At 42.5% G+C, this 72089-nt stretch overlaps 1 protein-coding gene across 3 annotated transcripts; it reads left to right on the forward strand.

Annotated features, from left to right (window-relative positions):
• Positions 1–34219: 34219 nt before the first annotated feature.
• Positions 34220–58572, forward strand: cnih3 (cornichon family AMPA receptor auxiliary protein 3). Of its 3 annotated transcripts, none has more exons than XM_027022444.2 (6): positions 34220–34780; positions 38655–38723; positions 42346–42393; positions 51054–51166; positions 53571–53717; positions 57589–58572. In XM_027022444.2, the coding sequence occupies exons 1-6, from the start codon at positions 34703–34705 to the stop codon at positions 57614–57616; spliced, it is 483 nt and encodes a 160-aa protein (XP_026878245.1). In that variant the 5' UTR covers positions 34220–34702; the 3' UTR covers positions 57617–58572. The 3 variants fall into 3 exon arrangements, with proteins under 3 accessions (XP_026878245.1, XP_026878246.1, XP_026878247.1); XM_027022445.2 differs by having other exon boundaries at positions 53574–53717; XM_027022446.2 differs by having other exon boundaries at positions 53586–53717.
• Positions 58573–72089: the final 13517 nt, after the last annotated feature.

Genomic DNA, 72089 nt, shown 5'->3' on the forward strand with positions numbered 1-72089 from the left:
TTGTTTTTCACTTTATTTGGAGTGTCCAAGCTTATATATGTAGATGTTAACCTGAGAAGTCACTGAACATGTAAGAGGTATAATACATACCATCTTAGCATACTCAACAAGCTATTATAGAAATGCTGTTAACATGCTGTAATTGGATTTTAACTGAATTTTGGGCAGGGCTCGGATCAGGATTAGGGCCACGCTGATGATTAGGTTTTGGGTTGAGGTTAAGGTTAGTGGAGTTGATGTGAGGTCTGATCGCTGGTGTCTCACCCTTGAACTGTTCCACTTGTGAGTAAACTTGACTGCAACTGTCCAATTCCAAATCTCCTCTGATTCAGAGGAGAATAACCTTTGTTGAGAGTTTGTTAATTATCTAAAGAAGAATCAAAATAGTGTTACCACATTATCTGAACTGTAGCCTTTGAGGGATCAAGTTTTGTCCATCCACTCATTTAATCCAGTTCATTTAATCCAGTGCTTTAGATGTGTTAGCTATACTCAGATCCTGCTTTATAAGGTAAACTATCTAGCAAATGCCTAACCTGAATTTTAGTTAGCACTCATATGTGGATAGTTTTCCTCAAGAGTTGTTTTGAATTTTATTCAACACAAATAATTAATTACAGTCACAGTAAGAATACCAGAGATGCACAGAAGGCATTCTTGGAGTTGTTTTCCACTAGCACTGTAATTTTCTCACAAGCACAGGCAAAATAAATAAATAATCATTTGTCAATGTGAGTCACGAGTCAAGATGGCAAGCTGAGATTAGCTGTGCCTTGGAGGCTGGTGAGTCCATGTTTGCACTTCACAAGAAACCTCCCCATAAATACCAGGCAATATCGACCTCTGGCCAGATGTTATCACTTATTCAGTAGGGTAGGCATACAGAGGTTGTAATCGATAACACTATAGCTTGCTGGGTGTCGCCACTCCCGTCGATAATGACCTCCGTGGATTTTTCTCTAGCGGAGCAATAATGTTTCCGCTGATAGAGGGCCAGCCGTAGAAGAGCAGCAGCTTATGGGAGTAAACACCCTGTCAGCACTCGCCTTGTGTGTTCAGCACTCGCCTTGTGTGTTCAGCACTCGCCTTGTGTGTTCACCACTCGCCTGGTGTGTTCAGCACTCGCCTTGTGTGTTCAGCACTCGCCTTGTGTGTTCACCACTCGCCTTGTGTGTTCAGCACTCGTCTTGTGTGTTCAACACTCGCCTTGTGTGTTCAGCACTCGCCTTGTGTGTTCACCACTCGTCTTGTGTGTTCAGCACTCGCCTTGTGTGTTCAGCACTCGCCTTGTGTGTTCACCACTCGCCTTGTGTGTTCAGCACTCGCCTTGTGTGTTCGAAAGCAATTCATCCAAGAGTTAACAATCCTCTTCACGGGCTCTCTTTCAAGGGTACTCTAATTAATGGCAAAGACACAAAAGCACCCAAATACTTGGGTTTGGAGAGATTTCTCACTTTCTTTGGGGAATTTAACAATGGCGCTTTTATACACAAGCACCAAAGCCATTGCCAAAAGCCAAACCCTCTTTGGCACTTGTAGAGACAATACACTTTCCCCTGCAAATCGAGCCACGGTAGTGTTCAATCTGTAGCTGTGTCATGGAATGGGGACATGTTTTATTAGACATCACATGCTTGGGGTTACAGAGAGGAAACAGCACCCAGTACCTAAGATCATTAAAGTGTTTTCAATTCAATGCACTTATCAAAAGCAGCATACTGAATATACCAGGAGTACTGTAAACTCTGTGGCTGATTCAGACAATGCCTACGTGGTACTAGGAACTACCTCAGAGAAAAACAGCATTTTTCTTTTCCATGCAGAACTGAGCTCTGTGGCATTTTTAACAATCTCACTAAAGAGTAGGGGTAAATCCTCTAAACAGGCACATGCAGGATATTAGGCCTTTGTGTCTGCATTATTGAGCACATGGCAACATAACCACACCATTACAGCCATCAGGTACGCTGGGGCTTGCCTGACATGCCTATAAATTGCACCACTGCAGTAGTTCACTCGGAAAACTCTGCATGCAACAAACCACAAACCACGTTTGCATCACATGTTAAGTGCACAGGGTGTTTCAAATTTGTGGCCAAATTTATTCTGATTGTAGGAAAATGCTCTTTAAACTAAGCATCTCTTTTCTCCCCTCCAGAAGGAGAGGCATCTGTTGGCAGAGATATTATAGAGACGGATGTCTCGAGGCTGCAGCTGAACTAATCCAGTTTGCTTTGGTAGTGACAGAGGGGCCAGCACTCCAACATGCTGAGGGAGATTCAGATGAGCAAGGAGTTCTCTCCTGCCTCGCTTCTTTAGACTGGAGGTCCCAGGCGTGAACCTCTCAGGAAAACACACAGTTGCCAAGAATTGTTATTGTAACTCTTTCTCTGAGCAGAATAACTGGAATAAATGGGTCTAAAAAGGTAGCCTGTGTGTGTGTGTGTGTGTGTGTGTGTGTGTGTGTGTGTACTGGGGGTCACGGGGTGCATGGAGAAATCTCTAGCTACTCTGTGACTTCAGCTCCTGTATCTGAATTGCCCAGAAACTTCAAGTTGCTGACACAACTGAAGTTCTTAGGTAAAGAAACGCCCATGAAATTCAACTTAAAGAAAATCGCAACTAAGCCCAGTGCCTTTATCTACAGCACACAGCAAAAAAAAAACAAAAAAACCACATATCTCCTCCCTTGCTGTATCCCTTCTCAGAAACAAACGATTTTAAGTCTTTCAGCACTGACAGAATAATAGTACTGTGGGCTTATGCATGGTAGAGACCAATGCATTGTATAAATGATATATGAAATAGTATCATATTTGTGTAGAGCTTACACTAAGATTCATGTACATAGCTCCTTCTACCATCACGCAAGCGTATTAGCCAAGATCTTTTGAAAATATGTATTATATTTCACTGGTCCATAACTTTCATACTGCAGTAGTCTCTTCTAAATTAAAATTATTTGGCCAGAAATATATTGGGTTTATTTTTTCTAATTTAATGAATGTCTTGTTATATTGCATAATTTCAGAAACTGTCAAATTCTAAGATCATTAAACTTTCCTGATTCTTATATATGTTTAATCAGATTATTGGGAAAAAATATTTTTTCAGGGGAAGAATTTTTTTTTCCAGTCTGTAAGTTTATTTATTTTTTTCTGCAAACAATATGAATTTATGAATCTAAGCATAAAACATACTATAGTATATGCCTATTGCATAATATGTTCATGCTGTCATATCAAAATATTTCCATGATGAGTCATCAGTTAGGTCCGTGAAAAGCGGCCGTGTCCAGAACAAAGGGCTCCAGTCCTGCCGCTTGCCAATGAAATCAAATGGCATGTTCAGTTTTAGCCTGGATCATCCATACTTTACCATGAGCTTTCACCAGAGTAGTCCAGGAAAAAGTCTAAAGACAAAGCTGGAATGATGGAATCATGATGTGATCTGATGGAAAAATGCAGCCTGACTCAGCCCCCATAGACTGGATGCTTATAAATATCAACTCAGACTTCTGTCAGTATAATGACTCCAATTGTAAAGACAAGAATGACGCTGTTGTTTTCTGACACCTGAAAAGTCACACACACACACACACACACACACATACACACACACACACACACACACACTCACACACACACACACACACACACTCACACACACACACACACACACACAATCACACACACACACACACACACACACACACACACATACACACACACACACTCACACACACACACACACAATCACACACACACACACACACACACACACACACACTCACACACACACACACACACACACAACGTCCTGTCCTGACATATTTTCAGTGCAGTCTCAAAGGAAGATGGATGCTTCACTCTGGTTCAGTCGATGGTGAGATTCCCTTGGCCATTGTCACCGTTTATTTTGCGGGCACTTTATTTTTGAAGCTATGCTATCAGTGCTCATGAGACTTTTATGGTAAATTGCAATATAATTTGTTTCACATTATATTCACATATCACTGATTCAACCCTTTGTAAAGTCTGTCAAAGAGCAATTTAGTGACCAAAATGAATGTTATTCAAGACAAACAGGAATGGGATTTAACGAGGAGTGTTTCCCAGGGAAACCTACCCCATTTATATCATAGAATGAAGTTATGTGGTTTACTCTAATAATAGAATGCATGCTGAGTCATTATTCAATACAGACAGCCTTTAACATAACTACCGTACACACAGTAATTGCATTACATTGAGATTTTGGTCTCCAATCACCCCAACTTATGCAAAAGAAGATTATTAAAATTAGGTTTTAAAAAAGCACATCTTCAACTGCACCAGGAACTGGACTATAGCCTTAAAGGAATATTCACAAACACTGGCTGTGAGTTATAATTTCTATGGCCATTTCTAATCATTTCCATTATTTACACTACTAATTTCTCTCACTAAGAGGGAATTCGTTATTTATTGCTTTGGGAGATGATGTGGGGAGAAGTGGAAACTGACTGGACAGTTTCTCATCGATAATGGCGAATAGTCTTAATTACACAAGGACTCATGGTTCACCATTACATGACAGAGGTATTACCTGAGATCCCCACAGTGCAAAAGTCTCAACAGTGTTCACATTAATCTCCCCTCCCACAGGAGGTCTGTCCAATGGGATCATATTCCATAAACCTTGCAGATAGGCTAATGCATAATAATTGGCCAACTTAAGAGCTGAAACTCAGAGGCGGTTAACCAGAAGCATGGAAGAGGAAATTCAAGTAAACATACAGTTAAGGAGGCAGAATGAAGTGCTGAAATAGGTATGTGTTAGTTAAGATGAAGGAAACGAGTAAACATCTGCCACCTCTGCTTTCAGCTCAGCAACATGCCAATATTATGGATCAAATATATTAGAAAACTTCAATAAAATCAAGTTTTAAATTATTAAAATTTTGTTGGTGAAATTAAACCAGCAAAAACATTTGATATTCCCTGTGACATTTATATTTTAAGTATTTGAATACTTCTCCTAGTGAACTTTACAAAAATGGAAATATTTCCAGTGCTACACACTTTGTAAGAGATTGTGTTTATACTCATTTTTGTTTTGATGCATTTGGCAAGGGGGGGGGGGGGGGGGGGTTGTTCAATGAAGAACAAATCACGTTGACCACATGTTATAGGGGGACCATGGAATAGTACTGGGTCTCCTTGTGCTGTTGGAATGTGTAAAGGGTCTTGAGACTTTAGTTATATCTGATGGGGTTCCACAGCTTCTAAGAAGGCTTCAGTGGGTCTTAATGGCAATTTCAGTACCCATGTTGCTAAGAGTCACAGGGTTGAGTACGAAAATAAATTACATTCATGGCTTTTCATAGTGTTACATGAATACAGGCATCAGTCTTAGAGACTGAACTGTACCGATCAACAGTGATGGACCCCCAGATTAGGAGGTTCTGCCGTAAAATCCCCTGAGTCTTTGTGTCTGGCCTCATGACACTAGAGAAGGTTGAAGGCTACTTACACCACCAGGAAAGGTGAAGCTATAAACTGGCCTTGCGGGGAGGAGGTCAGCCGAAAGTCCAGTGCACATCCAAGAGAGTATGATATGCATGCTAGTAAAACCAGCAAAGGACACCATTCCAAGGCCTGTTCATAAACTGGGAGCCCTGGAACTGCAGCAGAAGGACTACAGCCCTCAGTAACATTTGCTGCACTACTGTATGTGAAGGTACAGGATGTGTGTCAGTTTTGTATCGTAACCCAGCATTCTGTAATGGTACAGAAAATCACTGCAGCTCATCTCATATTCAGGACATTCTAAACAAAGATCTCCTTTTAACTTAGACATCCCAGTTATCCAATCATGGTATTGCTCTTACACCTTCAGTTGGTCAGAGGATTTATTTATGCTTTATTGAGACACTAACCAAACTATTTAATGACCGTTTCTACCCCCAGGCAGATTGAATCCTCAACTAACATCAGTGACACTTAGTGGCTGAACTTTTTATTGCACTGTCTTCTGTTTTCACCTGATGTTCACTGCCTGATGTTAATGTTGTTGAAGCAAATACTGCATTAATCACAGTATTTCATGAGCCTTCATGTGGATAATGATATATTTTTTCAGTGCTGTATGAATTGCTTTTTGCTGTAATTATTCTAATTATTTATTATTCATTATTATTAGCTTTTGTAGCTTATGTGAGTTCTTCAATTGAAACACGTTATATAAAGCTGTTTTCGAAGTTGATAATGCCTTGTGCGGAACTTGGCCTGGGGCCCAATCCATCATACTCTGGCTCAGTCTTGGCCTCACCTGGCTGCCTGCAGAAGGGCTTTCTATCGGTGAAATTGGAGCAATTGTAAATCCCAGCACTTCCTTTGCCCACTGTATCAGCACACGTTATTCCCAGAAAACCACAACAAATGGTAGAGAATGGACAAGCTGGGAAGCAGAGGGAGCCAATCTCTCTATGCAGCACAGAACTGATCCAGATGCCACAGTAGGCAGTGAACCTGAACCCAGAAGAACCCTCAAGAGAGCCGATCAGTTGGGGCACAAGGTCCAGTGTTCCATACGTGACGGTGAACAGCTTCTTATTCTACTGGAATAGACACTTTTAAATGAAGACCGAGTGTGACAGAAGGGAGCAAATTTACATCCATTTCTCACTGATTTACAATATGTTTGGCAGCTGTTATACTTAATGAAGAGATGAACCTTTCAAAGTTGCTTCATGAATACAGAGCATTTAAAAGAGCATGCTCCCATTCTCAGACCAGTCTCGGTCCCATTCTTTTTGCTCTTGCCCTAGATAGTTCATTTTTTCTCATCTTCAGCCATTGTGCTATGACTTATGTCATATGGCACTGCAGAAATAGTCTGTTCAAAAACAGGCCTACCATTAGAAATAGACTTTATATATATATATGGTTACATTTTATAAAGTCTTTAAAATAATGCCATTTATTTGTTTGACCATTTTCAAATTTACTTCAGTACTGAAGTATCAGAATTTGTCCTTGATGTTTTGATTCCTCACATGTGAAGCATCTCCAACACCATATACCCACTTGTTTATCTTTTTCCTCTTCACACAGTACCCTCCACCCAGCTACATGAGGGCTTTGCAGTGAGGCTTTGCCACAGTAACCTTCAGAAACGCCTGAGATCCAAACATGTTCTGAGCCCCTGGATGGGTTGGCTGTGATCACATGAACTGATCGCCGGTGTCACACACAGCAGCCCTGTGTAACAGACGCCAGGAGGTGGAGCCTCACGGCGGCGGTAAAGACAGCTGTGAGTCAGGTCACATTCAAATGTAGTCAGTGGGTTATAATTAAGAAGGATAGAACTTCTGAATCAGAGTGTAAACAGCAAGGGGTTCCTTGTCAGGCCAAATCACAACTCACCCCTCTACTTTATCCACTCAACACTACTGATACGACGGACAGCGGCTCATTTCAGTGAGCTGGACTCAAAATTCATCCACAATTACACATTGTGGTAATGATGAGGAGAATAGTCGTCTGATCCTAAGTTATCTCTGCGCTCAGGTTTCTTCCTTGACACATATGGGTTATTCGTTTCTCATGAGAAGAAAAGGGGGAAACCTTGGACACCTGTGACTGGATTTACTGACCACAGCTTGGCCAGGTCTTCTGGGTCATTCATTTTTTAAAGGGCATAGAAAGGTTAAAGCCATCTCACCGTCACCAAAAGAGCAAGACTTGTCATATTAGCTCAGCTGGCAGGAGGTGGTGTATTGGTCTTTCTTTAAGGAGAATCCCTGCACTCATGTAAAAAGCTTATCTTTAAAAAAAAAAACTCCAATTTGTGTTGAAGAGGAGTCAAATGCAACATGTTTTTTCCTAAGATGAGTTTTAATAACATCAAGACACTTCTATTAATGTTATAAAGTGTTACAAAATCTAAATTTAAAAATGTGTATTTATATTATGGCTGGATTGCAATAAATGAAGACTGTGCAGGCTATAAGCCCTGATACCATACAGAGAAGGAAGATATTTCCATAATTAAATTACCAATTACATTTATTCAACAAATACCATGTGAAAATACCAGCACGTTGGCTGCAACAGGTAATAAACAGGACCCGTGAGAGCTGTCTGTCTCCATGCATACACAAGAGCTGCTTCTGATCAATGCAGCTGAAATATGATGAGACAGATGTGTGTATACAACAGTGAAATTTGTTGACGGGCAACAATTACATATTGAAATATCACCCCATTCACCTATAAGCTTTACAAACTGTTGTCCTTTTTGGCCACAGCTCATACATCATTGTCGGCTGTGCTCTCCATCACAAGTACCACCCCTCAACCCCCACCTCCACTCTGTTCTTCGTCTTTTTTTAAATCTTGCTAAAATTGTCTGACTTTCATGGCAGAACATTCTGTATGTATTGGAATACGGAACTTGATAGCATATCCCATTCATTTTCTGTCTAGAGGGGGTTAGGGGTGTTGCTCATGCTGCAGTGTGTACTCAGTCAATCATCGTCTGGCTTTCCTGCTGTAATTAGCAGAGAAACAGAATATTTTTTTGGCGGAATGCACTAGAATGTTCCTTCTGGTGGCGATGGTATTAGTGGGGAGTGTGGGGTTGCACGCGCAGGATCCCCTAGGCAGGAAAAAAACCCTTCAGAGCACAAGGCAGGAGGTAGTGCTTGTGCAAACTGCATGCTAAATAATTGATCGTGTACATAAAGCATTGCGGAGGGGTTTAGAGTGAATCACAGTGCTCAGGAAAAAGGCAAGGCGAGCCATAAATAAACTAACAATTCCCCGCATGCTGCTTTTGCTTTGGTCTATGCCTAATTTTCGAAATAACTCTAAGGGTGGCTGAGGCCTTATAATATAAATCTTTTGTTAAAACTGCCAGCGCACAATTATTGTGGCAGTTAAAAAAAAACAAAAAAAACGCGGTGTCGTGCATTCCCGTTGGATGCTTGTGAGATCTCTGGGGAATATGCAAATGAAACTTAGACTCCATGGAAAAAACAACAACAACCACCACAACAACAACATTATTGCATTAGAAATACATTATGAATAATGCCTTATGGTACTGAGGTTTGAGCAGGCTTAATTCAGCTAGAGTTTAGAAGACAAAAGATTGTATGGGAATGGAAAGCAACCAACGCCTGCATCTGCCCACTAAGTGTGGGTCAGAGATAAGTGCAGTTTGCCTGTGTAATTTACCTCTCCATGGTTATGGGCTGCATCAAGATTAAATATGACTGTACAAACAGGTTAAAATTTCCATAAAAATATTGATTGCATGTAGCCTCAACACTAAATGAACACTATGAACACATGTCTCCCATTAAGAAAGTTCAGTCTGTTATACCACAACAACAACGCTTCACAAACACTGCAATAAAAATGTGCTTTGTTTGATTTTGGGACTTTTGCCCAGATGAACTCGCCCAGATTACAAAGAGATATATGAGTTTCTCACTATTAGAAATGGAAGAACCATTAAGGACTTTGGAGATATTACAGAAGTAATAATGTGTCTTATAGAGCTCAGTAACATTGTTGTTGAATGTGAGGTCAGTGTCAAAAACAACACAGTCTTGACATAATTAAGTATTCTTTATGATAACTAGAACCAGTCATATCTTTGTTCAACTAAAGAAAGTTCTGAAATTTATAGATATCAGGTGCTAAAAACAGAGGACAGATATAACTAGATGTTACTTGTCTTATTCTTACCAAAATAATTCCCCACTCTGTTTTTCCTTCAAGCTCAGTTCCTCTACCAGAGGCCTGGGAGCTTGAGGGTCCTGTGTAATATTTTACCTGTTCCTAGGACTGCATTCATCTGGACAGAGATCTAGAATGTTGTTCCTGGAATCTGCTGCAGCCATCCTTCCAGTCTGGGGATCACAGCCCCTAGCACTCAGATTACTACTGGAAACAATGTTGCCTTCAACTTCCACATCTTTTCCAGCACTTCCCTCAGCCCTTGGTATTTCTCGAGCTTCTCGTATTCCCTGTTCTTGATGTTGCTATTAAATGCTTTTTAATTGCTACATCTATCACTACAGCCCTCTTCTGTTGTTTATAAACCACTACTATGTCCGGTTAATTAGCCATTACTATTTTGTCTGTCTGTATCTGAACGTCCCATGGGGTCTTAGCATGGTCATTCTTCACCACCTTTGGGGGTGTACGCCACTTGGCCTGCTAGCATTTTGCATTTTGCACACTGCTGTTATGTCCCTTGCTGGATTGTTTCAGGGGCATCTTTGCACAGCCTTCATCTGGTGTGGTAGATCCCAGCCTCTATTGATCTTGTATTCAGAGTTTGTTCCTGTGTTGCCATGATTAGTGCCTCCGTGCTGCCTTCAATCCAGCCATTGGTAGGATTTCTCCATATTATCCACTTCCTGATCCATATCTGATAATTTACATTTACATTTACAGCATTTAGCAGATGCGCTTATCCAGAGCGACTTACAAAAGTGCTTTGTCATTTACTCATAGAATATATCCAAGTACAGTACAGTAGGTTAGAATTAAACATACCAATGAACTAGAATACTGTAGAATACAGGGATGAATGCTGATACCTAGAAGTCCAAAATACATACGGTCTATCTTAAACAATGATAAGCGCTATAAACAATAAGTGCTACTATTTGCTGGTGGTACATCCCGTGAAGAGGTTTATCTTCTCATGATGGTTTCTGCTCCTCCTCATTTCCAACCTCCTCAGGTTTTTACTGAGGTACTCACTAAACACATCATCACTTGGGGTCATCATCCTGGTGTACTCCTGGATCTTTGTTGTTTCATGCTGGACAGGGGCTCTGACGCTCACTAGTTCTGAGCCCCACTCCTTCCGTTTAGTGTACAATCTCAGATTTTGGATGAAACCCTCCATGCACTGTGAGGAGTGTCCTTGTCTTGATGTCAGTGACTTCTATGCCAGCTGATTAGGCCAGCAGGGTATCCGATGGCTGGTAGAGTGCAGGTTTTGATAGCCCAGAGCTTGCTCTTCACAGTCAGCTGACTTCTCAGAACTTGCCTCACTCTGTAGGTATTTGTAGGTATTTGGCTGCTTTCCTTGTGGCCTCTTCATGATTCCCATTTGCCTGTGGGATTCCAGGTACTTGTAGCTGCCCTCAACATCTGTTATGTTACCTTCTAGTAGTACTATTTTCTCTCTCCTTGCTACCATTCGATCACATTTATCCAGTCCGACTGACATTCTAATGTAGTTTTCTGTACATCCTGGTGAGATGGATTAGTGAGTCGATGTGTTGTTCACTTCTGGCATACAGCGTGATGTTGTCCATATTGAGGAGGTGGCTGATGGTTGCTCCATCCCATCGCCAGTATCCGTAGCCATGCTTAGTGATGATCTCACTGATGGGCTTCACAGCAGTGGGGACAGGGTATCTCCTTGGTAAATATCGCACTTGATGGCGACTCGTGCTGTTGGCCTCTAGGGTCATCTTCCACAGCCCTATAGAGGTCTTGATGGAGGCTCTTAGAGTCCTGTTGATGCTACACAGCCTCAAGCATTCCAGGATCCATGTATGTATGGGGGGGGGAATAAATAAATACACACACACACACACACACACTGTTTACATTTAACATGTTTGCTAGTGTCTCAACAGGTGTCTCAACCCACAACCGCACTTGCAAGTCATCTGAAATATCATCCATCAGGCTCACTTAAATTGTGATTTCAGGAACTGTGCCTCTAACAATCATTAAATAGCTTTTATGTTGCCTTCTCATATATCTTTCTCCCATGATGTACAGGAGGCCTACAGTAAGTGAAATTTTCCCTGGGCACCATATAAACTCTCTACTTTGATTTGCCTTATGGTGGCATTTAATAAGTAATGTGAAATATGTATAAAAACCACAACAACAACAACAACAACAACAACAACAACTCAAGCCATTTTGATATAGAATATACTTTGCTCTGAATTTAGCCCATGGTGATGACAGTCATTACTTGTAAACATTTTTTTAAATGCGTTTAATATTCCTAAGAGCATGTATGTAATATCATTTTTTAGCATTAGTAACCTGCTCGGTCTGCCAGCCTGACCATAATAGTAAAGAGGTGTTCTGAAGAGGACCAGCCAGACTGTACTGAAGATGACCAGACAGCCTTCAGACCTTCAGATGAATGGAGGTGTAAGAGTGGACATGTGGGAGCAAATAAAATCTGGACATGCAAGAAAAAGAAAAGAATATATGTCTTAAATATTTAAATACTACACAAGTGTGAGTGTTTTTATAAAAAGTACAGTGATTTATAGTCTATAGAATCAGCATTGTCCTTAAAGTGATGTCTGCTGACTCTGCAAGGCAAATGATGTTCCTGAAACTGGGTCTGTCTGAAATAGCCTGTGCATACAAATGTTTTGTTTGAATCAGAAATGTAAGGGATTGCCAAAATAGGGGATTTAATGAGATTACATTTATATTTAAATATGAAAGCAGGATGTCTGCAGTGAGGCTGTCCCTCCTACACTAGTTATACAGCTCTAAACATATCAAAGAGAATTCAGAAATTGTTCACCTCCTCCTGTACTTGTTTACCAGGCAAAAAAGAGCTGCAAGAGCCAAGTAACTGGTTGTGTCACAACAAAATTAATATTTGCTGTTCAACTACATTTGAGGTCAAAGATAAAGAAACTGTTTACTTTCCATGTTCAGGAAATAAAAAAGTTGTCTTCTACAGACTGCTTCCATGCAGATTGCTGTCTTTAGTCTTCTTCACTGTCTGCACCCGTTGCTACTTCTCTTCTCTGTTCTTTGACTTTTTTTAGAGAGAGAGAGATTTTTAAAACTGCAAAGTTTAAACATGCAAGTTCTGCTCCTAAATTATTTCTTCTTCTTCTTCTTCTTCTTCTTCTTCTTCTTCTTCTTCTTCTTCTTCTTATTATTATTATTATTATTATTTCATGACCCGACAGTTGTTTGCAGAGTGTAGAAAACTGTTCAATTACAGAAAGGTCACAAAGGGTAGTCAGAGCACAAAATTCTGTCAACCCCTAGTCAAAAAAACAGTCCAAAAGCACCGATAAACCAGAAAGCAACAGATAAACAGGCCAAAAAAGTGAATAAACAAAACCACTCCATAAGCAGTGGGGACATCAGTAAAAATACTTCACAAAATGTTTAGCTAACGAGTGGTTTTGGATATTGGAAATATTGGAAATGAGCCACAAGTGAACATAATCAGAATTCAGTTGGTACATGACAGTTCACTTGTTTCTTCTGGGAGTTGGAAGCTGGAATTGTGATATTATTATTATTAGTCTGGCATGCCTCACGCAATTTTTCCTTTCCTTTTACACCACAGAGAGTGTTCATCCCCCATGGGTATAACAGCACAGAGAGTGTTCATCCCCCATGGGTATAACACCACAGAGAGTGTTCATCCCCCATGGGTATAACACCACAGAGAGTGCTCATCCCCCATGGGTATAACAGCACAGAGAGTGTTCATCCCCCATGGGTATAACACCACAGAGAGTGTTCATCCCCCATGGGTATAACACCACAGAGAGTGCTCATCCCCCATGGGTATAACAGCACAGAGAGTGTTCATCCCCCATGGGTATAACAGCACAGAGAGTGTTCATCCCCCATGGGTATAACACCACAGAGAGTGTTCATCCCCCATGGGTATAACACCACAGAGAGTGTTCATCCCCCATGGGTATAACAGCACAGAGAGTGTTCATCCCCCATGGGTATAACAGCACAGAGAGTGTTCATCCCCCATGGGTATAACACCACAGAGAGTGTTCATCCCCCATGGGTATAACACCACAGAGAGTGTTCATCCCCCATGGGTATAACACCACAGAGAGTGTTCATCCCCCATGGGTATAACACCACAGAGAGTGTTCATCCCCCATGGGTATAACAGCACAGAGAGTGTTCATCCCCCATGGGTATAACAGCACAGAGAGTGCTCATCCCCCATGGGTGTAACACCACAGAGAGTGTTCATCCCCCATGGGTATAACACCACAGAGAGTGTTCATCCCCCATGGGTATAACAGCACAGAGAGTGTTCATCCCCCATGGGTATAACACCACAGAGAGTGTTCATCCCCCAGGGGTATAACACCACAGAGAGTGTTCATCCCCCATGGGTATAACAGCACAGAGAGTGTTCATCCCCCATGGGTATAACACCACAGAGAGTGTTCATCCCCCATGGGTATAACAGCACAGAGAGTGTTCATCCCCCATGGGTATAACAGCACAGAGAGTGTTCATCCCCCATGGGTATAACACCACAGAGAGTGTTCATCCCCCATGGGTATAACACCACAGAGAGTGTTCATCCCCCATGGGTATAACACCACAGAGAGTGTTCATCCCCCATGGGTATAACAGCACAGAGAGTGCTCATCCCCCATGGGTGTAACACCACAGAGAGTGTTCATCCCCCATGGGTATAACACCACAGAGAGTGTTCATCCCCCATGGGTATAACAGCACAGAGAGTGTTCATCCCCCATGGGTATAACAGCACAGAGAGTGTTCATCCCCCATGGGTATAACAGCACAGAGAGTGTTCATCCCCCATGGGTATAACAGCACAGAGAGTGTTCATCCCCCATGGGTATAACAGCACAGAGAGTGTTCATCGCCCATGGGTATAACAGCACAGAGAGTGTTCATCCCCCATGGGTGTAACACCACAGAGAGTGTTCATCCCCATGGGTATAACAGCACAGAGAGTGCTCATCCCCCATGGGTATAACAGCACAGAGTGTTCATCCCCCATGGGTGTAACACCACAGAGAGTGTTCATCCCCCATGGGTATAACAGCACAGAGAGTGTTCATCCCCCATGGGTGTAACACCACAGAGAGTGTTCATCCCCTATGGGTATAACCCCTGTCATGTCAACTTTCTTTGCTCTCCCCCAAAGTGGTACAGAGATGACTGAAATGGCTCCATGCTGTCCGTGTTTGTCACTCGAGCATGTCATGTGTAATAACGCGTGCTAAGCATCTGTCAAACTGGCTCTCAGAATGGTTTCAAGAGCAGTGCCAGGCTCCGTGTGTCAGCTGGGAATTACTGAATTGGCAAAGGAAAGGAGAGACAAACTCAACAACCCCCACCCATTACAATCTCCACCACCCACTACAACCACCACCACCAACTAAACCTCCACTACTACCCTTAACAACCCTCATCGCCCCAACTCACCCACTACAACCTCCCGCTGCAACCTCTACCACACACTACAACCACTACCCCCACCTACTGCAGCCTCCACCACCCACTACAACCACCACCACTACAACCTACACCACCACCACCACCACCACCTTTTACAACCACTGCCACCAGATGACTAAGAAAGGAAATGGTAGTTGACAAGGAACATCACACCTTAATACTGGTACCCGATTTATGTCGAACAGAACATCAGACCTTAATATTGGATCTGGTCTATATCGATAAGAACACTGGACCTTAATACTGGTACCTGCTCTATATCAACCAGAGACAAATAAGCCTACCTCATTTGCTTGGCCCCAGGCAAGCACAATTAGCGATGGATTTCCTTACTACTAACCGCAGTTTGGGGAAAAATCACATCTTCATGTCACTGCAGTGAGCTATCGATTACTGACTGTTCAATAGCGTACTTTACATACTGAGATGCTGTTCCAAAGGCTGTGGTCTTCCTGCATCAGCAGTTACTAGGGGCCAAAATCCTGCAGCCATAACTGTTGCCCTTTCCAAAAGCTTTTACCATAAAAGAGACCAGGTGGCAGAGCAACAGGCAGAGCAGAGCATGGTCACTCACTGTCCTGCACGTCCACCTCTCCAAACCCACAGCATCAGGATTAATATGTTGTTTTTGCTGTGAGCGGCCATTTACAGAAATTGCATTTGCCAAAACAATGGGAAGAGAAAGGTGGAGAAACCTGGTCCCAGTTTTTAAATCTTTCTAAACCTTGCACTACACACACACACACACACACACACACACACACACACTTTCATTTTCTCATTTGATGGTGTCACTGCTCACACCTACCCTAGCTATTTTTAATGCTCAAGCAGGAGGAAAAAGGCAGCTTGTGGATGAATCCAGGTTTCATTGTGTTAGGAGTGCTGTTGTGATTACGGTAACACCCTAAGGGTGCTGGGACCTGACAATGAGGTCAGGGAAAGACAGAACAGAATTAGGTTTGCATAATACAACACTGCTCGGATAACGATGGCCTCTCCGAACACTTTTCCACGATCCCAGTTCTGTCTGGAACGCAAGCTGCATGTTAGCATTTCAGGACCTGACTACAGACAGCACAGACATGAGTCATGTTGTTTTATTTTCTCACCATTGCTTTGTGCTCATTCTTCTGCATTATTGTTGGGTTATCGTTGTGTTCCTGTTGTGTTAGTGCTTGTGGGTTTGTCTGGAAGAATGAAGCAGGCCCACTTTCCCAGCACACAAAGCCTTCTCCACAAGGAATAGACAAAGTCCAGGCACAGGCTGGATCACTGAGTACAAAGCAATAAAAGCTTTGACCATGACAGCTGTCCAGATACTGCTCAGAAACACAGCAGGCAAGTACATCAAAGCAAGCTCAGCACTGAAGTAACAAACAAGGTCAGATTCAAGATAACACAATAGAGGCAAAAAGAATCAGAATCGGAATTGGTTATAAGTGCCAGGCATCTTACACTTAGTAGGAATCTGTCTTGGAGCTCAGACTGTTCAAATGACTTGGCAAGACTTTGCCAGGAGTAGCCACACTGAGAGACTCTTTCAAGTAGGTCGACTGGTGTCTGGGAGCAGGCTTGTTGAGCGGGTGCTCATGGTCAGTGGGCGGGCGGTTGTGAACGCAGCTAGCCTGGTGCGGAGGACGAAGTGTCTGGGACTGCATGACAGAATGCTGTTTGAATAACAACTTGTTCAACATGCAAACATTTCCAACTTGGAGCATGTCAAACTCAGAGTGCTTATAGTGAAAGACTACAAGTTCCTCTGAAAGTTACGACAGATGCAATACTTTATCTCTGGATATGAAAATACATATTGTAGGTTCGAAGAGTACAGGTGGCTAATCGATTCGTGTTATTTCGAGATTCCAGCACTTCCGCACAACAGCGGGGTCAGTGCTAAGCATCTCTCTCTGTCTTAATGAACAGAGCATGAAGCTGAACTGTGCAGCGCTTCCCTGTTTATAGACGTGGCCATTTGAAGCAGCTGAAATGAAAGCGGCATCCTGCAGGGTATTTTCATTAGCTCTCTGGATTAGTCAACGTGCCACTAGGTCCTGATGAGCAGAAAGGTCTGGGCATGCCCTTGCAGTTCTAAACCCCTGCAACCTAGGACACATGTGGCGGTTCCGGAGACACACAGAGGGGTTCCAAGGACACATGTGGCGGTTCCAGACACACACACGGGGGTTCTGAGGACACATGTGAGCCCAAGGTGAAGCTAAAGGGGATGGAAGAGCTCCACTGAGCCACTGCCCCAGGCTGTGGAATAGTGATTTAAAACGTGTTAAAAGCTTCGATTGAGGCAAAGAGAAGAAGCATTGTGTTGTTCTCACACATGAGCACGGAGTGTGCTCGTTAGCACCTCCGGAGGTGAGGAGCAGAGAGGCGTCGAGCGGAAGGGGGAGGCCATGCTGATAACTGCAGGGATTTTTAATGTATTTTTTCTTTTTGTTTGCACATGCATTTTCATCGACTGCGGATAGTACGTGTAAATTCAAGCACTCCAGGAAAAGGTGTCACTGCTCACTATCTCCTCTCAGCTTTCTGCACAGCTATCTGCAGATTACATACACCCAGCATTTTATTTTCCCTTTAGCATGGATGCTTTGGGTTTCAGTATCAAATTTAATAAATAAACAAAAAAAATGAGAAGCCCATTCAAACAGCACACTCTATTAACAAGCAAAATGAAAATACACCGGGGCAAGGATCCATGAGGGGATCTATAATGAGCCTGGAGTAAAAGACTGCATCTAAAGCAATCCTGTTGCTTTTGGAATGTATAGTATTGATTATGAGTGCATTTTCATCAAGGTGAAGTTGCGCTGTGCTACAAAAGTGCCCTGGATTTGGCCTGGAAACGCTGGAGTCCAGAGTGCCCGTTCAGCATGCTGATTTAAGGTCTGCTGACTTCACCACCCACTAAAGTTCATTTAAAAAGCCCCACTGAATAACAGCAAGCACTCTGGGGGATAGGGAGGCTGGCAGGAGAGCAGCGGTCAGTCCCAACACTGATACTGGCACGGACACTGGCGCCAGCTCTAACTGGGGCTGGGGCCAGGGCTCAAACGCTGAACCGGCACACAGCATCCTGCACACACGGACTGCTGCTCAGTGTGTGAGGGAGGAGCACAGCCACACAGGGACACCCGGGCTGAGGGGTGAGCTCTGATGCACTCACCCAAATAAAGGTGCAGTAGGGGAAAATGTGCCTTACAGAAAGTAACAGAAGACTATTTAGTTAAGAGCTTCAGATTATGTAAATGTGTAAATGTATGTAAATAAAAATCACACTTTTTGATTGTTTATCTCTCTCTCTCACACTCTCTCATTATATATATATATATATATATATATATATATATATATATATATATATATATATATGGAGAGAGAGAGAGAGAGAGAGAGAGAGAGAGAGAGAGAGAGAAATAAATAAAAGACAAGTAACATTCACCTATGTATGTCCTCTGTCCTTAGCACTTGATGCCTACAAGTCTCAGAATTTAATTTAATTAGTTGGATGTTAAGAATCTAGGTGTAATCACAGTGATCTCAGTTATAAGAACAATATTGCTGAGTCCTATAAAACAGCAAATTATTACTTCTGTAAAATCTCTAAAGCCTTTAACATTTCCTCCATTGCTAATAGTAAGAAATTCCTACATCTCTCGTTACATCTGGGCTAAGTACTATCTAATCTGTCCTGCACGCTTGCTCCATTAACAATCTGCAGTGAGATCCCTGCAGCAGCTGCAGCCTTGCAGTCTTCTACCTAAGCAACATATGTTAATAATGAATTAATATTAGTATTATATTATTATTTTAAGCCATTTCTCTGAGGTTGTCATTCTGGAATCCCAGCTTGCATGCTTGTAGTTAGTTAATCAGGCCCTATGTTCTGGAATTCTATACCTGAAGGTCTAAGATCAATTTAGGACTGCTTTATTACTTCTTATGATTAGTACTGCTTATTAGAGACACCGGTGTAGTAGCTCGCCGAACCTCCTTTGGCCTTCAAAACTGCAAAACTTTTTCGTGTCATAGATTCCACTAGGTGTTAAAATTGTTATTCAGGAAACTTGGCCCATATGGACAGGATGGCTTCTCGCAGTTGGCTTCTCACTCTAAACAGCCCATTCAATCTAGTCCCAGAGATGCTCTATAGTGTTAAGATCTGGGGACTGTGAAGGCCAGGGAAGCAAGGAAACCTCGCTGTCATATTTCTGGATCCAATCCACAAATATACGACCCTTGTGACATGGTGCATTGTCCTGCTGAAAGTGTCCTTCTGCCATAAGATAAACAGCTGCCATGAAGGGACGAACTTGGTTGTCCACAATGCTTAGGTAAGCCCTACAGTCCAAACGTCCATCAGCAGGTGTCAGAGGAGACAGAATGTGCCAAGAAAACACTCCCCACACATTTACTTCACCTCCACCGGCCTGAACTGTTCACACCTGCCAGGAAGGTCTTGTTGATCCCTGCTGCTTGCATCAAATTCTGACCCTCCCATCAGTTTGATGCAGCAAAAATCTGTATTCATCTGATCAGGTGATGTTTTTCCACTGCTCAGTTATACTCTTTTGCCCATTGGTTTTGCCTTTCTTTTTCTCTTGGACAGCAATGGCAGTTGAATTGGTCATCTGTTGTTATGGCCCATCTGTGCTAATGAAGGATGAGTTGTGCATTGGACACATTAGTTGGAGCACCAGCATTGCATTCGGATGCAGCATGATTGACTGCGCCGCCTGTTCATCAGAACTATTCTTGACCTCCTCTCCTGACCCCTTTTTACAGCCACAAGATCCCCTTTCACTGGATGTTGATCCCCAAGCACAACATTCTCTGTACAACTTTGTCTACATTGTATGAGAAAACCCAACAAGATTGGAAGTTTTTGAAATATTGCTAGTCTGATGACCATTCCTCGTTCAAAGACACTTGATTTTCCCATTCTAATGTGGACTGACAAATAATCTGATCAATGGAAAACTTGCTCACCTGTTTTATGTTTTATCTGTTTACTTGTTCAGAGAATAGATGCACTGATCTATAAAAAACATACTGTTAACAACATACTGTGCAGACTTATCATCCTACAAATATAACTGGCTGATATACTTAAACACTTCAGAATCATCCAGGACGATGCAGAGACTGCCTACTTTTTTAAGGATCCTCCACTAATCTTCTACAGATGAGACAAAAACATCAAAGACGTGCTCATCAAGAGTGAGATTCAGATTGAGATAATAACTGTGGTACTCTAGTCTGCAACTGCTCTAGATGTGCTACATGTACATTTATTAACACAGTGTAACACTTCCGACAGGAACAGGCAGAGGTAGAATGCAATTGCAGGAGGTGGTTTATTAAATGGAGGAAACATGATACGAAGGGTAAAACAAACAGAGGCTAAGGGGTGCTGAGGGTAATATAACACACGGTTGGAATACACAGAAAAGCAGCGCCACCGACGATAAGGCAAACCTGACAGGGAGACATAACTTACCACAATAACCAACAACCAGAAGACAAAACAACAGGGCTTAAATAAGCAAGACAATCAGACATTAAACAGATACAGGTGAACATAGGAACAGCGGAAACTAAAACCAGGAGTGGAATAGAGGAACAGACAGGGGTGGAGAAAATGAAACTAAGGCACCAGGGAGTGCAGGAAGACCGGGAAACCGTGACATCAGGGACGTGAGGAGGGTGGCAATCGTGAAACACAGCCACTAAAATAACTGGAGGATCAATTGTTAAGGATCAATTGTCATCCTTGTGCGTCACTGTGGGAGTTGTCTACTGTGTTACTTGTAAGAGATGTAATCAGTTTTACATTGGGGAAACCAAGAGAAGGCCTGCTGATCGGTGTGTTGAACACCTTTGGACCGTCAGAATTAAGGATTTGTCATTACCAGTGTCAAGACATTTTAATACTAATAGATACTGCATTAATGACATCTGTTTGCATTGCCAGTTGTTGCTATGGCAGCAATGAAATTAGGAAACTCAAAGAAAAAGAACTCATCTACACTCTTGGAACTTAAGAACCCCATGGAATTAATGTTATTATTTTAACATCTACTTTTTCATATATAAACCGGCTCCTCTTCCTAGAAATTGAGAAGCACTTTGCTTGCACAACTGATGATGGTCCAACTTTCTCACCCTTTTTCTCTAGAAATTTTGTGTACATCACTGCAAGTTTCACTATCCCTACTTACCAGGAATCTTCATTGATTCTATATATTGCACACACACATTTATATATATGTACTGTAATACTGTAGATCTATACTGGGAAGCTGTACTGTAATACTGTAGATCTATATTGGGAAGCTGTGCAGTAATACTGTAGATCTATACTGGGAATCTGTACTGTAATACTGTAGAACTATACTGGGAAGCTGTACTGTAATACTGCAGATCTATACTGGGAAGCTGTGCTGTAATACTGTAGATCTATACTGGGAAGCTGTACTGTAATACTGTAGATCTATACTGGGAAGCTGTAAGGCCTGTAAACAAAAAGGAAAATAAAAAAACATCTAGTGTCATCTAGTGGTTGCTTAGATTTTCAAAACTTAAATACAGATCAAAGGTATGGACTTTAAAAATGATAAAACATTTAGGAAATTCATATAGTCTTAAACTACAGTATTGAGCATAAATATTAAATATACTACAGTATATTTAGGATTTTTCACTCATATAACTCAGAGAAACCTTGTTATTATTTACTGAAAGTCAAAGGCCTTTGATTTGATTGATTCTTCAAGTTTCTGTAGTCTGAGAATTCACACTATATTATTGCACTTACAACATAAAACCACAGAGAGGTGAAGTGAATAACATCGATTATCTCATTACAACAGCATCTGTCAAGGGCTTAGATATATTAGGCCACAAGTGAACAGTCAGTTCTTGAAGTTGATGTGTTGGAAACAAGAAAAATGGTGTAAGAATCAGAGCAAATTTGACAAGGGCCAAACTGTGATAGATAGATGACTGGGTGAGAGCATCTTTAAAACGGCAGGTCTTGTGGGGTGCTCTTAGTACGCAAAGGTTAGTATCTACCAAAAGTGGTCCATGGAAGGATAACCAGGGAACCGGTGACAGGGTCATGGGCGCCCAAGGCTCACGTGAGGAGGGAGAAGGGAGGGTGAGTCCATCTGGTCCCACAGAAGAGCTACTATAGCACAGAATGCTGAAGAAGTTCAGGCTGGCTATGACAGAAAGGTGTTAACATGCAGCAATGCTCTGGGTGTTCTGTTATAGGGCTGCATAGCCGTAGATTGGTCAGAGTGGCCGTGCTGATGCCTGTTCACCACCCAAAGTGTCTCCAATGGGGACATAAGCATCAGAACTGGACCACAGAGCAGTAAAAGAAGGCGGCCTGGTCTGATGAACCTCGTTTTCTTTTACATCATGTGGATGGCTGGGTGCATATGTGTCTCTTAACTGGGGAGGAAATGGCAAAAGAATTCACTCTGGGAAGAAGGCAAGCTGGCGTAGGTAGTGTGATGCTCTAGGTCATGTTCTGGTGGGAAACCTTGGGTCCTGGAATTCATGTAAATGCTACTTTAACATTTACCACCTACCTAAACATTGTTACAGACCAAGTACATGACAATGATATTCTCTAATGGCAGTGGCCTCTTTCAGCAGGATAATGCACCCTGCTACACTGCAAAAATTGTTCAGTAATGTTTTGAGGAAAGAGTTGAAGGTGTTGACTGGGCCTCCAAATTCCCCAGCTCTCAATCCATTCAAGCATCTGTGGAATGTGCTGGAAAAACAAGTCTGATCCATGGAGGCACCACATTGCAATTTACAGGACTTGCTGCTGTTTAATATAAACAGAGCTGTTTAATATAACTGTATACTAAATATTGCAACTGTTTATCATAAATGTAATTATATCATTCTAATTATATAATTTATTAATAGATGTCATTAATTAGAGCACATTCAGAAATGCCAAACCATATATCCTGACTCCAGTATAACAACTTATAGAAAACTATTAAAATACCAAATTGGCTGAGATTTATGCAGCATGTTGCTTAATTAACGATTCAAGTTCACTCCACCAACAGAACCTTCCACCATCAGAATGGAAAACATCAGATATGTTCGCTTATTCTGATGAGTTCCAGATTAAAGTTTTCCAGTCCAACTGTGCCAGGCACTTTGTAATAGTAATTTCATACATCATGGTTGGTCTTACAGGGGTAAGGAAGTTTAACACAGCTCTGACCTTAGAATTCCACACAAACCTGTTGTGTGAGCTAACTGGCATGACAAAACATGCACTTTATGCTATAGGAAAATGAAACAATAGCAGCTGCAATAATTTATATAGTCCAACTGGATCAATTAGTGTCATTCTTCAAAAGAAAAGATGACATATACAATTCCCACTGATTCCCATCCACTGGGTTGCTTTGGCACTCGGTTGTCAGTGAAAGCTAAAACTATGCACATACCAGTATGCACTTGGCTCCTGAAAAGAGGCTTGTCTTAAAAGGCAGAAGGTTAGAAATTATGTCAAGAAGTCTGACGTGATGCCCCCATCCTGCTATTTCCCATGGATGAACCCAACATTGTTATTCACTACACTAGAACCTGAAATATAATGCTTGTTTCAAAGCATGTGGACAACCAAGCTGAGACTGAACATTGCATCTGAACCTGCAGTGAAAGATGACTTACATTCTTCATATTCAGCTTGTTTGATCTTACCCTTTCCAGCAAAGAAACTGACAATTTTGTAAAGAGCTTTCACTATTTCTACCTACCACTTCTGCCTTATGAATGTCACATTATTATTTCATTACTACCTAAATTTGTGAAGACTAGCTATATTAAAATTAAGGAGAAAAAAAAAGTCTTGCATGTGACATTTGATGCATGCGTACACAAAGATGCTGGACTGTGTTTACCTGAGACCCACACAGAGCACATTGAGTCTGACTGAGAGCAACTATCTGCCCTGCCTACAAAATTAGTAACTGAGAGACCTGCCTACCCTGATAATGGAACTGCCTACCCTGATAATGGAACTTCCTACCCTGATAACAAAACAGCTTATCTGGATAATAGAACAGCCAACCCTAATAAAGGAACAGCCAACACCCCCACCCCTTTTTTTAAGGAACAGCCTACACGGATGATGGAACAGCCTGACAGTTGCCAAGCAAATACACACAGGGATCACTACAGGGGAACCAGCATTATCACAGTCTTATTAATCCCAGTATCTTCCCTGCAAGTATCACCCCTTTTCTCAGCCTGGGAGAACTGATTTGGCCCCAGCAGCCTGAGCTGAGGTAGGCAACCTCTAGGATTGGGTGTTCTTCAGATGGCCATTGGTCAGTTGATATGCCCTGAAAATCTCACACCAGTCTACCAGCACTGAACCTTCAGTTTTCACTGTTATGAAAAAAGTTAGCCATCCCTTTTTAAACAAATGGTCAAGAGGTTAATATGTGAATGTCACAATAAGGCCCCTCCCTCCTCCTCAAACGTCTTGGTGTGTGTGTGTGTGTGTGTTCACTAGTCAGTTGTGCCACGCCCTCTGGTGTCGTCCACCTGATCCTTGTTGTGTGTAATCATCTTGAGTGTGTGCATATATATGCCTCGTGTGTTGTCATAGGTTTGTCGGTATTTGATGCAATATAGCATGTGTGCTAAGTGTAGGCGTTTTGTGTTATTAAAGCATTTGTTTCAACGTGCCTCGTCCCCGCATCCTGCTTAAACCTCGTAGCGTCACAGAAACACCGACCGACCAAGGATGCCTGAGAGAGGAAAACGGAAGAGAAAGAAGGGAGGTAGACGCCTCCCACAGCCGTACAGGGAAGCCCCCTGTGACCTTGGGCACCTCCTGATGCCCACCAGAGGTGAGCGTGGGCCAGGTGTGGAGGTAGAGGACTGGTATAATGATTTCCAGTCCTCAGAGTCGGAGTCCATGGACTTCAACTATCCTGCAGAGGCCGTCACTCATCCTGGCTTCGCTCCAGGGATCTTCGATGAGGGAGGAACCCACTGGACAATTTTGGTGCGGCCCTGTATATGGTCCGAAGACCAACCGGATTATGAAAACCGGCACTCGGAGGTGGACTCCGCTGCATCCTATGACCCCTACTGGGAGGACTATAGGGGCTATGCTGGTTATGGAGAGAGGGGAGTGTAGCAACATTAGTCTGCGGTCAGACGTGGGGTCCAATAGAGAGGGGGACACTCCAATGGAGGTGGAGGAGGACCCTCATAGGGATCTTCCTTCCCACAGCGATGCCAATAGAGCCAGCAATGATGAGCCACCAGCACCCAAGGCTCCACCTAAGGCTCTGCCCAGAGTACGCCGCCCCGGAACAAGCAAGCTGCCCTGGGTGGCTAGCAGGGAGGCAGCATCGTCAGAAGAGGACACTCCTCTCCCTAAGGCAAAGGGCCCCAAAGCGCATGTGCCTACGCCTAATCCTCGTGGAGGCAAAAAGGCAGCGACATCAGTGCCTACAGGCAACATGGCTGGTGCACTTCCCAGCGAGCATGCATCAAAACCAGGACAGACGCTGCTACCCAAGCCAAAGAAGGACAATCCTCCCTCCCGACGCCAGTCAGCCTCCAAACCAGCCGATGACTGGGGGACTGTCTGGGGTGGCTTCTCCCCTCCCCAGACTATTGAATATGTGTGGTGTTGTTCATGTGTCTGTCCCTGTCACCGTGCCAGTTCCTGTTACCTTAAATGTACCAATCACTTTGTTCCCCTCTGTGTCTGTGTCAGTGCGTGTTAGTGTATGTGTTCCTGTGTCTGTCTTTGTCTTAGTGCCGGTATTCCCCCCCCACGCTCCTGTTCGTGCTGGCCCGTGGAGGACTGCCTGGTCCTTTGGCCTCGCCGTTTGGCACTGGTCCCGCGTCCGCAGCCCGCTAGGCTGGCGCGCCAGGAGTCGCGCCCTTGGGGGCGGCTCTGTCATGATACGGCCCCTCCCTCCTCCTCAAACGTCTCAGTGTGTGTGTGTTTATTAGTCTGTAGTGCCACGCCCTCTCGTGTCGTCTACCTGATCCTTGTTGTGTTATTACAAACCTTTGTTTCAATGTGCCTCGTCCCCACATCCTGTTTAAGCCTCGTAACATCACAGTGAAATCTTAGTAGGTTACTTCCTAAAAGACCTGCTGCCTGAATGTGTGTGAGCTACAGGGAAAGACATGACCTTCAGCAGGACAAATAAACCTTCTCAGCTTTATTCTGTTAGATTCCAGCAAATAACTCACCGTAAGCTCCAGTAGTCTGTTTGTCTTTTAATTTGTAACATGATTTTTTTTCTGCACAAATAAACATGAACATGCCCAGTAATGGCCTTCTGAGTCAAGGCCTTCTGCCATCTTCTTTGCCCATGCAAAGGAACAAATGACAAAAGGAACTTAATGATGCAAACAAGCATGACTGGTAGGCCTGACTCATTTGAAACAGTTCAAGGTCATTCTGGAGCTTTTGAAATACAGACCTCAGCATTTTTCCTAGACAGACTGCATCAAACAGGCTTGGAACAAATGAGGAACGCAAACATTGGTAGCATCTTCTGTGTAACTCAAATCTTGCATATCTGGAGAAGTATATCTTTAAGCCTGACTCTCTGGATGTCTTTATGCCTAGTGGTAATGATTTTTCTATATGTTTGAGAAGACTAAAGCACCTGACAAAGCAAAACAAAAAAGGAACGTCTTCATATTTACTCTTTCCAGATTGTAGTGCAAGATTTGAAATGAACTGGAATGCAAGAACACTCTACATGTGAGTACAGCGGTGGAGGCCCTGTATCTGCTGGATAAGGGCTGTACCTGTGAACATGTGGGGCAGCATTCAGGATGCCAGATATCCGAGACATACAGACATGCTATAGGCTGCCCTGGACAGGGATCCTGCTCAGGGATCAAACCCTTCTTCCTTCCCTATAGAGACGATTCCAGGGAATTAAAGAACAACTTAGATCAAAACACACTTATTCAATATTGCTTTCAATTAACACTGTTAACAATATAATATATATATATATATGAGAAGATGAGTCCAGGGAGTAACTGCAGTCAAACTTTCTGAGTGACTTACAAAAGTGCTTTTTACAAAAGTATCTAACACAAATAGATTCTAAAAATAGAGTCTAAAAATAGTCCTAGCTCACTCACTGCCAGAATTGTCAGTGCTGAAGCCTAGATTGAGAGATGCGATGCAATAGAATACATGATAGTTTGAGTGATATTTCTTAAAAAGACTGCTCAAGTGAAAATCTAAAATCTTTTTACAAGTATATGATTAGTGCAGTTCAAAGTGATGAGTCTGGTGTTTGAAGACAGGCAGGGACTCTGCTTTTCAGACAGCCAGTGAAGTTCATTCCACCAACTGGGTGCCAGGACAGAGAAGAGTCTTGATGAACTTTTAATTGTGAATGACTGTGGGTCAAGCTGGGCTATACTTGAAGCTCAAAGGGCTCAAAGTATAGATTGGGTTTTGCCATCAAGTAGGTGGGATCAGATCCAATTTTTGGCTTTGTAGGAAAGCAAGTTTGACATCTGATATGAGCACTTTTAGGGAGGTTGCAACTAACGGTGAGTCCATCAACCTGGAGGAGTGTACAGCATCAGTGACTGGCTTCACCCACAGGTGAATTGATGACATTTCTGTCTCCAAGACGATGACCACACATGCCAACCAGAAGCCATGTACGAATGCTGAAGGGCATACACTCAAGGTGTGTCTCCCCTCCATCACAGACATTTACACCACACACCACCCAGCATTGTGGATCATCCCACACACCCTTGTTAAAATGAAGAGTCAAGAGACTATGTTGATCGTCATTGTTTATTTTCATGCATAGAGCAACTATGGGGGGTTTTTTTCTAAGGGTGTTCGTCTAACATCAGGCAGTCCAACAACATCAGAGTGTAATCAAATCTAAGAAGCAGGAGAGAGCAGGGTGGATGAGATGGAAGGAGGGTAGATAGGGAGAGGGGTGGATGAGGCATGGGAGGCTCCAGCTCAGAGCAAAGGCAATGCTGTTGACACATAACAACAAGAAGGTACAAGATGGAGAGTGTTAATCCTGGAGAGATTTAATCCTGGAGAGTGTTAATCCTGGAGAGTCGATAGAAAAAACTGAAATGCACACCCAGCTATGAACATGCAGAAATGACTCACCCTCAATAGCCAGACAAGAGCACCACAGAACTGCTTTTCCTCATGTAATTTGTCAGTTTAGAGAATGGCCTCCTGCAACTTTCCCTTCCAAATGTACTGAATGTCTGAGCATCACTCCTAAAATAACCTCAAAAATGGTAGCTTGCACAGAGACACACTTCATTAATGTCTTATATTTACACATTCTTCATTAAATGCGCCACACTTCAAGAAATGGACATGTAAAGAAATAGCATGCATTTTCACGCTGGGTATTTTTGTGCTGACCTTTTCACCTTCTGTATAAAGCAGCATTTATAGAACACTGCGGTGGATTACTAAATATGGACGATTGGTGACCTTAGAGATTCACCTGACCATTCTCCATGTTGAAGACATAAATGCACCAGACACAGCAGCACAGGTCAAGGTTAGTCACATGTCAGAGGCACGATTAGTCTGGCAGTCGACTCCAACTGAAGTCCTACAGTCACACAGACCACTGATATAGTTGGTTAGTGGCCAAAACTAATCATACATGGCAACAGATGGGCCAACTATACACCTACAAAGTGTTTCTAATTAATAAATATTTCTAATGAAATGGGTGATAAGTACATTATTATAAATGGAGACAAAGTTATGACAGAATGACACTGCCACTGTTTTCACTCAGGTATTTCCACGTCATTGAAATCATTCTCAGACCTAAATAAACAGCTCCCCCTAGTGGGGGTTTAGTGATTTTTTTAAATCCTGAAAATCTATAATAGTAACAGAAATAGTAATAAGCAGTCTTCTCCTTAGCGTAGGATACCTGGAGATGCGAGGCCGTTTAGCTTCCCATAGGCATGTGTGGCTTTGTTTCTCATGCAACACTGCCAGGCTGTAGATATTATATGTGCAGCACTTGCGGCTTCAGAATCCTATATCCTTATAGGGGGCCTTGGGAACTGAGTAAGAAAGAGAAGTAAGAAAGGCAGAAACAACTTTCTGAATGATCTTGATATGGTAGCTCTTCAATATACCATCACCTAAAGCTATTAAAAGCTTTAACACAGGAGACGTGCCGCAACGCCCGACAGACAGTGACTGGAGCTAAGTGGCACAGGTTTTGTTCCGCTGCCTGGGTGTTGTGTTGGTGACTATAGCTATCGTTATGATTGTAGTTGTGTTTGTGACTGTTTGTACTGTGTATAAATCGTTCACATTTATACACAGCTTTATGTGTAGACAGCGTTCAGTGACTGCCTCAGAGGGCAAATCTGTTGCTTAGGATCAGATTTGAGAAATCTGCCCATTTATAAAGCCACTAGATACAAAAAAAGTTAATTTTCTGTTTGCTTTGTCACTATATTCTATGTACTAAATATTGTGTTTAGTCACATATGCATTTCAACGTATGTAAAGTTAATTTTAAGACAGAAACAAAGCCAAAACAAAAGGAACACAACAATTACACAAACCTAAACACAAACAAGCACAGAAAAAGCCTAAAGACAGATGTGTGTGAGGGGGTCAGCTGGGCTCATCCTTGAGGATCATGACAACATCTACCCTGCCCAATTCTTCCTCCACACTGACCCAACAAACCTGCTTCAGCTAATTCAGGCCTTTGGCAGCACCTCCAGGACAGACCCATGTGTGTGTAGGAGCTACACTCAGATCTCCAGTACCAGGCACACCTGAGTTACACATCTCCTTTGCAAGCCCAGCTAGATATATAAAATACAGCAGTAAATGTCAATACAATATCATTACTGGACAGCTATTTGCATTACAGTCATGTATATAATATGCAGATACAGGATATCAAATGATTTTCAAAATATTTAATTTCTTATGGTTTTTCCACAATGATTATGAAGTGTCACTATGAAACCATGTTGCCAAATACATATTTGTGAGTTAATGAACCTATGGCCTTTGGAAATGCTGGATCTGGAGCAGCCGTAACAAGTGTGAAATAAAACTACAACACTGTGACATGGGAATGACACCACCATGACATCATCATAAACTTCCCCAGAAAGAGTATAGGTGAGATTAAAATCGGTTCTCTCTTTAATCAAGTAATTAATTAAGTGCTATTAAAAAAATAACTTTTGTTGCAGCACATGAAAAGGTGTGCTTCTAGCTAAAGGGCCTGTGATGATCTATGTTGTGCAACATGTTCTTTAGAGATTCGAGGTGCCGGTCTCTAGTTTGTAAGGGTCTTTACTTCGTTGATTTCCTCCTCTTGCTCCAAAATCTTCTTTTTCTCTGCATATGGAATACTAGGGAGACACCATATACAACTACTTAGTCATAACACTGAATGCAGTAACTGCGAATCACAGTGACAGTCATAATACAGTAACAGTCATAACACAGTGACAGTCGTAACACAGTAACACAGTGACAGTCGTAACACAGTAACAGTGGTCTTCCCCAAGGAATTTCACATACGAGCTATATAAACTGTTTGACAGCACAAGGAGGGATTGGTTGAATATTAATTGCACCACAATAATTCTACAAAACCACAGCATCAAGCTGTCAGTGAACCTCTCTCTCTGCTCCAGGGATAGCATATTTTATCTGTACTGTAAAAGTCTGGTCTGATTTTTTGGTTTGCTCATAAGGTCAACTGTTACAGCTTTATGAATAACCTACCACATCTTCTCTGGCTGAGGCTGGAGGGCAATAAATATGTCTGCTTTAATGATGGTGGGATAACTAACCAAAACAAACAAACAACAGCTGAATCATAGAACCTAAGAACATCTAAAATCATAGCATGCTTGATGCTCATTATTTTATTGCATAGTTTTTTTTCAGGGTTCTGCTCAATAAATGTCCAAGAGCACCATCTACCTACTAAAACCCACATGGCAGATTCCGCTACACCATAACTCCAGAGAACAGTCAGTATATAAATAGATAAGTCAGTATAAATATACAATGTGGAATCTCCTTGAAAGGTTTGAAAGTAAGACAATACAACCAATCAACTAAAGATTGAGACACTAAGATCATACCCAAAACTGCTTTTAGGCATTGTGGATCCAAGCTTGTGGAAGTTTGGACTGTATTCCGGTACAAGGAATGACCGGCAATCTGAGGCTGAATGGTACCTGGGTTTGGCTGACAGGTCCACACGGAAAGACAAGCTTCCATATTAGAATGAATTTTCCCAAGGTCTGCATTCTTCACAACCAGTTTACATTTAATAAGTTGTTGTAGCCTATTATTAATAGAGCACCCTTCTGAAACAAAATTATACTAAACAATTAAAGAATACATATAAAATAATGGTTAAGTAAATCCATATATAGCTAGAATATTTACTGTAAAGAATTTGCTTCCCAGCCTCAGCAAAGAGTAATGTTTGACAAAAAGGAATTTGACAGTATACATATATAATGCTATCTTTAATCATATTGTAAATATAATAATAATAATAATAATAATAATAATAAACTCAACAAATTTGTTTCTCCCCATAGTTGCTTCTAGGGTCTGCTCTGAGCTGAAATCTTTATTTCCATGGTGCAGTTTGTCCATAAAACATCGCTTTCCAACATGGTAGGTTACTGGCTCACCGAAGTTTGGGTAAAAAGTCCACTCTGACTGGGACGCCATATGGGCCTCTAAATGCACATGGTAGCCAGTGAGCGTTACATTTACGTTTACATTTACACGTTTGATATTCCCTTGGACATATGATTAGTTTACAGAAAAAGTCCAAGAGTGTAATATAATCCGGTTTATACCAGTGTCCCATAACAAAGACACACAAGCACAGACTGAGACGTGTAAATCGTGATCGTGTGTATTGCTATAAATCACCTGAAACTAACAACGTACAGAGAGGAGCTGTAAAATCATAGAGGACCCTATGAATTACAGCAGCGTTATCAGCACCATTTCTTTCAGTCTATTTAAACTCTTATTTATTTTTATTTCTATTAAATGCAATAATGAAGTGGCATCTCAGATATTACGTTATTTAAGTTATATGTAGTTGATCTGAATAGTTCACTTATTATTTGGCATATAATGGCTTATAATTCAGTTTACGTTATTGTGAGATAATAAAGCTTGCGCGCTGTCTATGTGAACCCTTTCTCGTTAAAAGTGCTGTGAAAATGACATCAGCGCGGGATCAGGAAGAGCGTGGGAGAGGTTCCACTCGCGCGGCAGCTGGGTGTGAGCGGGGAACGGGGCGTTATTGTCAGGCTCGCACAGCAGCTTTAAGAGTCTGAGTAACATCTCCTATACGTTCACACGCTTTGACCGCATGTGACAGGTGGTATTGAGAATCAATCAGTATCACGGGCCCCAAACACGCCATTGATAAAGAAGCACATTTACTGGTGATAAACATAAGAATATAGCTGGCGTGAGCCTCTGACAGATCTACCCAACCCACAGCAAACCCCCCGCTCATGAACATGTCTGCCGTGGGTACTGAAGCGCCCAAAGCAAAGCACTTACCCAACTGGGCTGCTACGACTTGCTGTGAGGTTTTAAAGCTTGTTACTATCCTTTAATATGCTCCAGGCGTACGAGACTCACTTTGTGAGGACATCCACGTGTCTCATATGAGGTCCGAACTCTCCATCGTTTTCTTGAGTGCGAGATAAGTCTATTATCCGTGTTCTCGCCCCCATATATGACACGTTCAATAATTTCGACGTTTTTTCAAACCAACGAGTTTCAGGGAGGTGCTCGCTTAGAACTGGCCCAGTCGATGTAAAACTCTCAGAGTGCATGTATAATAACACCATCACAAAACCAGTACGCCGGCTGGGAAACGTCAGGGCCAAAAGATGTCGCTTCACAGCGTGGTGTTGAAAACGGGGCGTTGCCGGTGTGCGCCTGTCTTTGATGTGGATTTCAGCCTACAGACGTTTAGGAGGTAAACAGTAACAAAGCGTTTCCGTGGGAAAGAGCTCGTCTCTTGGGAACAGTTTCGCACAACTAACGCGCTCTTTTCACTCCCCTCCAAAAACTACACCTAGGGAGGAATTATAGGAGTTATTTGACTTAAACAACGTGACATTTCAAAGAAAGTCCTCAAGATGGCGCCAGAAAATAACATCAATTCGCCCCTTAAGCGATAGTGTAGATCAAAGTGTGCTATAGGCAATGAAAGATGCCTTTCTAATTGTTTTCTAAATTACATATAGATGATTCGGCATCTAATCAACGTTCACGAAACTTCTTCGTGATAAATCTAAATTAATTTCCATGATTGAAAATCCCAATTTAGGTATGTTAAACCAACAAACAAAAACAGCACACTTGGATCTCGGTTAATTATATTTTGTTTTATTTACTGTAAGTCAAGTATGAATGGACGCAGCCTAATGACCTAATTCTAACCTGTGTGAGAGTGTGAGAGAGAGAGAGAGAGAGAGAGAGAGAGAGTGAGAGAGAGAGAGAGAGAGAGAAGGGAGGAAGAGAGAGAGAGCTAGAGAGAGAGAGAGAGAGAGAGAAGGGAGGAAGAGAGAGAAGGGAGGAAGAGAGAGCTAGAGAGAGAGAGAGAGAAGGGGGGAGAGAAAGAGAGGGAGGGAGAGAGAGGAGAGACAGAGAGAAAGAGAGAGCGAGAGAGAGAGAGAGAGAAAAGGGGGAGAGAAGGAGAGGGAGAAGGAGAGAGAGAGGAGAGACAGAGAGAAAGAGAGAGAAGGGAGGAAGAGAGAGAGAGAGAGAGAGAGAGAGAGAGAGAGAGAGAGAGAGAGAGAGAGAGAGAGAGAGAGCTCTAAACCCACCTGTTCGTGAGAGCCACGGTCTGTGTGCCATAGGTTAAGTGTGAACCGGAGGCGGCGCTCCGTTGCGCATCCAGAGTTCCGCAGATGTCTTTGATGTGATCTCCATTCGCTCAGCGCGCGATGGACGCTCCGCGTGTCCTAGGCGCACGCGACTTGGCTGGATCGTTTCACGCATGATCAAGATCTTCGGGCATACAGGATTTGATTCTCTTGGGATGTTTTACAGTTGATGCTATTCGACTCTGAACCTAGAATGCCTCCATCACGATTTGGCACGGAGTTTAGTTTAGTTTCTCTTCTGCATCATGGCAAATCCCGGGCGAGAAAGTCGTTTTAAGGCTCAGTAGCGTATAGTTGGGAGAGAGTCTCGCGACGGAACAACAATTTTAATGAGCATGCTGTCGTCCTTGCAGGCACTTGCAGCGTAACAGCTTCTTTCCTGATCTCACTGATCCTTTTTTGGGGGAAATAAGTCGCAGGTGTTATCAATTATGTTTACGTTTGCCGCCTTCTGTTATATGCTTTCCCTTGTCCTTTGTGCGTCTCTCATCTTCTTCGCCATATGGCACGTAAGTGTGTGCGTCTACACATAGGACTCTTTTCTTGCTTGCCTATTTAGGGAGGCACGTTACAAACACGCGTGCACTGATACTTCTGTCTATTGCTGTGCATCTACGTTGGGGGTCAGTACTTATAAATACAAAACTGTTGAATAGGGGCTTGTAGGGCTTTATATGGCATAGATATCAGGCTGTGCCATCTCTACTCTATCTATACTCATTTCAGTAGGTCAGACATTAGGATTTTATGAGCAATTGAAGTTCATGTAGGTACTTGAACCAGCTTGCTTGAGGCCACTTACATTTCAGGGAAAGAACATTTCCTGTTGCCAGTGCAAATTATTTCCTTGCCAGTAGAATCAATTACTATGATCATTTGGGCTTTGAGAGGTTCAAAGAGCTCCGCATTTCTGGGAAGGTTACATTAAGAACCTTGAAATACATTGTTGTCCAGTTTCCCAGATACATGTTTAACACTGGACACTACAAAGGAGGATTTTGCCCATTGAACATCCTTTTGAGGAATGAGTTTGACTTCCTTATGTGTGTGTGTGTGTGTGTGTGTGTGTGTGTGTGTGTGTGTGTGTGTGTGTGTGTGTGTGTGAACCTGTTTCCAAATAAGATGTCACCTTTTTTGAACAAATTATTTTCAATTCAGCTCATTGTTTGGAGTTTGCTGTGTTCCTGTTTTCTTAGCACATATTATGTTAGCATCTCCCCAAAGAGGGCTAGCTAAATAAGGAGTGTGCTTTCCTGTCTCCAGACCTGGACTAGATTTGGGTCGGGCTGCACAGTTGTTTGCCCTGGGTCTGGCTTTGCATAGCAACAGACATAATAGATCAAAGTGGTAAGTGAGGGGGAGGGGTAATTAATCGTCCTGTGGCTTCTTTGACCCACCGTGTGTAGGACTGCGCCACAGTGCTGGAGTGTACTATATTTCTGAGAGCATGTGGATTTGTTTAATCTGGCGATAATGTGAAAATCTTGTCATATTCGATCACTTGCATATCATTGAACTGAATGGATAAAAAAGATTTTGTACCTTTTTACTTTCATTAGCTAACAAGGCTTCATTAAGCTTTCACAAATGGCCAAATATAATAATTAGCATACAATTAAAAGCTTCACTGTGAAGACCTGTCTGTTCTAATTGTGCTGGGACTTCATTGTTTATCCACCGAAACCGAATATTAACTGAGTGGAATGTAACATCGAAGTAATATGTGGCATTCTTTACTAACAGTGAATATGATGTGTTATATATTTCTGGCTGCCAGAAATTGCATTACATTCAAGAGGCTTGTGAATGATAAACATCAAAGTAATGTTTAGTCTTAGGAGACTGTATCACTCACACTGTACAGGGGTTGTATCATGGGGTTTCCAGTAATGGATTTAACTCATTTTATTCTGTACCCTGCGGCCTCTGTTCATACACTGTATACAATATCACCGCATGAAGGGTCACAATACTCGGTTGTCTTGTTTATCGTTTTAAAGGAAGCAGTTATTTGCCCAAAATGTCAAAGCAGCATTATACTGTTCAGGACATTATACAACTCAAGATTTGACTAGAATGTCTAAAAGCTAAGAATTAGATGGCACCAATTTGGGAACCGTATAAATCCTCTCCCATGTTACTAACCTTCAGGAACCAAAGTAAATGTTGTTACCTGCATGCCAACTTGCTGGTGTGATGAGATCCAGGTTCTTTCCCCCTTTTTCTTTATCTTTGGCACTAAAAACCATCATGGTTTTCAGTTCCAACTGTCCCCTACACTGAGCCAGCAATTTTTCCAGAATCATCTTGTGACATGTATGATTATTAGTTTCTGAGGACAGGAGTTAACGCAATTTACTCTGCCTGATGGAGTGTCTTTGTTGGGCCAGCTCACTGCACTGAGAAGAGTGTTTATTATGTTACTATCCTTAAACTCTGGCTAAACAGATTGGTTTGAAACCTGCCTCTGGATCAGTTGTGATGTTCTAGAGTAATTTACCTGTGAGTGATGTCTTACAGGTGAGTGAGGATCATCTAGAGTCAGCCCTTCACACATCGCTAGTGACCACATATATGCCTTAATTTATTCCTAGGAACACAACAGTTCTTGGAAGGAGTATTCCTTTAAGAACAGTGAGGAAAAGGGTGGAATCGGATCAGATGTTGTTTTAAAGGACCTTTTGGATTATTTGAGAACATGGGCCACAGCTTTGATCCGGTTACTGGGCCAGGAAAAGTAGCTGATGTTGGCACTAAAACGGGGAGAAGCCATTTCTGGAGGAAAGAGAGATGACCCAGAGTGGGTAATTTGGCTAAGGAGTGGGAGGGAGCACTGAACACCTGACACCAGTCAGGTATTAAGGTTAAGCTTGCTGGTTTTGTTTGTAATGTGCAGCAGACACATGTATCGGTGTGCTGTAATCTACTGTGGGGCAGGCCAAGACAATGGTAGACATGGTAGCACTGTCTCATAGATGGAGTCTTTTATACAGTTAAATAAATCTCCTGTTAGATATGCATTGTTTCTTTCAACAAGTCAATTTAATTTTAGTTAATTTGATTCTCAAAACATCACTTGAAACATTTCGTGCAAGGCTTGCTGTAAACTGATGAAAAAGTACATTAGTAGAGCACCTGTCTAAAAAAAAGCATCTTACTTCAAGTGGGTTTTCCTGACGTGTCCATAACAGAATCCCCTATACGATGTATCCTATATACTATGATGGTCTCTTTACAAAGCTTTTAGTGATGTTCTAGCTTTTCTGTTAATCCTTTTGTAGAATTTCACATTGCCTGTTGACTGGGTTTTTACGTCTTGTGCTGCTTTTGAGGATGTTTAAAAATTCCCCATGCACCACATCCGTGCACAGGTCCTGGCAGGGAGACTCTGATGAATGCTTTGATGAAAGCTGGTGTGTTATTAGGAGTTCAAGGCACAGGCTGTAAATATGGAGTAAAATTAACCAGGTTTGAGTGGTTTCCAGCCCTTGTTAACATTTAAAGAGACCCACTCAATTATTTAGCCATCACTTCTGGTCCTTCCACCAGAGCTGACTTTTCTTTTTGTGATGTGAATTTGTATGCAATTACTACAAAGTGGGTAGTTATGAATAATGTAGCTGTGGTCTGTCTTTTAAGTAACGTACACATTACCACAGCACACGGGGAGAGTGCAGGATTAATGAAAGTCTTTCATTACTTCCTCCATTCCAGTCAATGCTAGCCCGAAACTACATGTCCCTGCAGCATGTGGCCAGTGGTGAGTCAAGCACGGACATATCAATGGCTTAGGAGGAGCGGGCAGTTTCAGGGCAAGACAGCAGTACAGTCTGGAATTGGGAAAATAACTTCAGCTAATTCTGTGCAACCTTTGCTTGAGCCTGGTCTAGCTGCTGCAAGAGTTCTGATTTCATGTGGTGATGTGTGTCTGATTCTGCCTCTCTGCTTTCATGGGTGATGTGTGTCTGATTTTGTCATTCTGGTTTTACGTGGTGATGTGTGTCTCTAACTCTAACCCTCACTATTTGGAATATTTGAATATATATATTTTGCTAGGCCATAAACGTAATTATAGAAAGGAAGTCATGGCAGCTTTATTAAAGCTTAATCCCTCATAAAGTGCTCATTGTTTATTTTTTCACTTATTTAAGCATGTTTTCATTGTTATACTCAGATGGTACATTTCAGCAGAATAGTCTGTGCTTGCCCAGTTGTGGCATTGTTGCCCTGGTTTAATCAGGTTGACCCTGCTGGGAATATTTCTTGTGCTAAATGAAAGCACGGGAACTCTAGACAAGAAGGAATGGCACCACCAAGATTAGCCTTGGAGAGCCCAGGAAATGGCTGCCATAACAGAACTCTTTCTTCTTCCCCCATCTCTAGATAACAGCGTTTGATGAGCTCCAAGCAGATTTCAAAGTGCCAATAGACCAAGGAAATCCACTCCATGCAGTAAGTAAAGCAAACATGGAGGGTTTAAATTAAGTGTGTGTGTGCATGCCCTTGTGTGTGCATGCCCTTGTGTGTGCATGCATGCGTGTGTTACAGTATAATCTCAAAACGAGGCGTGACATCTTTGGCGGCAGCCAGGTGTTCCCTTCCTCTGAGCTCCAGAAAATCGTCGTCGTCTTCAGCTCTGTAGAAATGGAATTGCGACCAGCCGTAGCTTTTTCCTGCCAGGGCACTCATTGCCATCCAGCGCACATCCAGCACCTGTCCAGCACATCCAGCACCTGTCCAGCAGTACCAGCTTGCGTGCCCCCCCCCCCATAAATGAGCTCGTTTATGTACTATGTCTCAGTGCCAGTGTGGGTGTGGTTAGCGCAGCTGCAGGGCGCAGACTGCTGGTGCTCCTCACTAACCCGGCTATTGTTGCAGTGCATGATTTTGCCTGCATTCTCTCGCCTCGGTCATGACCTACGCAACTGGTCAGACTCCGTCCACCCTCGCTCCCATGAACATCATGCAGAATTCAGACTGACTTGTAGTTTCACGCTCACACACCAAAAGCGGGTTTGGAAGGCTGGGTGGCTCTGGTGGTGGTGTGTGATGATGATGATGAGTGAGGGAGCGTGGTGAAGGTTACACGGCCTCCTCATTAATCACATCTCTCAGTCGATCCTCTACAGCACCCTGCATGACTAATTGGTGTCTTGAGTGGGTGGAGGCCTCTGGTGGAGGTGGGGCTTCACCCGCAGAGGCTCAGCCAGGCCGCAGTAGCAGCAGTACACAGGAGAGGCGGCAGAAACGGGGAACTCCTTCAATCGTCCAGTGGGACTGTAGGCAGAGGCTGGGAACAGCCTGTCTGGAGAAGGGTGAAATGGAACTGTGTGTGTAAGTGAGTAAAAGCACTAATGAGAGTGAAAGTGAGATATGCACTACTAGCTGTGACATTCAACTGTCCTTGACTGCTGCAGTTACTATCCACACTCTACATTATCTACACTATCCACACTATCTATACTATCTATACCAATCACTGCTAGTTTCCAGCGCACCACATTATAGCACAGTGTCATCGTGAAAAGCTGAAACACATTTCAGCCTTGAGTCAATGCACATATAATACAGGCAGCCCTTCCTTAACATTCCTCTGCAGAGAGTGACTTTGAGAAACATGGAGCCACTTCCAAAATATGGCCCGTTAAACCCAGGAAGGTCTAGCAGGCACCATGCCAACGCCTAGCCTCTCACTCATGGTAAAGTCATGGCTCAGTGGCTGTAGACTCCATACGGCCCATCCATGCTGCCCCAGCGGGGGTTCTGAGTCATGGCGGCCAATGGCAGGCTACTTTCTCAGGGGGTGTCTCTCATCCCCTCTGCTTCCAGAGGTGTATGGTTTAGCTTGCCCACCCTGCCAGTTTATGCGGATGATAAAAAGTCAGACGTCCGGAAGCAGAGTAAACTGCTGAGCTGTGGCAGTAAGTCCTGACAGAGTGAACTGAGTCATGCAAGGCTTACTATTTCATTCTTGAAACACGTCAGTAGTTGTCAGAATTAAATCAGCATTGCTCTCTCTCTCGCTTTTTTTTGGGGGGGGGGCATATTCCATACTTAACTATTTAGAAGATTTGGATAAAATGTAAGGTTAGTTAGTTTGAGTCTGCTCTTCTGGTTGCTGTATTTAGAGAGGACGTCCTGTGGTAATCAAAGTTGAAAAGTCCCGAATTTTCTCAAAACATCCACAATCCTTACTGTTTGTGAAAAATTATTGCAAATTCCACCAGTGGTATTTTATTGGTCTACATGATTAATTAGATCTTCTGTTTAATTGGCCATTTTGATTTAGGTGTATATAGTTTTGCCTACTGTCTTTTAATTCAAGCATTGTGATTATTAGTTACAGTACTTAATGTAGTTACAGAGGTATAGATTACTAAGCACATAGACCCTAACGCGTTTTGTTATACAAAGCAACATTCAGCAGCATGAAGCAATGCATCAGAGCACAAGACTATAACCCAGGCAGCCTGCGAGACTGTGTTAGTACACTGCAGAGACCCCAGAATCCCACAGCAGAGACCCCAGCTGGACCTCGCCGTCGATTGATCCAGCTTTGTCTTGGCAGATGAGGCGACACATTGGGAGTCGGTCTCAGCACTTCATTCCGTCATCCCTGAGTCTTTGCAGCTCTGGAGCTCTTTACTCGGCAGACTGGACTCCTTCCCTGCTCTGTACTTTCCATCTCAAGTTTACTTTTAGTTTTTATTATTTACATTATGCCAAGCAGAGTTCATGTTGACGCAGATTTTAAAGGGAACTGGATGCAATTGCCTGTTCATAAGCATTCATGCATCTGCTCTTATTATAGCAGCTGGATCCCAAGAGTCCTTCCTTTTAAGGCTTCTCCGAAAACCAGTTACCTTGCATGTGTACTAATTCTAAGATTTTTTAGCAACCAACTAGCAAAATATATGGGAACTTTATATAAGATCAAAAAGTAACATAAAAAATTCAGATACTAAGACAGGATTTTAAACATATATTTATCTTCCAGATAATGCAAAAGCGTTTTGGAGAAAATGTGTCTGAGTGGCACTACAGTGGTGTTTCCTGGTGTGTGGCACTGTTCGGACAGACCACGGACTCTGGGACTTCATCCAGCAGCATGTGCTGCACGTTTGAATAACACAGAGAACAGGACATGTCCCGTCTTCAGGGAGGTATTTTCAAAACTGGTGAACTGATTGACGTTTCCCTGTAAGCCACTGCATTGACCAGCCTGCCCACACTGTGAAAGACGACAGGAAACAGGAACAGGACACATCCAGCTGCTTCCACTTTACTGCCCATGTGAGGTTTCCTGTGTTCATGTTACTTCGAGTGTATTTACACATACTGCTGTACTGAAGAAAACTGCAGACTTCAAAACCCAGCCAATTCCAAAATCTGTAAATGTTCGGTTTGTCATCACCTACTCGAAGACGTGATTTCGTAATCCCTCAGTTAAATGAATGAAATGGTTTTAAAAACACCCTTATATGACATCATACAGCAGCAAAAAAAAAGTTAGTCAGAATCTGCTCATAAAATGACAGTAGTTGACGTGGTCGTGTTTTGATGTACTCACCAAATGCCATTTTCAGATGACCTTTACAAAGTTGTGCTGGTGCTGGTTTTGTCTGGTTGTCCATTTTTCTGTCCTCTTCATGTCCTTGTCAGTGTGTAGTGCTCCACAATTCCACCAGCGAATGGGGTCATGAGCTGGGAAAGACCAGCGCTGTAGGTTAGGCTGGCAAAGCACACACACATACATACATACATACATACATACATACATACATACATACACACACACACATTCTCCTGGTCCTAGCCTTCCCTAAGGATGACATATATTCAAGCTTTTTGCTCTACATAAATTAATAAAATACAATTTAAAAGATGAAATTCAGTCGAAGGTCATGGTCATCTTCAGTGACAATGCAGCTTCTCCAGATTAAGTCCAATCACGTCAGGGGTTTGGCAGCCGATGGCCATCGGCACGCCCGTGAGCTTTGTGCTTGGGATCAGCAGTTCGAAATGAATGTTCCAGAGGATTTACCGTTTCCTCTGTTTCTCTTTGTTCCTGCAGCGAGAAAGACTTCGAAACATTGAGAGGATATGCTGCCTCCTTCGGAAGGTAAGGAATACCACACCACAAATTCCACATGATCCCATAAGGTAAGGAATACCACACCACAAATTTCACATGATCCCATAAGGTAAGGAATACCACACCACAAATTCCACATGATCCCATAAGAAATCTGTTCACAGTTTTGACATGTACTGGAAGACCTTTGCAATAAGACATGGAACAAACTACAACTAAACTCAATTTTATGTTTTCTATCGCTCATTTGCTGCTCTGCATAATTTGTGTTCTCCTTCCTTGAGCTGGTAATTGGTCTCTCTACCCAGGTTCTCAGACTCAAGTGTGTTGGAGCTCAGCTCTTCAGGGTAGATGTGTGGATGCACACCCCTGCCTCACACGTTTATCAGTAATCAGTTCTGAACCACATGTCTGCTGCTGGGTGGATTTATACCAGCAGTGATGCTGATATGTGCAAAAACCCAAGTGGTACCGCTTGGTCTGATTAAACTCGAACCAGCTCAACACCCACAGCTACGTCACTGCCTTGTTAGTGTTAATGCTGTGATGAGAACGCTCTGCCACACAAGTAACATCCAGTTTGTACTGGTCCTTACCACTGATAAACCAGTAAGAAACTGGTGACTGGTACATTGTGTATGCTATCAGATGGCCTACACTGTAACTTTACAGCTATAAAATGCATGTATAAAATGCATGTGAGTGTATGTATAAGGCAGGTGTCTGTAACAGGTAATAAGGCAGGTGTTCCTAATACAATAGCTGGGTAATAAGTGAAAAAAACTGAAATCTTGCTGAACATGGCTTTTGTTTTCAGCAGGTGGACAATGCCAAATGTGTTCTAGATTAGAATAGATGGTCAGGACAGTTCCTGGGTCAGCAGAAGATCTCTACACCCTTTTTCTTTTAGATTTGTCACATCGTAGCTCACACTATGAGTCTGGACTTGTTTATAAGTAGCAGGAAGGGATTACAAAGATTTATGGAGTCACATGACCACATATCAAAAAACGGATGTAAAAGGATGGCCAGACAAAAGAGCTTACCACACACAGGCTATCTGGCTACAGTAGCTGTAGGGTCATACATGAGGCTTTTATTTAAAAACAAAACAAGATGGTGTTAAAGAGAAATGCTCATTAAAACCTAGACACTCCTTTTTGTTTTTTTCTTTTGATATTCATCTCAATCAGCCAGAATGTTGCATTTCTGTAAGGTTGTCTATAAAGACTGTGCTCTCCTAGTGTGTCATGCAATATGACAGAGGGTATAGTTCCATTCCTCTCTCTCTCTCAGGGTCTGTATGTTGAGGGGGTTGGCAGGTGTTGTTTGTTTTATCTGTGGTAAACTCTTAGTCTCGTGTAGCATCCCACAGGACCTCTGTGCCCTTGCTTCATTGACCCAGTGCAGTTTATTTATGGAGGTTTTACATCACTTATTTAATGTTGCTGAATAGCACTAACCCTAGACCTTCAAAATATTTTATTTTATCAATAAGTGGTCATTAATAATTTTTGGTTCAATCTCTATTAGAGTAAGTGAGGGGTGTCCGAATCCGTTCCTGGATATCTACTGACCTCAAGATTAAGACGTTACTGAAGGATTTGATTAGCTGTGTTGGGGTAGGGTTGAAACTAAACTCAGCAGGTAGATCACCAGGACTAGAGTTGGACATCCCTAGAGTCTGTCAGGTGCCATAACAAAGTAACCTTTGAGTTTCGTGATGGTGTTTGAAGCACATATGGACGTTTTTGTCTCAGAGCACATGGCGAATGGTCTCTGAATGGGGACTCTGTAGCAAGCACAAACATTCAAAGCACTGACACTATGTTTCACTGCAGTTATTGTTTTAGCTCAGGTAGCAAAAGGTAACATCTCTGTTATGCTGAGTCATGCAGGTTTTTGGCTGTGCCTGTGTATGTGTATGTGTATCTCATACAGTTCATAACACTTCTTTGTAGGACTTGTGTACTGTTTCTCATTAATTTCTGCTTTTGAATATTTTCTGTTTACTTGACAAAGTGAGTTTTTGTAACTAATGAAAAGAAACCTGAAGCTGTCTGTAGAATAAAGTGAAATAAATCATATAAAACAGATTGTAGAACAAAAAAAAAAATTTAACTAAAAACCCTGATTTGCATTATGACTGTATAGTTATCTTGGACATTTGGCTTCATAAAAATAAAATTTTTATCTTGACTATTACAGTGTACACTCAGTTGCGCATTTGTGGAGCTGTAATTTGCTCTATTACCAATTAAAAACAAACATACATTCTCTATTGTGGCTTTTCATACCTCTTTCACCTTAAAGGAAAGAGAAATGTGATCTCGTATGAATGTTGAGACTCCACAGACTGGACCAGCAGGAACACTTACAAACATCAAACATTCAGAGGTACTGCAGTGTAAGTTCAGCTTGAGTTGATGATTCTAGGCGAATGTGAATGAAGCGTGACTTTGTACGTCATGAGTGACTGAGGTCCTTCAGCTATTGATGGACAGCCATAGTTCATCACACCGGCCTGTGGTTCCATGCTTGACAGCTTATGAAAATTGGAAAGGAGCATGAAGGTGGCAAGATAATTGCACTGGGGATGTGCAGTGTATAGTGACTCAAGGACATGGTTTGGGTGTGCAGTGTATAGTGACACAAGGACATGGTTTGGGTGTGCAGTGTATAGTGACACAAGGACATGGTTTGGGTGTGCAGTGTATAGTGACACAAGGACATGGTTTGGGATGTGCAGTGTATAGTGACACAAGGACATGGTTTGGGATGTGCAGTGTATAGTGACACAAGGACATGGTTTGGGTGTGCAGTGTATAGTGACACAAGGACATGGTTTGGGTGTGCAGTGTATAGTGACACAAGGACATGGTTTGGGTGTGCAGTGTATAGTGACACAAGGACATGGTTTGGGTGTGCAGTGTATAGTGACACAAGGACATGGTTTGGGTGTGCAGTGTATAATCACTCAAGGACATGGTTTGGGTGTGCAGTGTATAGTGACACAAGGACATGGTTTGGGTGTGCAGTGTATAATCACTCAAGGACATGGTTTGGGTGTGCAGTGTATAGTGACACAGTTTATATTATGAAGCACAAGAAAATTTGGGACATAATAACATTTGGATAAACTAACGTTGGGACATGAGTATGATGATGGGTCATTTCAAGGTTTTTTTTTACTGTTGGGTTTCTTAGCATTTTGGGTACAATGATCCTTGAGGTAGATGCCATCCAATTTCAGAACCTAAAATAAAGGTCTGAAAGGGGCATTCTGGCCATGTGTGTTTCCTCACAGTGACACGTCGGGGCTAAAAATTAACATTTTGTTTAACGCACTGAATTTTGGGTGAGATGGCTTATATTGACGACATTTTATAAGTTCAGCTGAGGAAGTTTTGTAATTTCAATACGTTTGAAGTTCAGTAACATTGGCAAAGGCTGTTGGATTACCATAGATGCTCTTTTTTATCAGACCAAGGCAGAAGAGGGATCTGACTGACCACTGCACTAGACAGAATGTCTCGGCTAAGCATGTATCTAACACTACAGCACAGGACTGTGGTGGGTCAAGACTCCTCTCATTAGTGATGGTTTCTTTCCCCATCTCAGGTAGAAGTTGCACTGTGGTCAGTAACATATCCACTTTACCCTGGAGCAGAAGGTTGACTCACTGTCAATGAGCCCAGGGCAAAGAGCTCAGGATGCGCACCTCCTCCGCCGTGGTCTGCAAAAACATCCTTGCAGACAGAGCAAAATATGTGCAACCAATCAGAACCTAGAAAGACTACATGAGCATCCAACAGCGATGGTGCTCCCTGGGTAGATGGATGTATAGATGGATAGATATATTGATGGATGGATAGATAGATCTAGCTTTGTAGAGAAAAAACATTGAAAACAACAAGAAAAACCCAACAGTTCAGTGTCCCTTAAAGTCAGCTTTCTTTAAAAATAGCATTGGTTTGCTTCAGAGCACATTGGCCTGCCACCCCAGAGTGCTCATGAGGGACATCCCAGTTGCACTGGCCTGTCACTAGTGGGGGAGGCAGTGCTTGCTGGCGGACCTGCAGTGCTCTTCCTCTCTGGCTCTCGGTCAGCCACTGGCTTCCAGTCCGGTTCTCGTTCCACCTCACAGGCTTTTCCCGTCCGTCCTCCAGTACTGGCAATAACACACACGCTAAAGACGCAGCGCACATGTGCTGCGCTCCGCTCCTCGCTGATAGGCAGTTTGTGATTGCCACACTCTTGGAGAGTGGACAGGCGCTTTGGGGTTGAGAGTGGAGCCCGGCTGGAAGCAGAGCACTCCGCTGGGTAAAGGCGGCCTCCAGCAGAGCATTTCTCCATTAGTCCTTTCAACCAAAAAGATTAGTCTAGAGATGTTCCTGCTACAGAATCATAAAGCCCCAAACGCAGTCCTTTGTCATCCTTATTCTACAGAGACATGCTAAGAGACTGCAAAGCCACTGACTCGAGTACATATAATATTATTATTATTATTATACTCAGGAGACTGTATTACTACATTCATGTTATACACAGTGTGTTCATTTGGTTGATTTGCTTGGTTGTACACATCCATAGCTTCTTTGTCCAATTTCCCAGATAAATTCTCATCTTGGGAGAATAGGTGTCCTTTTAAGAGAAAATGTGTGTAATTATTTGTTGCACTTAATTACGGCTGCTACTGAGAGAGAAGGGCAGTAATTGGATACTAGGAGCTCTTTTGATTGCCTTAGGCTGAGGACGGTTTGCTGCAGCTAAAATGAGAACTGCAGCCCGATTAGTCACCCCAGCAGAGAAACTGGGAGGAAAACTGTAGTGCACATGCTTGCGTGTATACAGTAAATCAGTATCATTTAGATGAAAAATCGGTGAGCCATACGAGGGAAAGTGGTCTGTGCTCTGAGCAGTTCTGTGCATTAAGAGAGTCCATTCTTTTCTGGCATAGTAACAAATAAGGCAAAATCACTCTTTTGGGAATATCAATCATAATTTGCAGTGATAGTTCACTCTGACATCTCATAATAATGGCATATCTCATAATCAGTAGTTCCCTTCATTCAAATGGTTACTCTCATTTCTTCATCCAGACTGAACGTCTAAGGCCCCCAGTCCTCACTGACGAGATCTGAAGCGCACTCTGTACTTCTCCACTGGACCAGTGTGACCCCAGTCCAGGCTGAGCAGTGTGTAATTATCAGAAAGTGGTATTCAGTGGTTGAAAGAGAGAGAGAGAGCGTGCACGCATATGTGGGTACTCCAGCGGATAGCATGGCAAAACCAGACCTCTCGTTAGGTAACCGATGCTTGAAGAGGCTGTCATTTACCCCCAGGTCTCTTCAGTGGGGGGACCGGGACAGGCTCCGGGAACATCGCACTCGAGCTCAGTGGCCTTGGAGACAGACGCCTTTAATTAATGGATAGGTAGGGTAACTTGCTAGATGGTTAATTATAGGCATTTGACTTTTTATTTGGGATTCAGTGAAATGGAGAGACATGGCTAAAATAAGGGCAGAGAATGTGTTCAAAAGGAGATGAGCCCACTGTGACCATATCAAACCTGCAACTGTAGTGAATTAACAGTGGGAATACACTTGGAAGCAAACAGGACTGTGAGAGATGTGGCATTGAGACTCAAGAAGGCTTAGACAGGCACAGGGTGATAAAACCTCGACCAGAGAACAGCTGGGAACACTGGGAGCAGATGTGGAAGAGAAGCAGGAAGACAGAGGTGTAAGGTGACTCTGAAACAATGAAACACTCACTACAGGGAAGCCCAGGGTCCAAAGAGACATCCATGTTCAGGAACACTACAAACAGGGTCTACAGGTGATGGGTGCCAAAGGCCTTGATAACATAAGCCATAGGAACAGGAGACCAGGCTGAGACAATCACTATATATCTCACTGGTGCCTGGGGGACAAGCTGCGCATGCAGCAATAATAAAAAGTGAATCTTGAATCTTGAAGGATTAAAGACATCTGGGTTGGGGTTTTTTTTTTTTTTGGGGGGGGGGGGTGTTGTTTTTTGCAAAAGCACAGAGTTGTGGGGGCTGGCAGAACAACTGAAATCTGGACTGCAGGGCTCACTGGAACTGGAGCCAAACTCAGAATCTGTTGGAAGAAAAGAATTGAGAGAAAGCTAGAAGAATCAGCACATCAGTAGAGCGAGAACAGTGACCAGGCTAGAGCTGTGTTGTCCACCAACGCCTGATATCCAGAAAAGAACAGCACAGTCCAATGGTTGAATGCTGCGATAAACTTCAAAAGCTCAGATGCTGCTGGAAGCTGAGACACACAAAGTGGATCAATGACCTGACTTGCAGCACAGATCAGGACAGGAAGAGGAAGTGAAGCCACAGTTAGTGCCTGGAAAGTGACCTCTTTCGCTCGAGCTGGCATAGTTAGCATAGCAACTGGGAGATGATGATGGGATCACAAAGCCAACAATGGGAGCGTAGAACATAGCAGAGGAATCCAAAATATGAACTTCGGGGAAAAAAATTAAAAAGCCTCTGGAATTGGGATCAGGTGCTTCACAGCAAAGTCTTTGGTGGCCACCATCTACTGAGCCAGGCTGCAGCAGGCAGCGGTACCAAATTCTGCAGGGGAGGCAAAGAGTGCAGAGTCAGCAGTGCGGGCCGCTGAAGGGATCATGAGCATGGACCGTGGGCAGTGCGCTAGAACATGAAGACGAGAACGAAGAATTCACAAGCCGAGGATGATTATGGTTGGAGGTCCAGTGAACATTGAAAGATTTATCTTGAGGAGCCAAGGCAGACCAGGGAAACTGAAAAGGTCCTGAAAGACCCAAATCTCAAGGCTTCGCAATAGGCCAGTGAGGGAGTCCGGGGAGGAAAGTCCCGCAGACCTTGTGGAAATTGGAGCATACTGACCGGCTGCATTAGTGACACAAGGAAGGGGGTGCATTATTTGCCCAAAACACTATGATTTCTCCTCCTCATTATAAATAGAATAATAATTCTAAAATTATAATAACTTTTCACAGTTACCGGGACATTTTTATCTTGTTTGGTCTTGCAATTCATGCCAATAGCAGGGATGTTTTTTTAGTAAAGTGAGGAACAAAAATCATAAAATTAAAATCAACCAGTACACATAAGAAGCCAGTTTGTGGTTCTCTGTGGTATATCTTCATAACTCCAACACACAAGGCTTTGTCCCTTGGTATAAGAACTACAAAACAAAATTCCTGCCTGCATCACCACCTTGTACAGTAACAAAAAGCGATCAAAGGATGTGCAGACTTGTTATGCACCAACGATCACAAACTGACATGAAAACAGTAAAGCATATTGTGAAGACTCAGAAGTGTTCAGAAAATTTACAACACAGCGTACTTTTAATGAAATCCTCAAGAGATTTAATACATTTAAGCATATTTATTCATGAATCTTTCCTAATGCTTCTCTGACAGATAAAACGCCCCTGACAGTTCACTACTGATTCCTCAAGAATGTCGTTAAGTTTGTAAATCTCGTACATGGCTCAAGGTGTTAACCGCTGATGTGAAGAGAAACGGTTAAAATGGTTGTGCCCAAAGCAGTCAAACGCTGATAGACTATAGCCTGAGGTCTTATAAAGGAAGACATTACACCACAGCAGGCCAGATGAGTCCCACAATGCCCTCCACAGCTGCCTGGACTCTAGATTAGTAAGTCATCTGCCTGTGTTCACTAGTGCCTTCAGTTTAAATGCATGTATCTTGTAGCTCTGCCCCAGAAAAGTGTGCTTCCACCTAATTCTTTTCCACTACAGCACAGCCCATAATTGGACATTGACACACATCTTATTGTTTTGGCTCTGTGCTCCAGCACGTTTAAATGAAATGATCTTCATGAGATTTCACAACGTCATCTTTAATTCAGGGGTATATGGGAGCATTATGTAAGGTATACAGACATTTTATGTGTGTGTGTGTATGTGTGTGTGTGTGTGTGTGTGTACTTGTTCTTGAGTCCTACATTGATTTCATGTTGTGGTGAATTCACTGAGGTCATAATGGTGTTTTGCTGAAGTCATAACAGTGAAAAGTGTTTGCCTTATTGTTGTGGGTTCGCTGGTTTGAGCCCCAGAGACACCACATGAATCCATAGCTGGGAATCCAGGGGAGCCAAATTGGAACTGCTCTCTGAGTGGGAGGGGTGCTATTACACCGCCCCCTGTCAATCACAGTGACACCACATGTCTGTCTGCTCACACTTGCTGACATATGCAGTTGGTGCTTTCTTCCAAGGTGCCCTGCGTCGCAGCATGGCAGCAGCGTTTGGCCTCATGTGTCTCCGAAGAAGCACACACTCACAGCACCCTCCACAGCTGGTAGTTGTCAGAAGACAGAGGAGAGCCAGCTAGCCAGGCAGTGGGTGGGAACTGGCTTAATGACTAACGTTGGGAGGACGGTGGGATTTAAAAGATGCCTGATATTTTGAAACATCCAAACTTTAAGCTCTGTTTTTTATTTGGATTTCCATACATGTATATTTTATGTATCTTATTACACCGTATTATGTTAGACTATTAACATGATTCGTCTTTTAGACAATGTATGTATTTTATTTACATGTCAAACATGTTAATATGTTAGTGGGACTAGTTAGGTCGCCATAACAATCACAGTAGAGGTTAATAGACCGTATCCATCTGTCTTCCCATCAGCTGGTGCTTCCAGAGTACTCCATCCACGGTCTCTTTTGTGTCATGTTCCTGTGTGCCCAGGAGTGGTTAACTGTGGGACTGAACGTACCCCTCCTTTTCTACAACACATGGAGGTAAGGCTCTGAACCAGCCTACTTTATTTATGAGTTCAAAAAATATTTAGGATCTTCACAGGGTCCTGGTTCCATCCTGTGCTTTTGGTTTTGAAGATGGTCCATTTCCAAAAATAATTACTTCAGGTCATTCTCAACAACTTCCCAGCACACTAGAGTGCACTAAAGTGCAGAGGTGTTTATGGTGTCTGAAGATGTGACAAAGATCACAGAGTAGTCCTAAAGTGGTGTCCAGCCAAATAAAGCTTCCTCACGCCACGTCCCCACTAAGTTTGGCTTGCGTCCGACTCAGAGATTCTGCACCTTCAACATGTTATTCAACATGTCGCTTGGTACCTATTCTTACGACTTCACTTGAGGTGACTCATATGCAAAGCTGTGTGGTTATGGTTAAGAGGTAAGGGAGAATTATAGCAGGTTGTAGCATTGCTCATAACTTCTAGTATTAAATTTAGGTACATCACTCAGACTTTTTGTTATTTACGTTTTTAATGTTCATTTATATATCAGGCAAACATTCTTGGCCCCAATTATACAATCACATAATCAACTCAAACAAAAGAAGATTGTTGGTTTAATGGTTTTATCATTCCTGTTGGGGCTCACAGGCCAGAATCATCAAATGGTGTCATATTCTCCCAGGAGAGAAAGTGACTTAATTGGTGGTAACACGGCTTGTCTTAAACATCTCTGGCCCATGTGACTCGGGTGCTCTAGTGCCTGTTGTCTTCCACATCAGGCTTAGTCATCATCTAGTGGGCTACACCCCTAAATTCATCATCTAGTGGGCTATACCTCTAAATTCATCATCTAGTGGGCTATACCTCTAAGCGTAATCTAGTGAGCTACGCTCCAGTCACTACAGTCTCTAGTCACTACAGTCTGCCTGTGATCAGAGGGTCTACGTCTGCTTTTCACTGCCAAAGTCACTACTGGGAAAAATAAAACAAGGTGAACTAAATTTAATAGCAAGGAGCAGGGGCAGTTCATCACTCTGGATAAGATCTGATTCCTCAGCCGCAGGTGGAGAGGTGCTTTGTGCATGATAACCTGTGTTATTGTGATAATAATAATAATAATATTATTATTAAAAATGTTATTATGCACATGTACAAATCAGCATTCCTGTGTACTGTCCATGTCAGCTTACTGAGGTTTGCTTTGCTCTTATGTGCTGTTATCATTATGTGTTATGCTCACTGGAGCCAGCTGTAGTTCTGGAGTCTCCATCAGATTAATTGCCACTGGCACCAGATGCCGCATGCCTGCAGATGCTGGTTCTCTGCTCTGAGTCCTGCAGGGAAAGAGAGGAGGATGTAGCGTGAAATCCATCCATCCTTCTCTCCCTGCCTCCCTACTGCTGTTCCCATGCTTTTAGTGCTCTATCACTCCCCATGTGTGTCCCTCACTCCCCCCCACCCGTCTCTGTCTGTCTCTCTGTCTCTCTCTCTGTCTCTGTCTCTCTCTGTTTCTGTCTCTCTCTCTGTCTCTGTCTGTCTCTCTCTCTCTCTGTTTGTTTCTGTCTCTGTCTCTGTCTCTGTCTCTCTCTCTGTCTCTGTCTGTCTGTCTCTCTCTGTTTGTTTCTGTCTCTCTCTGTTTTTCTGTCTCTCTCTGTCTCTGTCTGTGTCTCTCTCTGTCTCTGTCTGTGTCTCTCTCTGTCTCTGTCTGTGTCTCTCTCTGTCTCTGTCTGTGTCTCTCTCTCTGTCTCTGTCTGTGTCTCTCTCTCTGTCTCTGTCTGTCTCTCTCTCTGTCTCTCTCTGTTTGTTTCTGTCTCTGTCTCTCTCTGTTTGTTTCTGTCTCTGTCTCTGTCTCTGTCTGTCTGTCAGCTCTTTCTGTATTTTTGTACCTGAATAGCCACAGTGAGAAGCAGACCTTGTTCTTGTCAGGCCCCTACTAGGCGTCTTTTGTCCATCTTACTGTCAGACTGATTATATATTAGCGATGCCTGAGCTAACAGCATCTGTGTTTATTCCAAGCTGTCTCCTGTAAAGCAAAGGCATGAGTACTTTTTCGTACTTGGCAGGAGCCTACACTGTAAACATCTGTAAACATGAGTACGGTAGAAACAGAGTCGCTTTGTAAGACAGTATAGGTATAAAATTCTCACAGACCTCATGCAGGAAATTGTTCATACTGTACATCCTCTGTCTGACACATGCCCAGTTTAACAGAACCCAATGAGTCCACAGCGGGCATAGGGTTTCTTGGTCCAGTCCACAGTGACCCAGGAACACAGGTCCATTAACCAGGTAACCAAGGTAACCTGAGGAGCTCTTGATTGGCTAGAGACCCCTGAAGGGTGGATTTACAACCCCTGTCGTAGAGGAAGATCTACCACTCACAGTGGAGGCAGTATATAGAGGCAGAACTACCCAGGGAGTCTTTGCCTTCTTGCCCTCTTTGGCAGGTACTTCCATAGCCCCACAGACACTAAGGAGCTGCTGTACGACCCTGCCTACGTCATGAACGGGGACACGCTGAGGTTCTGCCAGAAAGAGGCCTGGTGCAAGATGTCTTTCTTCGTACTTTCATTCTTCTATTATCTCTACTGGTGGGTGCCTTTAGACCTTTGACCCCTTCTATCACTTACTCTGTTATTTCCATTGACACTTGACCTTCAACTGCTGCTAACCGAGGTCACGTACTTGTCTACGAATGGTATTACACTCCCATTGTCCATTTGCATATCTTTAGGAGATGCTTTTTTAATATGTGCATTTGTTTTTGTACAAACTATCTACAACTTATAGACTTTGCATAGCAAAAATATACAACTTTGCATAGCAAAGATGAATACTAAAACAGGAAGTAATGTTTTATATGTTCTTATTTTTTCTACTTCACATTGTGGATTCACTTTATGCAACTGTAACACAACCAAACACTCTTACATTTACAGCATTTAGCTGATACTTTTATCCAAAGTGACTTACAATTATGACTGAATACAACTGAAGCAATAGATGGGTAAGGGTCTTGCTCAGGGGCCCAACAGCAGCAAGTAGGCAGTGGTGGGACTTGAACTGGCAACCTTTTGATTACTAGTCAAGTACCTTAACCACTGAGACACCATGCCCCAAGCTTGGGTTGTTTGGATCTCGACATAATGAACTAATGTTCTAAGGCAAACCAGCAGTGCAGTTTTGTCATATTTGTATTGCATTATTGTAATTCAGCAGCATTGTTTTACAGACCCACAAATGTCAATTGTATATAAGCACATTTTAATCTTGAGTACAACCGTTTGGAATCTGAAGTTATATATGTTAAGCTCCGCTGCTGCATTCACTCCACTGCTGCGCTCCCTTCATTGGCTTCCAGTAGCTGCACGCATCAGATTTAAAACCTTGATGCTTGCCTACAAAGCCAAAAATGGACCAGCCCCTTCATACATGAGGTCAATAGTCAAAGCCCGATCCATACCTCGAGTACTTCGAACCTCAAGTACGGGTCGGCTTGAAACACCACACTTCAACTCCCATGGAAGACAAACCTTGAGACTGTTCTCTATCCTGGCTCCCAGATGGAGGAATGAACTTCCACTGGCTTTCCGGACAGCAGAGTCCCATGCAGTCTTCAAACGCAGACTGAAGACCCATCTATTTGTGGAATATTTAAATGACCACTGATCCTGCTCCTATGTTGACTAACTAAAACTCTAGTACATATTTTAGGGTATTGTTTGTGTTTTGCACTTCTAGGCATCAGCATTGATCCCTGTATTTCAACAGTATTCTAGTATATTGGTATCTTGAACTCTAATCTACTGTACTGGCTATGACATGTTCTATGAGTAGATGACAAAGCACTTTTGTAAGTCACTCTGGATAAGAGCTAAATGCCCTAAATGTAGATGTAAATGAAGCCTATTTCCACAGGTATAGCTTCCATACTTTGCCTTTGTAACTGCTCTGCTATTCCCACCACATGTAAGTGAGATTCACTATTTAAAAAGTGATCTCTTTACCTATGTGCTCCTGTAGTGCCTATTGGACTTCAGCCTCCTGCTCAGAACTCTGGTGGTGACATGACAGAGTTGGTCTCTGTCTCCATGGTTATGCTCTTGTTTTAGAAACAGCTCTGCAAGCCCCTTCATCCCCAAGCAGACACCTCACTGCTGTTTCTGCTGACCCTGGCTCAGTTTCCACAAGCACCAGCCTCTTAACCACAATATGGGTAACCTCACATAGTCCTCGTCAGTGCTGCCTGCAACCTCAGAGTCTGCCTCTGATCTTCGGTGTGTTGTGCACTGAAGCGAGTCAGAATGAATGTTGCTAATGTTTGATTTGGTGCGGGCTGCCTGTACACTTATTATTGGGCAGCTTCTTGGGTCTAAGATGCATTTCCACGTGGCCTAATCTCTAATCCCCTTATGTACACCAAGCCTGTGGAATTATGTACACCAAGCCTGTGGAATTCCTGCAGGGGGAGAAGGAATCCTACTCACATATCAATCGCAAATCAAACATGGGCATTTTCTGCCCGTGCTCATCAGACTGCTGCTGTAAGTTTTGTCATGGCCAATTAGACGAACAGCGGTTTGCAGCCGATGACACAAGAAGTGAAGGTGTCACTCTGACGAGACTAGCATGCTCCAAATGCACCCTATTGACAGGGCCTTAGCCAGGCAAATGTCACAGCGGTTTGTCTGCACTGCTGCAGGCTGTGGGCTCGGTGTAGAAATACATGACTATCAGAACTGTTTGGCACTCAGCTTGTCTAGGCAAGCTGTACTTGCTAGATCCATAGAAGTCTAGTTGTCTGCAAAAGAAGACCATTTTTACACCATTTCTAGAGCACATTAATAAAAATATTTATATTTTTGATGTATGCTATAAATCTAAAGAGACATTGCCTATTATTATCATACTGTATATACATGTCATGCTGTATACATGCTCATGTGGAAGTCCTAGAATACCAGAACCTTTAGTGTTGTGCACATGCTTTGGTCACGCAACTGTAAATGCAAGAAAGTGCTAGTTCAGTTTTTAGCAGGGGGTCTCCTCATGAAAGCATGAGCCTGAGGGCCTGGCGCAGGAGACCAAGAACCTCCGGCGTGCACAAGTGAAGCATATGTTGGCGTGACACAACCCAGGCGCGCACCCTGGGGCGGGCCCTGGTCTTTTGAAGGGATCCTGCGGCCAGTGGGTCAGTGCACTTCTGTGGCTATGGTGGAAGCTTTGAAGCCCACTGTCTGGCCTTCTGGAGGCAGGGAGACAGAGGGAGGCTGCTGTCTGGAGGAGGGATAAAATCCGGTGACAAAGCGCTCTTGGCACCCGGCGCAAACGAGGAAAGAAAAGCTGTAATTAAGATGCACACAGACAGACCGAGCACGCCCATAGACATGCACTTCTTTCATCATCACAAGTCCAGAAAAACATGCTATGCATATTTGCTGATTAATTCTTTACTATTCCTTACCAAGGAGATTTTAACAGGAAAGCAGAACATGGCACAGTACTTTTTTTTTTTTTTTTTTGTATTTGTTTGTTTGTTTACTTAGCAGCTCAGTGATCATATCTAGAACAGTCCTTGTTATGTTAAAATAAAGGTTACAACATTAGCATACTGCTGTATATTATACAACATTAGCATAATTAACATGTAAAGTCTTATGGAGGCATCCAATGTCCAGTATGCACTGGTATGTCTGTAGTGTCCGGTATGTACTGTGGCTGTTTGATTTAACTGTGGCTGTTTGCTCTCCACGCTCTCGATTTAGCACTTCATGTTAATTAGTGCTGATACCTAACACCTATTTGGTGGTTACAGTAATGAGAGTGTGACCTCCAGCAAGCACCCAGAGCCCAACTCAAATCAGTCTGACCTGCAGTGCAAGTGTGGAGATGAGATGAGTCAGAAAGTGTGGTCAGTCAGGAACCATTCAACACACCTCCTTAAATTGGCAACTGTTACATATCTGCCGTACCTTAATATGGAAGAAACATAGGTGTATACTGGAAGATTCCTCCTGAACAGTTCACACAACTTGTGGGTAAATCTAGCTCCAGACGTGTTCACACAGCTTGTGAGTATATGTAACTCCACACATGTTCTTTCCTGGTTTCTCTGATCTCCCGAAATCTATGACTAATGCCAAACTTGGTTGAATTGATGTTATTAATTAAATATAGATTCAGTGGAACTTGCTCCAAGCTGCTTTGAGCTTTTTGAAGACTCAGACCTTCTCTGGCACCAACACTGTGACTGTTCTTTAACGACTTCAATACAAACCACTTGCTGCAAAACTGCCCCATTTCCTAAAGACAGGCCAGCAGGACATTAAATCTGAGATGTAAATCAGTTTATTGTGCAACTATTGAGGGCCACTTTTTCCCCTCTTTTAATCCACTTTTAATGCGCATGAGTTGCTTGTTTACACTGACAGTATTTAACTGCTTTCCATTCTTGTCTTCCAGTATGATCTACAATTTGGTGACTTCATAACACTATTCCTGACACTGAAGAAAATTTCCGGATATCAAAGACTTTTTTTCCTAAAATCTGTGTGTTAAACTAATCTATGGAAATCTGTATATCTAGGCGATTAACTAACAATCTGAATCTCAAAGGAGAACTTTTGATTTACATTTTTGGCCTCCTGAAGAACCCTGCAGAGCAGAACCACAGACCCAGTAGTTTACTGTGGACTTGCCCTGCTTCAGAGCCACCCAGCTGCTGCAGACTGAAGGGTTGGGCCGATATCTTGTGGGATGCTACACAGCTATCACACACATCCTCACACGTTTGCACAGACTGTCTCAGGCATAGCACACATCCCGCAGGACATCAGGAAGCTGCGCCGAACCACCTCCTCACTTCTATCAAAAACGTTGTGTGTAGATTTGAGGTTAAATTGAAGGAATTATGGCCAACCTTATTGCTGAATTTTTACTAGACACAAACTAGAACAATTGGTTATACAATCTAAATTCTATGTGAATGGCTTTGTGATATATGTGTATTTGTGCGTTCTACATTAGGCAAATGTTAATATGAAATGTACATGTTGAAATTTCTGTGTACATAGCAAAATTTGTGTAATGCTCTGATGTTTTTGGTGTTGTCAGTCATTTTCAGATTTTAAAAGCATATATGCTTATATTAAGGCTTTATGTAGAATGCTAGAGCTAATTTTCAAAATATCACATCTTTGCACAACCGTTATGAGTTTGCACAATTTGTTACAGTAGTTGAATGTGTTGAAATAGTTTATATTTATATACCCAGAATACCAGTAAAGTCTTCCAATATTTAGTATTACAGTGTATCAAGCTATCTTGGTGAACAAAAAATTCAGTATTGCATTTGTCTTAAGGTCACTGGAATTTTCACCAAAACACATTATCAAGATTTCAGTTGTTCATTATTACAAGATCAGTATTAAAGCTATTTTTGTGTTTGTTGGTTGGTTGGTTTTTGCATAACAATAGCAATATAAAGGAATTAATCTGATAGTTAAGTCAATCATATCATATGAAGTAATCACAGATTGAACATTTACAAAACTAAAGCCAAGAGGTTCCAGCAAACGCTGCCTGTAGTCTTCTCTGAAAATGTTTCTTTCTTTATTTATTTGTTCATTCCATCTCTAGAAATGTCACTTCCATTTTTGGACAGACCCCCCCCCCCCCCCCCCCCCACCTGCTCCTTTTCCCATCTACTGCCTAAGATTCTGAAGAACAAGCCATCTGATTTCTGTTGTATGTCACACTACAGACATAGTGGAGCCACACGATGCATACATCACATTATCATTATTCAACAATATAAGGTGTGTGATGCTGCTGTAAGCACTGGAGTTCACTGGAAAGGAGATCCTTTCTGATGTTGGTTAAGACGTAAGGGGATAAGACTTCATCCCTTTAGAAATATGTGATGCAGCTTCTTGTAGCCTGCTGTCTTCAGTATGCCTTGTATACTTACTCTTGATGTACAGTGACCAAACATTTTATATCCTTACTGTGTACAAGTCCTCTGAATATTGTTTGAGATATTTGTATATTAAAAAATAAATGCTATTTTAAAATCAACTGTTTCCACAGTTTACAGTAGTAAAAGGCTATCGATGTAAACAGTGCAGTAAAACAACTTCATATGCAGCCTTATGTCAGAGCAGGAGAGTTGTTTAGTTAATTAAATAAAATACAAAAAGCTTCAGACCACATGTGGTAGTTCAACCCCATGTGATTGCTCTACTTAGATGATTAAAGTTCCAAATTTCATTATACAAATTTAGAACTTTTCTCAGCTATTTGCACAGAGGATCCTTGATCAGTTAGTGTCCTGCAGTTTCTCACATCATCTCTTAGCCTTACATGGACGTGGCCCTCTTCCTGCTTCTGTGTCCTTTCCACCTGTCCTACGATCTGCTCAGTGATGCTCTCAGTGAGCGGGGCTTAGGTGAGGCTTGTGCATGTCAGCTCCTACCTGTCAGTTCTGAGTGTTTTCTAAGCCAAGCTCGCCCATGTCACAGCATGCTGGTGACAGATCGGTGGCAGGCATTCCTCCCAATTCCACCTGTTCAACCACAGTGTGTCAGGCGTGCTGAGCAGGGGAATGAGAAGGCAGTTGGAAAGCCCACCACTGTTTTGTCTGTACCATCTGCATCCCCTCCAACCCTCCCAATGAAGTGAGAGACTGGTCTGCTGCAGCACCTGACATGTGTAGTGAACATGGGGCAATTAATGAATAACCTGCTTCTGAGCGGAATCAAATAGGTAGTTATGGGCAAAGAGAGTTGCCAAGATGTCATAATGAATGCTGGCGACATTCACGAATAGCCATCTATCTCTGTCTTGTGTAATAAACTGTGCCCTTTGGGTTTTGTTTAGTTTGGGTTTAGTTAGTGCTTCTCCAAAGCTTTGTCTTCATCCACTTCCTGAAGTTCTCGGCTTTGTCCTGTTGACTCAGTGTCCTTTCATGAACTCCCCTGTGCCCTTGAACAGACAGCTCTAAGCATTATGTGGTTTGACAAGTGTAGTCATCCCTCCCACAGTAATGGATGGTCAAACTGTCAGATTCATGGGTGCCCCAAATGCCCAGCCTGTCAGACTGCATTACCCAGAAGGCCAGCTGAGCAGGGGCTTTGCCTGCCTCCTCTAAAGCTAAGCTTGGGTGACTTTTTCACTCTTTTCATTACAAATGTCTCATAAATAAATGCCACATTTATCAACTGCATAACTAGGTTTGTTTTAATTTTTCAATTTCTATATATTTTTCAAGTTTTCCAGTGAACAGCTCAGTGAAAGACACAATGACTTCTTGGTTCCAAATCTACATGTACTGGTTTTGCAGTGAACAATATCTGAGATTATGAACTGGCAATCAGCCTTGATGTTAAAGACAAGTTAATCAATGGTCACACACATTCTCCTTAAACAGAGGAGCATGCTTTCAGATTATGTGTCACATATAAGCTTCCCCTTGGACAATGCCGCTATTAATAATGACTTAAAAAGTATGAACCTCTGTAACATTAGCTTTTTTTAGCATTTTTAGTCTTTTTTAGCATTTTTAGTTCTAGTATTATAGTAGCAAAAAATATAATAAAGAGGAAAATAGCTATGCAAGAACACTGACATGGAACACCAGTATGGAGCAATGACATGGAACACCAGTATGGAACAATGACATGGAACACCAGTATGGAGCAATGACATGGAACACCAGTATGGAACAATGCCATGGAACACCAGTATGGAAGACCCTTATAAAACACCCATATGGAACATGTGTTGTATTCCATAATCTAAACAGAACTTAGAATTTTTTTCTACAGGGGACAACTAGCACTTCCCTTCATTGACCCAGCTAGTATTTCATTATATCTAAATGAGGTTTTGAAAGAAAAATAAAAACCAGCGGACCACGAAAAGATATGGTCAAATTTGTTCCAGGAAGAAAAGAATCCACTTCTCTCTAAATTGGACCATTTGTCTACGGGAAGGTTAATAAGCTGGCCAGCCCCTTGGTGGACCCCAGGGGCAGGGAGAAGAAACAGGGCCCAAGCCAGCACTTCCTTCTTAGATTCATTTCAAACCACAGCGGTGGGAGATGCACTCAGACGATAACTGCAGTATCAGATGCTGGGCGCAGACACCGCGACTGCTTATAGGCTGATTTCCCACCACTAGCCGAGAGAGAGAGAGAGAGAGAGAGAGAGAGAGAGAGAGAGAGAGAGAGAGAGAGAGAGAGAGCAAGAACATCTACTACTATCTACTGATGGCCTGCAGTGCTGCCCTACTGTGCTGAGTGCTTCCATTACTCTTAACGTTTCTCTATGCTGGGAAAACTACTGGGAAGGTTTGACAATGACCTCAACCAAGGCCACAACATGGTGAAGCAGTGTGATACAAACTGCAAAAATATTTCCTGGTGTTGTTTCTACCCAGGTACCCAGAGACTTTCATTTTGTAAGCATGACACAGAACCAATATAAATATCCCCCACATACGACTAGTAAAAACACCTCTCATATGACCAGTAAAAACACCTCTCATATCACCAGTATAAACACCCCACATATGACCAGTAAAAACACCTCTCATATCACCAGTATAAACACCCCACATAGCACCCATATACAATACTAATGAAATAATATCAAAATAGTTTATAATAAAATGTCAGAAAGGTGGTACAATGTTCATTTCAGATCTTTGACTGTTAAAACACACTTCTTTCTTCTTCTTGTTGTTGCTGTTCCTCATTGCATATTGCAGTCCAACAATACAGACGTTGTAATACAAATAATCACACATGTAATGTCTGTTACAAACAACTGTTTGTAATGCTGAAAACAGCATGTGTTCATTGCAAAATTTCACCCCGTGCTGCAGGTATTTTGTGCTAACTATTCTATGAGTAAATGACAAAGCACTTTTGTAAGTCGCTCTGGATAAGAGCGTCTGCTAAATGCTGTAAATGTAGATGTAAACTCAGCTGGTACACAGCAATGTCTGACTGACTCCAGTGAAGGCCCTGCTTTTGAAACACTGCTGCTTCTATCAGTCTGACTGACTCAGTTGCACATAATAAAGTGACAGGCAGGCAGTGTCACTCGAGTCCCTGGAGTGCTCACACATGACTACCTCACTGCTAGATCTCAAGAATCTGTAGCAAATATTTTAAAAAATTACTTTATACAATTCAATATAAATTGAATTTATATAAACAACCCTGACCCCAAGGGCACGATACTCTTTTTGATATTTATACCACTCTATTAGGTCCTTTACTGTAGTTGTAGATTACAGTTCTTTTATTATGCATTTTTAATGTACCTCATGAACTGCTAATAGATGGTATGACATGAAAATATTTAGTCTGTTTGTTCCTTCAAAGAAGCACTTCATTTTAATTTGTAGAGCACTTTAAGCAAAGCCGCCTTGCAGAAATCCAGCTCAAGCTGAGTGTGACAGGGGTTCAGGAAAAACTCCTTGAGATGGCATGAGGAAAAAACCTCGGCACGGGACATGACTCAGAGGGGGAATCCATCTTCCTCTGAGTGACTCCGGAGAGTGACATTCTGGGGTGAATAAGTAAGATTAGGAAGAGTCACTTGGATCATGTTGAAAAGCAGATGTCAGAAGCCAGAAGGCAATAATCTAGATATGGCCAACTATGGACTAGGGTCAACATGAGTTTCCACAGACGCTTTTCATTTTGGACGCTTCATATCAGTGATCTTTCATTACTTTAGATTAAGAATCCTTTTTTTCCCCCACAAAGTAGATCAGATCTGATCTCAGATCAGTATATGATACATATAATCAAAGCTGCATGAACAACCAAAATGTTACAGCCATTACAGGAGACATTTGAAAATGATGGCAAGTCACTAACATTTCCATATTCCAGCATATTTGCTCTGCATTCCAACAACAGCCTATAGCTTTCGGTAGGATGTCACTTCTGTCTTCAGGATATGTTGACTAGCTCAGGATGGACAGCAAGGTCCCCTCCACAGCTCAGCATTAACAGCCATTAACAGTAGTTATTGGCGTTAACAGGCGGTTCTCATCTATGGAGGGAGTCCATCAGCAGGCACGCGTGCCAAGCCTATGCCTCCAGTCCTGGCATGGACAGAGCTGATGATCCCACACAGATGCCTGCCCTCATGGAGTCCTTTAATTAGGACCGATTTCCCACTGCTTTTCCATGCAGCCTTGACCTTCTGACCTGTCCCATTTGCCCGGGGTCTTACTCGACGTGCACGTGTCTGCAGCGAGTGTGGGCATAGCAGCTGCGGAAAAAAGAGCGGGAAAGAGGAGCAAAGCTTTTTTACCCGCTGCTGCCTGGAAACAAGCATTTTAATTAGACGCCTGGTGAATGCGGAGCTAATGATTTTTGTCAGCGAGACAGAATTTGTTTCCGTTACAGAACAGTCGTAGCAGTTCTGTAATGTGCTAGCTGAATTGTTTGTCGGATTTGTTTTTGAAACGAAAACCTAGAGAGCGAGTGAATGAGAGAGAGAGAGAGGGGAGTCTGAGAGTGTTTTTTTTTAATGTTTTTTTTCCAGCCAAATCTGCTGGCTACTGTTCTTTTAAAAGGTTATACCACTCAACTGTCCATGGATTATTAGCACTTCTTCTACATCCTGCCAGTGGAGTGTGGCAGTTTACAAAATAGGATCTAATTTTACAATTACAATAAGAAAACTTTAAAGTCCCACATATATAATGTGTGTGTGTGTGTGTGTGTGTGTGTGTGTGTGTGTGTGTGTGTGTGTGTGTGTGTGTGTGTGTGTGTGTGCATAAATCTCATGTGTATAAGGTCAACACATTTTACATAACTTCTAGTCATATTCAAATTTCATTCTAACCCATTAAATGTCTCTTTGAGCCCCATCCTCCACAGTAGCAGAACCAGCCTTCAGCCCATCTTATTCTACACTACAGACACATTATGTCCCGCTCATCCCTCCGGCAGGGGTGAGTGCAGCTGGCTCCCTCCAACTGCGGTGTCTCTGTATCTAGGAGGACAGTGGTATTGGTGATAGGCTTCCTCTGTGCCTGGGGAGCGAGGAGGGACACAATTGGAGTTAATGGACCTCTGGTCTGTTGTGCGATCTGGGTCCCTGATGCTCGCCTGATTTACGATGGCATCCAGGGACCATCTGTCTGCCCAGATCGCGTCTCATCAGAGTGCCCAGGACTGAGCTCTGAAGACTGGCCAGCAGAAGAGCTGACCTGGGGGGGGGTACACTCAGCTCATCACCACATGTACACCATAGTCCCAGGCAGATGTGCTTAGCAACATGCTTCCTGTAATGTGTCAGGCATAAACATTGTGAATGTTAGTGCATGTTTACATACAGGATTACTCTCCCACTTACAGAATACACAAAATATTCTACTGCTAATTGAAAATCCTTGTAGTCCTGCACTATACTTAATCTTCCTCCAGAAACCAGTGGCTGCATATAAAATGTAGGTACACATGTAAAACAAACCTTTTGCCCAAGTCAGCCTCAAAAACAAATAAATATAAATATTGGAATAAAATTCACACACACACACATTTACACAGTAAATTCAAGTAAATCCAAACCAGATCAGGCCTGATGCCGTTCTTGTCATTATTCACATCATAAACCAGCTTACAGACAAAACACATTTATTCTCACAAATCTGAATTAATATATAGTGTACAGATTGTCTGTCAGTAGGACCCAGACAGCATAGCGACTAGCCTGTTCTTGTTTCCCCATACACTGTAGCCTCATCCTTAAAGACCACACTGGCAGGCACAAGAGGGCTCTGGGCACCCGCAAACAAATCTTTTGCAAACAGGCCGGAGGCTCCCATGGCCAGCAAGGTGGAGCTCCTGAAATAACTCCAGGCTCCAGAGAGGGGCTACTGGACTGTCCCGCAGCAGCGTACAGAGACAGAGAGAACTCCTCTACATCCGCTCTGTCCCCTCTTCTCCCCTCTGTCCCCTCTTCTCCCCTCTTCTCCCCTCTGTCCCCTCTTCTCCCCTCATCTCCCCTCTGTCCCCTCTTCTCTCCTCTGTCCCCTCTTCTCCCCTCTTCTCCCCTCTGTCCCCTCTTCTCCCCTCATCTCTCCTCTGTCCCCTCATCTCTCCTCTGTCCCCTCTTCTCTCCTCTGTCCCCTCTTCTCCCCTCTGTCCCCTCTTCTCCCCTCTTCTCCCCTCTTCTCCCCTCTATCCTCTCTCTCTCACATACACACATTTCCCTCCATTCTTCACCTCTTGCTTTGCAACCTCTCTCTTTTTATCATTATTTACTTTAGTTTGGTCTACGTGTGCCTGTCATGCGCTCCTGTCAGGGTATTTTTGGAGCTCTGTATTGTGTCTGTGTGTCTGTGCACATGACTGTACAACGGGTTGCTATTTCTGTCTGGACAGAATGTGACTCTTCCTCTTCACTACTCACAGGACACACAGGAGCCACTCTGACATGACAGCACAGGGATGTGGGAAAACAAGCTGCTCTTACATCTTCCACGAATTTAAGTGTCTACTGGACACAAAGCCGAGAGGAACCGTTTTTACGGAAGCCTTACCTTGAACGTTGACTTTCTGGCATTTGATGGTATCGGTACAACATGTATACCCTGTGGTGTATTAATCATAATTGGTCATGCTTTAAGTCATTCCACACGATAATGACTGGTGCGGCGGTAATGACAACGTCAGTGGGACCTACTGAGTCCTTCCTCTGTCCTTTCTGTGGCTGTTACAGGTGGATTAAAAGCCTTGCCAGACCACAGCATTTCACAGATTCACTATTCCTGTGCCAGCCCCTGAGAAGGAAATGCAGTAGTGGAAAAAGGACGCTTAGCTCTCAACACAATATCTCGAATAGATGTAGTAGTTTTGGTGGCAATAGATTAGTCAAACCCAAGCAAGAAGCTGGTCATTGATGTATCTGTTCTAATGACACGTAATTCTGTAACATACAGGAGTCGTTTTGAAGTGCCTCTATTAAAATTATTAATAATGAATATAATACTACACACAACTAGGCTGAACTAAGGCAGTGTGTTGTACTATTAACTCGATATTGGTCTTTAGAGCTTTTAGATTTGTGTTGCCACAGGATCTGTTTAAACTTACCATTCCACACAAGCTTGGCGGGTCAGTATGTGTAGCTTCTATGTAAAATCGTGGTTGGTATCATGGCAAGATGGGAAATATATTGGAGAGAGGAAAGCACAATCATTAAACATTGATCTTAAGAATCACTGGGGAATGATTCGTCTTTCGTGATACAACTTCCCTGGACCGAAATCCTACTGCTATTTGTTGTATACCGTCTGTGATGTTCAGAGTTCTCCCTTAGGACCTTTGCCTTTTCACAGGTATCACCTCTCTGCAGGTGCTGTGCTGGTTTGAGCTCTGTGCAGGTGCTCTGCAGGACATGGCTTAGCTATGATATCAGAGTAACTCTGAACTAAGACATAATCTGTGCTCTATGTGCTGGTATGTGTTAACAATGTGCAGTTTACATAACTCAATATAACCAATGGCAAACTCGCATCCCAAGTTCATGGGACCTGTTTCGGATCTCTCATTTTCTGTCTCTCCATTACACAAAGACAGACTGCAAAGAGTATCCCATCATCCTGTCTAATGATAATCGCAGCAGTGTAATGTCCTTCTGTCCCAGTCTGGACTAGATTTGGCATGTGATAATGAGGAAAAGGTCCATAGGTTTCTGATGGACATGTGCTGTGTTCAATAGGGTTCTCTGTCAGACCTCTCTGCACAGATAATAAGTAATATGCAAGTAATATATGCTATCGATTGTCCATTTAGACACGAGAGAGCACTTTCACGTCACTTCACTTCACATATATTCGTTGTTTCTCCTGGCACCTCAGCGAATGTCTTTGCTCCAGATACTGTTATCCACCCTCCAGTGTGATCTAGCACCTGCGGTTTGCTTCCGTATGTGAAACTTGACACCTATACTGACTGGACCATTCCTGGCATATACATCCATATTTTAGCATACATTGTATTTAGGTTTTGCTGCGTGGCCATTTTTGTAATGTGGGGAAGCGAGGCAGGATGCAAAAACAGGCCATGTGAAACATACACAGACGTCTCAGAGAACATGGAATAAAACAAAACCGAACACGAAGAACATTCAGCACTAGCAACACCAAGAGCGTAACAGGCAGGCTGACTTCAGCGAAACAGCTGCTACTCAGTATACATAGGGTCAAACACCGACAAAGACTAACGACTAAAGTGGACTTAGGGGTTCAGCAACTGGTTCAGCAAAGGAATTGGGAGGAGTCAACTGAGCTTGCCCTAGAGACATTGGTGAATCAGATAGCCAATAAGATCCAATAGTTCTATATTCCATGAATAAAAACATGTATGTCACAGCCAGAAGGCCGCTTACATAACAAACTGAAATGCTTAGCTAGCTAGCTAATATTCTTTTCATAAGGACACGGTTGGCGTCTTACATGACTGACCACCTCCCCTTTGCCAAAGTGAGCATAAATATGAGTTCAAAGGAACTTTTTGTTGAGCTTTCAAAATACTAAGTTGACTATTTTGACACACTAAGCAGCAGTTTAGACAGCTATCAAGACAGCATGGATCTATGAATCTAAACATATTTCTTAGAAGTAAGAATGAAGACCGTTAACATCAGAGATATCCTGGAGTACATATCACACTTTTGTCAATTGAGTGAAGTTTACATTGCTAAGACAGATGCTAGTTTGGCTTAATAACACATGGATACTGGGCAGTAAATGGCAACTGGTTAAACTAGGCTAAAAAATATCTACATTTCTAATTGTCTTTTCTTGTTTTTGTAGCTGTTGTGTTTTTGGAGTTGCTATGTTGCTAGGCTGCTTTAACACAGAAGTGCTCTGGTTTACCTTCATTTATTGAAGTAGGTTCAGTTTTGCTTTGTTTATGCTCGGTTTTGCTTTAGTAGAGTTCAAATGTGTCTCTCCATTTGTAGCAAACATGTTTGGCTAGTCTTGTCTTGTATTGTCTGTGCTTGCCTAGATTTGCTTACTTGTTGGCTTGTTCTGTCATTTCTTAAGTTATAAATAACGTCTCCTAACGTTTGTGCAAAAAGCAGAGGCACCTCTTCATGCACCGTCCATGGCAGCTGACACACAATCCAGTCTTACTGTAGCCTAGTAACTACAAAGTACCTGCAACGGGAATCCCAAATGTTCCGGCATTCTCTACTTTCAAGGCTGACCATCATTCACAACTGATGTTGACATCTTACTTGATAAGGTAATATGGGAGAGGTCAACAGAGGCTTATAAACTATTTATTTTGTCTGGGAGTCATGTCTCTGTACCTTTAATTCAGACAAGAACCCAGGAAAGCATGTACCATGTACCATTTACTGTAGTTTAATATGACTAATTTAAAAAATATTTCCTGGATAAACTTGCTAAGTTGGGTTGGTGAATACTATATTATTTTAGTTCAGTCCATCTACGTTTGTGACATAACCACATATATTTTGCTTATGTAATGTTCAAAAAGACATCACGCTGTGCCAGTGAGTGATAAAAAAATAAAGCCACCAGGAGTGAATAATTCAAGTGTTTGTTCCAACCTCTCGGTCGTCAGCAAGCTTCAAAGAGCAGAGAGCATGCGGGTTCTGCGGGAGCTTCTGAAGAGACTCCTGGGTGAGCTGCCTTTGTGCACCACCAGCTTTGAACTTTTCAACAGAGGGGGAAAACATCCACTGAAATGCGTTTGATAAATCAGCTGTGCACCAGACTGCTAAAGACTCACTGAAAGCCATGCATCTCGTCGGGTTCCTTACAGTCTAATGGAGCCTTTTAGCAAGATTACTCATCTTTTCTTGACCAAGTCTGTTGGAACCAAGTTTGTTGCTTTTGTGTCGAGCACTGGGTGATTCCAGAATACTGCCGCGCCATGGAAGGTGACCAAATGCCTTAATTAATTTGTCTTTTTCAGACAGGAAAACTGATCTATTACACACAATAGTAATGGTATTGATCCCACTGTAACAAGTGACATTGTAAACCCTCAAAGGACATGCACCCTTCAGCTGATTAATGGCTTTTATATGATGCTACGATCTAGTGTGGATAGCCAGATCCTGCCAAGGTATTCTGTTGCTATGGTACAATGACAGGATGAAGAGCTATTTTAATCACATCTTTAATGGACATTGTATGAATCAGGATTAAGAGACTTAGAGAATAGACCCAGTTTAGAATTAGCTTTGAAGGTAAAGAACATTTTGAAAGTGGTATTTTAAAGCACTTTAAAGTCAGTACAAGCCACAGAAATGGTTTGAGTTAATTAGTTCAGTTGGTGCTGGCTTTTACATAAATCTGTCTAGAATCAAATATGCTTGAGTAAGGTATTCAAAGCAAAAGTAAAATAAATGTTTGTGTGTATGACCTGTAAACTTGCATATATTAGAAACAATAATTCTCTTGAGTTTCTTTTCTAATAAAGCAGGCAGTTTCTCTCACTAACTCTAATTATCCTTGGACCTTAGCTTCATATAACACTCTGAAGCTTTTGTTAGACATAAACATGCTTTGTGCTCCCACAGCCTGCTTAATGCTGCAGCTACTGTGTGTGACCCCTATAATGAGGTCGATTGGGTTTTTCTCGCTCTCTCACTGTGTACAGGTCTACAGCTCAAGACGTGTGCACAGCGAGAGGGAGAGAATCCAGTCGACCTCATTATAGGGGTCACACACTGGGTACCAGTGCCATGTGGTGGAAATGACCTTATTATTGCATTAAGCCCTCAGTTCATGCTACCTCTAAATATTTATGAACTTCCCAGGAAATGCGACCTCCGCTTACATGATGACTTTTTAATAACTGCAGGCAACCAGTAAGGGACATCAAGTAGGTCTTGAATGATTTTAAAGGATTTTTTTTACAGAATGATTTTGAAAAAATAAAATATGATTTTGTGCCTTGTGATCTATGAGATTACTCACTGGACACCAAGATGTTAACCTCATTGCAACATTATGGCATGATTTAGTTGAAACTGAACCTTAAATTAAATTTTCAAATTTTGTGTTATTTATTAATGAATAAAATGAAAGAAATGCAAAAGAGGCTGTTTATTAACTAAAATGTTGCAGTGGTCTTAAACCATGGTCAAATCTTTACTGAAATAAGACTGAAATACTGAGGTGAAGTTGAAGATACCTTGGACACGGAATGACACACTGTTATGTCAGGCATTCTTTCATTCCAAAGCCATGTTTAAGATGACCAGCATCACAGAGTAGCAGCTGCAGGTCTATCTAGAGTGCAAGGGACTTGTGAAGAAGAGACCTGCCTGCTCCAAGCCGTACGCCTGACAGCTCAGCTCTCTGGGCAGATGCACTCTCATTAACACAATGCCTGTCTCTGGAGCCATCCACACATCTGAATACCAGCCCTTTCATGTCAAATCACTCGGGCTGGGTGCCCAAGGCTTCGGAAATGGCTTACATCTGCAGTGCTTTGGCCATTTTGTCCCACCCAAAAATAAAAATTGCCAAGTCATCATAGTTTAGTGGCTCTTTTATCAGATTATAAAGGATCAGATGTTATGTGTGGTTCACTCTTACTTATATATTCACCTCCACTAAACTACACTGTAAAACAAGATTATCTGCAAGATTAGCCACAGTGCACTGCTGATGTGGGTGAAGTGAAGGTGTCTGAACCTTTACTCTAAAGAACAGTCAAGAGTCAAGAGACTTTTTATTATCATTCCAGCTACATGCAAGTAATGTATATACTACAATTAAATAAGGTTCCTACACTTATTGTTGTGCAAACAATAGATATGAAATTCTGGACCAATAATCATGATAACATATAGGGCATTAACAACCAGTACACGGGACTGGGTGAAGGGAAATGATGTGTGTAGCATGTAAGTAAAATACTATGACATATAAGTACTTAGCAGATGTTCTTTAGCATATATGAACACAGCAATCACTAAGGTAGTAGTAAGTACAACAATGTAAGAATAAAATATTTGTTGAATGTGATACAATGTATGTTAAGTACAATATTGTAGCAGCAGATGTTATTAGGAAATGTGAAATATTGCAGGAGTGTGAGATTCAGTATTATGTTAAATCCAGTTAAGAGAGGTGCAGAAAAAGCCAGGGAGTAAGATGGTGTGTGTGTGTGTGTGTGGACTGTAAGGTCAGCCTCTGGGAGCTGAGGAATATGATGGTTTGGGAAGAGTAATTGTTGCACAGTTTGGCAGAAAAGGCCCAAACACTTCAGTACCTTTCCTCAGTCGGTAGGAGAAGGAAGAGTTCATATGAGGGGTGTGTGGGAACAGTGATCTTGGCTGATCTCACTATTCTCTACAGGCTCCTGTGGTCCGAGATGGTAAATTTCCTAAATCAGTGATGCAGCTTCTCCGGATACTCTCATCCCTCTGTAGAACATAGTGCGGATGGTGGGCAGGAGAAGAGCCTTCCTCATCCCCCTCAGGAAGTGGAGTCACTGCGGGGCTTTCTTGGCGGTGAAGCTAGCATTCAGGGCCCATATGAGGTTCTCTGCTAGGTGAACCCCAAGGATCTTAGTGCTCATCACAATTTCCACCGAGCAGCAATTGATGTGGAGTGGAGAGTGATCACCCCATACAACAACCATCTCTTTTAATTTATCCTCATTGAGAGACATTGAGAGTTGTTGAATTTGCACCAGTCCATTTGCCACCATGTTTTGGTCATCAGTGAACTTGATGATGTGCATTGCAAAGTCGTGAGTCAGAAGAGTGACTGAGCACACAGCCCTGAGGTGTTGTAGATTTACATTTACAGCATTTATCTGACACTTTTACCCAAAGCAACTTACAATAATGAATACAACTGAATACAATTTGAGAAACAATTTGAGAAAGGGTCTTGTTCAGGTGGCAACTTGGCAGTGGTGAAACTTAAACTGG

Source organism: Electrophorus electricus, chromosome 3 (assembly GCF_013358815.1).
Source record: "Electrophorus electricus isolate fEleEle1 chromosome 3, fEleEle1.pri, whole genome shotgun sequence".
In the NCBI taxonomy this organism is placed as follows: domain Eukaryota; kingdom Metazoa; phylum Chordata; class Actinopteri; order Gymnotiformes; family Gymnotidae; genus Electrophorus; species Electrophorus electricus.

What these genes read in the sequence shown, in the direction of transcription:
- cnih3 (XM_027022444.2), top strand. Translation starts at nt 34,703, where the DNA reads ATGTTTACGTTTGCCGCCTTCTGTTATATGCTTTCCCTTGTCCTTTGT. An exon ending in TATGCTGCCTCCTTCGGAAG is followed by an intron (nt 42,394 to 51,053) that starts GTAAGGAATACC and finishes TCTTCCCATCAG; the next exon opens with CTGGTGCTTCCAGAGTACTC. An exon ending in CTTTTCTACAACACATGGAG is followed by an intron (nt 51,167 to 53,570) that starts GTAAGGCTCTGA and finishes TGCCCTCTTTGG; the next exon opens with CAGGTACTTCCATAGCCCCA.